The sequence below is a fragment of the Quercus robur genome, chromosome 10 (genome assembly GCF_932294415.1).
Source record: "Quercus robur chromosome 10, dhQueRobu3.1, whole genome shotgun sequence".
In the NCBI taxonomy this organism is placed as follows: Eukaryota; Viridiplantae; Streptophyta; class Magnoliopsida; order Fagales; family Fagaceae; genus Quercus; species Quercus robur.
The window spans coordinates 7,952,386-8,024,474 of record NC_065543.1 but is presented as its reverse complement, the minus strand read 5'-3'; the positions used below and the strand labels follow the sequence as shown (position 1 = coordinate 8,024,474).

Here is a 72,089-nt window from a genome sequence, read left to right as displayed (position 1 = left end):
GTTGATCAGGCAGGTGTCTACTTCTGTACTCGTCCCATCAGCTGTCCTTCCTTACTTTCTGTTAGTTGCGATGATCGAAGTCACCCTGTCCAGGTGTCTTTTCTCATTAACATGGTCAAGACGCTGGCGGGTGCATTTAATGCGGAGGGGACGTATTTACCTTGATCCAGTTTCACACTGTACTCCCATGTGGGCCCCATTCTACTCGCATTTCCTTCAGGGGGCTTTTTGGGGGCAGCCATCATCGAGACGTTGCTCTTCCCCTTGAAGTCCTGGAGTGCCGAGGCCCCATCATCGAGATGTTGCTCTTCCCCTTGAAGTCCTGGAGTGCCGAGGACAGGGTCGTCCTCGGCTGTTCCCTTCGACACTTCGGCCTTTCCCCATTCGTCCTCGGCACATACCCTCCTCAGCACGGACCCCAGGCCCTAATAGAGCGTAGGTCGGATCACAAGTTCCCTGACCCCATAATAGCCCCTCAAAATCCTGCTATCTGACTCCTCGTACGAATAGGAGGGTTTTGATGACATCAAATACCTATCAATGCCTATCAATCCTTGTCACCTGTCAGTTCCCAAGACTTTCCGCCTGCCCAAGACACGTTCCTAGAGCCCTTGGAAGGTGAAAAGTGGCCTCATTAAATACAGGCGGCTCTGTGTTTCCCACGTTCTACGGCATGATGAAGATCAAACGGTGGTGATTCCTTGGTCTTTATGGGTGGGAAAATTTATGCAGTTACCCTAGGAAGTATAAATGATTTTTTGGAACGGATCTGTCTCTTCAGTTTCGCACTTAAGAGTTCTAGCGCGTATACCCTGGATTCATCTGAACTTTCGTCCAAACTCAGATCTATCTCCTGCACAAAAAGCCTGTCCGAAGCGTCTTTCCTTTTTTATGTAAGTTCCCTGCCTCCATTAACTCGTGCTTTTTCTTTTCTGGGTTTATTTTTCTCTGGTTCCCTTTCTTCTCCCGTTGCTGGTTGAGTTTGTTTAGTAAATCATAGAGATGGCTAAATCGAGACTGAGGAAATTAGTCGATACTGAAGAGGCGATGAATAAGTTCATCGCCGATTACAGGATTCCTCCCAACGTAAGTCTGAGGCATTGTAAGATGGGGGAGTGACACTATAAGAGGGAAACGGGCGAGGTAGTAATTCCCATCCTCGCCTTTGTAGAGGGGGGGTATGAGAATCCCTATGGGGCCGGTAACGAGGGGTTACCTCAGGCACTTCCGATTAGCACCCACCCAGTGCACTGGCAACATGTTTAGGATTCTGGGTTGCGTGGATGCTTTAAACGAAAAGATGGGTTTGAGACTGACCCACCATGACGTGAATTGGTGCTATAATCTCCAAAATTTGAAGGTGAAATCCTATTACATGAAGACGAGAGACGAAAGGGTTCGACTAATTCAATGCCTCCCTGATTCCAACAAGGGTTAAACAAGGATTTTCTTATCGTCTCCGGTGAATGGCATGATGGCAATCCGTGCCCCATAGTAGAAGGAGAACTAGGTGGGGTATAGAGAATGGAAGGGCACTGACCCTTTGCGCCATTCTAATATGATGTTGTTTGGTAACTAACCGTGCATATGTGTTTTTCTTTTGTAGATCCACACGCTTATCAACGGTATTTTCACTTAGTTAACCGGGTGGACTTGGAAACTGTTCTACAAGCGGCAGTCTTCGTAAATGACGGAGATGGTCAAGTCCGAGCCGCTCACAAAATATTAGGGTACGCTCCCGTTCAGAAGTCATTTGCCGACGCTAGGCACATGATCAGCACCAGCCGTCCTCGGCTTCCAAAAATTACCGTGGTCGAGACAGGATTTTTAATCTCCGAAGTATCATCTGTCCCAGAGAGCATCCCACTGGTAGACCTCTCCTCATCTCACTAAGTAGCAGAGGACGAAGGCGAGTTAGATCAGCCCGAGGAAGGGTTTGGGGTATTTGACCTAGCCAACCAATCTGAGGATCCTTCTGGTGATATTGGTGACCCAGCCTTGTCCGAGGCGGAATCCCCCGACCAGCTTAATCGAACTCAAGAGGAAGCCCCCGACCAGCTTAATCGAACTCCTCGAGGGTCAACCAGGGAAGGGTGCGCAGGGAACGCCGCAATCCAATGCTCCGTCCCCACCATCTCAGCCTCAGACTATCCAGACCAGGTCATCCTCCACAAAGTCACAGCCACAGTCCCCCCGCCCTAAACTTCCAGATCCTTCCCAACCAGCTCTGCCTCCTCGGCCGGAAGGTACTGATTCAAAGAGAAAGAGGAGCCCCAAGGGCAAGGAAACCATGGATAGGGTAAAATCCCAAACTTCTAAGGAGAGGGAGGAAGCCCCGCGTGCGAAACAATTGAAGATTGGGCACCAAAGCAAGAGTAAAGAGACTGAATCCCAATCTTCCCAAGGCAAGGGAAAGGGGATCGAGGCCCAATCCTTGCCAAATGCCTGGCTTCCTGCCCCAATGCTTCACGGGGGGCCACTGCTGGAAACTGCGTCCATGAGGGACCTTGGAGATGGCGAGGGTGGTTACGTGGCAGACGCACTAAGGAGAACCATGCTACTTCCCACCGACGTGGATGGGCTGAAGAAAATGAGGATGCAGGAGGTCTTCCTCAATACGAAGAGGTACACGAGCATGGTAAGGCTCTTGAAACCTAAAATTTTATTAACTCTCACTCCCAGTTTGTCATTCACGATGGATTTATCTCCCTTGACAGGCTCTCCAGGCCACCTATAGGATGGAGGAAGAGGTAAACAATCAGAGTAAGGCGGCGGAGAATGAACGCTCTAAGCGCTTAGTGGCCACGCGAACTCTTAAAGCTTCTGAGGACGACCTTGCCAAGGCCAAGACTGCCCTAACAGATGCTATCCGAGATAGGGATAGCGCCTCGGCGGGTTTAGCTAGCGCCCAAAAACAGGCCGAGGACCAACCGAAACGTCTGTTAGAAGCCGAGGATCAGTTGCGAATAGCAAGGCGCTGATCAATGATTTAAATAAAAAACTGGTCACGACAGAGCATGATAAAGGTGTGGCGGAGTATGCCCGCGACGAAGCCATGAGGGCCAAGTGAGAGGCCAAGTTTGCCAGAAACGAGGCTGAGGCTGCCAAGAAAACGGCTGAGGATGACGGTTACAACGCGGGGGTAGCTGACACCCAAGCCTCCCTCAAAACCCAAATTCCTGGAGTATGCAGGCTTTACTGCTCCCAGGTTTGGGAAGAGGCCTTGAAGCGAGCTGGGGTGGATGCTTCTTCCGATTTGTGGAAAGCGGAGAACATATTCTACCCTACAGCCATCCGTGAGGCCACTTCCACCAGCTCCATGGCTGTGAGCGACCAACACGAGGAAGGGGTCACTCAGTCGGAATCCGTACAGGTCGGCGCCTCTCCTGGCGAGCCGCTCAAAGAGGGAGAGCTTCAGGATGTGATAGAGGCATCTCAGCGTACGGATCCCAAGGTACCCAAAGAGGTTGCTAAGCCTGTGGTTGGCACCCAGATGCCTAACGCCGAAGAGCCAGCCATACCTGCCCAACCCCTGCAGGCAATTCCCCTTGCTATGGTCCCCAAGAGCACCAACACCGATCCTGCTCAGTCTTCCCCAGAAAGGACTGTCCTCCAGGGCATCGAAGTTGATCCCGTTCCACCTTCCCAGGACGTGGCCGATGCAAAATTAAAGAAGTAGAAACCTCGGCTAGGGTTCATATCTGTCTTTAGTTTAATGATTAGCTAGTTCCTTTTTTTTTCTTTTTTTTTTATTGACAAGGCTTTAAATTCTATTGGTAATTTGAACCTGTTGACCATATATATGAAATTCTTTTCTCCTTTTTTCCTTTTGGTTACTTGTCAGTTGTCGTCGTCGATACTTACTACTGTTTACGATTTCTTAACTAATTATCGTAACATGTATGCATGGTTGCACATATAACATGTTTAGGACCCTGTTTCAGAATTGTAGCAAGCCCGCACCCACAGGGTATTGAACTAGTGTCTGGACCTATTTCAGCGGGTATATAGGCATCACCTGAAATGTCATACGTGCCATTAGGACCAACTTGGTGAGTCCTGCAATACCTTGGTTCTGTCCAAAACTTGATTTTTAAGTAGTTGGTTTCCCCATAGGTTTGAGTCCGAGGACCATGCAATACCTTGGTTCTGTTCAAAACTTGATTTTTAAGTAGTTGGTTTCCCCATAGGTTTGAGTCCGAGGACCATGTAATACCTTGGTTCTGTCCAAAACTTGATTTTTAAGTAGTTGGTTTCCCCATAGGTTTGAGTCCGAGGACCATGCAATACCCTGGTTCTGTCCAAAACTTGATATTTATAAGTAGTTGGTTTCCCCATAGGTTTGAGTCCGAGGACCATGCAATACCCTCGTTCTGTCCAAAACTTGATTTTTAAGTAGTTGGTTTCCTCATAGGTTTGAGTCTGAGGACCATGCAATACCCTGGTTCTGTCCAAAACTTGATTTTTAAGTAGTTGGTTTCCCCACAGATTTGAGTCCGACGACCATGCAATATCCTGATTCTGTCCAAAACTTGATTTTTAAGTAGTTGGTTTCCCCATACGTTTGAGTCTGAGGACCATGCAATACCCTCGTTCTGTCCAAAACTTGATTTTTAAGTAGTTGGTTTCCCTATAGGTTTGAGTCCGAGGACCATGCAATACCCTCGTTCTATCCAAAACTTGATTTTTAAGTAGTTAGTTTCCCCATAGGTTTGAGTCCGAGGACCATGCAATACCCTCGTTCTGTCCAAAACTTGATTTTTATAAGTAGTTGGTTTCCCCATAGGTTTGAGTCCGAGGACCATGCAATACCTTGATTCTGTCCAAACTTGATTTTTAAGTAGTTGGTTTCCTCATAGGTTTGAGTCCGAGGACCATGCAATACCCTGGTTCTGTCCAAAACTTGATTTTTAAGTAGTTGGTTTCCTCACAAGTTTGAGTCCGAGGACCATGCAATATCCTGGTTCTGTCCAAAACTTGATTTTTAAGTAGTTGGTTTCCCCATAGGTTTGAGTCCGAGGACCATGCAATACCTTGGTTCTGTCCAAAACTTGATTTTTAAGTAGTTGGTTTCCCCATAGGTTTGAGTCTGAGGACCATGCAATACCCTGGTTCTGTCCAAAACTTGATATTTATAAGTAGTTGGTTTCCCCATAGGTTTGAGTCCGAGGACCATGCAATACCTTGGTTCTGTCCAAAACTTGATTTTTAAGTAGTTTGTTTCCCCAGAGGTTTGAGTCCGAGGACCATGCAATACCTTGGTTCTGTTCAAAACTTGATTTTTAAGTAGTTGGTTTCCCCATAGGTTTGAGTCCGAGGACCATGCAATACCTTGGTTCTGTCCAAAACTTGATTTTTAAGTAGTTGGTTTCCCCATAGGTTTGAGTCCGAGGACCATGCAATACCCTGGTTCTGTCCAAAACTTGATATTTATAAGTAGTTGGTTTCCCCATAGGTTTGAGTCCGAGGACCATGCAATACCTTGGTTCTGTTCAAAACTTGATTTTTAAGTAGTTGGTTTCGCCATAGGTTTGAGTCCGAGGACCATGCAATACCTTGGTTCTGTCCAAAACTTGATTTTTAAGTAGTTGGTTTCCCCATAGGTTTGAGTCCGAGGACCATGCAATACCCTGGTTCTGTCCAAAACTTGATATTTATAAGTAGTTGGTTTCCCCATAGGTTTGAGTCCGAGGACCATGCAATACCCTCGTTCTGTCCAAAACTTGATTTTTAAGTAGTTGGTTTCCTCATAGGTTTGAGTCTGAGGACCATGCAATACCCTGGTTCTGTCCAAAACTTGATTTTTAAGTAGTTGGTTTCCCCACAGATTTGAGTCCGAGGACCATGCAATATCCTGATTCTGTCCAAAACTTGATTTTTAAGTAGTTGGTTTCCCCATACGTTTGAGTCTGAGGACCATGCAATACCCTCGTTCTGTCCAAAACTTGATTTTTAAGTAGTTGGTTTCCCTATAGGTTTGAGTCCGAGGACCATGCAATACCCTCGTTCTGTCCAAAACTTGATTTTTAAGTAGTTGGTTTCCCCATAGGTTTGAGTCCGAGGACCATGCAATACCCTGGTTCTGTCCAAAACTTGATATTTATAAGTAGTTGGTTTCCCCATAGGTTTGAGTCCGAGGACCATGCAATACCTTGATTCTGTCCAAACTTGATTTTTAAGTAGTTGGTTTCCTCATAGGTTTGAGTCCGAGGACCATGCAATACCCTGGTTCTGTCCAAAACTTGATTTTTAAGTAGTTGGTTTCCTCACAAGTTTGAGTCCGAGGACCATGCAATATCCTGGTTCTGTCCAAAACTTGATTTTTAAGTAGTTGGTTTCCCCATAGGTTTGAGTCCGAGGACCATGCAATACCTTGGTTCTGTTCAAAACTTGATTTTTAAGTAGTTGGTTTCCCCATAGGTTTGAGTCCGAGGACCATGCAATACCTTGGTTCTGTCCAAAACTTGATTTTTAAGTAGTTGGTTTCCCCATAGGTTTGAGTCCGAGGACCATGCAATACCCTGGTTCTGTCCAAAACTTGATATTTATAAGTAGTTGGTTTCCCCATAGGTTTGAGTCCGAGGACCATGCAATACCTTGGTTCTGTTCAAAACTTGATTTTTAAGTAGTTGGTTTCGCCATAGGTTTGAGTCCGAGGACCATGCAATACCTTGGTTCTGTCCAAAACTTGATTTTTAAGTAGTTGGTTTCCCCATAGGTTTGAGTCCGAGGACCATGCAATACCCTGGTTCTGTCCAAAACTTGATATTTATAAGTAGTTGGTTTCCCCATAGGTTTGAGTCCGAGGACCATGCAATACCCTCGTTCTGTCCAAAACTTGATTTTTAAGTAGTTGGTTTCCTCATAGGTTTGAGTCTGAGGACCATGCAATACCCTGGTTCTGTCCAAAACTTGATTTTTAAGTAGTTGGTTTCCCCACAGATTTGAGTCCGAGGACCATGCAATATCCTGATTCTGTCCAAAACTTGATTTTTAAGTAGTTGGTTTCCCCATACGTTTGAGTCTGAGGACCATGCAATACCCTCGTTCTGTCCAAAACTTGATTTTTAAGTAGTTGGTTTCCCTATAGGTTTGAGTCCGAGGACCATGCAATACCCTCGTTCTGTCCAAAACTTGATTTTTAAGTAGTTGGTTTCCCCATAGGTTTGAGTCCGAGGACCATGCAATACCCTGGTTCTGTCCAAAACTTGATATTTATAAGTAGTTGGTTTCCCCATAGGTTTGAGTCCGAGGACCATGCAATACTTTGATTCTGTCCAAACTTGATTTTTAAGTAGTTGGTTTCCTCATAGGTTTGAGTCCGAGGACCATGCAATACCCTGGTTCTGTCCAAAACTTGATTTTTAAGTAGTTGGTTTCCTCACAAGTTTGAGTCCGAGGACCATGCAATATCCTGGTTCTGTCCAAAACTTGATTTTTAAGTAGTTGGTTTCCCCATAGGTTTAAGTCCGAGGACCATGCAATACGTTTGTTCTGTCCAAAACTTGATTTTTAAGTAGTTGGTTTCCCCATAGGTTTGAGTCCGAGGACCATGCAATACCTTGGTTCTGTCCAAAACTTGATTTTTAAGTAGTTGGTTTCCCCATAGGTTTGAGTCCGAGGACCATGCAATACCCTGGTTCTGTCCAAAACTTGATATTTATAAGTAGTTGGTTTCCCCATAGGTTTGAGTCCGAGGACCATGCAATACCTTGGTTCTGTTCAAAACTTGATTTTTAAGTAGTTGGTTTCGCCATAGGTTTGAGTCCGAGGACCATGCAATACCTTGGTTCTGTCCAAAACTTGATTTTTAAGTAGTTGGTTTCCCCATAGGTTTGAGTCCGAGGACCATGCAATACCCTGGTTCTGTCCAAAACTTGATATTTATAAGTAGTTGGTTTTCCCATAGGTTTGAGTCCGAGGACCATGCAATACCCTCGTTCTGTCCAAAACTTGATTTTTAAGTAGTTGGTTTCCTCATAGGTTTGAGTCTGAGGACCATGCAATACCCTGGTTCTGTCCAAAACTTGATTTTTAAGTAGTTGGTTTCCCCACAGATTTGAGTCCGAGGACCATGCAATATCCTGATTCTGTCCAAAACTTGATTTTTAAGTAGTTGGTTTCCCCATACGTTTGAGTCTGAGGACCATGCAATACCCTCGTTCTGTCCAAAACTTGATTTTTAAGTAGTTGGTTTCCCTATAGGTTTGAGTCCGAGGACCATGCAATACCCTCGTTCTGTCCAAAACTTGATTTTTAAGTAGTTGGTTTCCCCATAGGTTTGAGTCCGAGGACCATGCAATACCCTGGTTCTGTCCAAAACTTGATATTTATAAGTAGTTGGTTTCCCCATAGGTTTGAGTCCGAGGACCATGCAATACCTTGATTCTGTCCAAACTTGATTTTTAAGTAGTTGGTTTCCTCATAGGTTTGAGTCCGAGGACCATGCAATACCCTGGTTCTGTCCAAAACTTGATTTTTAAGTAGTTGGTTTCCTCACAAGTTTGAGTCCGAGGACCATGCAATATCCTGGTTCTGTCCAAAACTTGATTTTTAAGTAGTTGGTTTCCCCATAGGTTTAAGTCCGAGGACCATGCAATACCTTTGTTCTGTCCAAAACTTGATTTTTAAGTAGTTGGTTTCCCCATAGGTTTGAGTCTGAGGACCATGCAATACCCTGGTTCTGTCCAAAACTTGATATTTATAAGTAGTTGGTTTCCCCATAGGTTTGAGTCCGAGGACCATGCAATACCTTGATTCTGTCCAAAACTTGATTTTTAAGTAGTTGGTTTCCCCAGAGGTTTGAGTCCGAGGACCATGCAATACCTTGGTTCTGTTCAAAACTTGATTTTTAAGTAGTTGGTTTCCCCATAGGATTGAGTCCGAGGACCATGCAATACCTTGGTTCTGTCCAAAACTTGATTTTTAAGTAGTTGGTTTCCCTATAGGTTTGAGTCCGAGGACCATGCAATACCCTGGTTCTGTCCAAAACTTGATATTTATAAGTAGTTGGTTTCCCCATAGGTTTGAGTCCGAGGACCATGCAATACCCTGGTTCTGTCTAAAACTTGATTTTTAAGTAGTTGGTTTCCTCATAGGTTTAAGTCCGAGGACCATGCAATACCCTGGTTCTGTCCAAAACTTGATATTTATAAGTAGTTGGTTTCTCCATAGGTTTGAGTCCGAGGACCATGCAATACCTTGGTTCTGTCAAAAACTTGATTTTTAAGTAGTTGGTTTCCCCATAGGTTTGAGTCCGAGGACCATGCAATACCCTGGTTCTGTCCAAAACTTGATATTTATAAGTAGTTAGTTTCCCCATAGGTTTGAGTCTGAGGACCATGCAATACCTTGGTTCTGTCCAAAACTTGATTTTTAAGTAGTTGGTTTCCCCATAGGTTTGAGTCCGAGGACCATGCAATACCTTGATTCTGTCCAAAACTTGATTTTTAAGTAGTTGGTTTCCTCATAGGTTTGAGTCCGAGGACCATGCAATACCCTGGTTCTGTCCAAAACTTGATTTTTAAGTAGTTGGTTTCCCCACAAGTTTGAGTCCGAGGACCATGCAATATCCTGGTTCTGTCCAAAACTTGATTTTTAAGTAGTTGGTTTCCCCATAGGTTTGAGTCCGAGGACCATGCAATTCCTTGGTTCTGTCCAAAACTTGATTTTTAAGTAGTTGGTTTCCCCATAGGTTTGAGTTTGAGGACCATGCAATACCCTGGTTCTGTCCAAAACTTGATATTTATAAGTAGTTGGTTTCCCCATAGGTTTGAGTCCGAGGACCATGCAATACCTTGGTTCTGTCCAAAACTTGATTTTTAAGTAGTTGGTTTTCCCATAGGTTTGAGTCCGAGGACCATGCAATACCCTGGTTCTGTCCAAAACTTGATTTTTAAGTAGTTGGTTTCCCCATAGGTTTAAGTTCGAGGACCATGCAATACCCTCGTTCTGTCAAAAACTTGATATTTATAAGTAGTTGGTTTCCCTATAGGTTTGAGTCCGAGGACCATGCAATACCCTGGTTCTGTCCAAAACTTGATATTTATAAGTAGTTGGTTTCCCCATAGGTTTGAGTCCGAGGACCATGCAATACCTTGATTCTGTCCAAACTTGATTTTTAAGTAGTTGGTTTCCTCATAGGTTTGAGTCCGAGGACCATGCAATACCCTGGTTCTGTCCAAAACTTGATTTTTAAGTAGTTGGTTTCCTCACAAGTTTGAGTCCGAGGACCATGCAATATCCTGGTTCTGTCCAAAACTTGATTTTTAAGTAGTTGGTTTCCCCATAGGTTTAAGTCCGAGGACCATGCAATACCTTTGTTCTGTCCAAAACTTGATTTTTAAGTAGTTGGTTTCCCCATAGGTTTGAGTCTGAGGACCATGCAATACCCTGGTTCTGTCCAAAACTTGATATTTATAAGTAGTTGGTTTCCCCATAGGTTTGAGTCCGAGGACCATGCAATACCTTGATTCTGTCCAAAACTTGATTTTTAAGTAGTTGGTTTCCCCAGAGGTTTGAGTCCGAGGACCATGCAATACCTTGGTTCTGTTCAAAACTTGATTTTTAAGTAGTTGGTTTCCCGATAGGATTGAGTCCGAGGACCATGCAATACCTTGGTTCTGTCCAAAACTTGATTTTTAAGTAGTTGGTTTCCCTATAGGTTTGAGTCCGAGGACCATGCAATACCCTGGTTCTGTCCAAAACTTGATATTTATAAGTAGTTGGTTTCCCCATAGGTTTGAGTCCGAGGACCATGCAATACCCTGGTTCTGTCTAAAACTTGATTTTTAAGTAGTTGGTTTCCTCATAGGTTTAAGTCCGAGGACCATGCAATACCCTGGTTCTGTCCAAAACTTGATATTTATAAGTAGTTGGTTTCTCCATAGGTTTGAGTCCGAGGACCATGCAATACCTTGGTTCTGTCAAAAACTTGATTTTTAAGTAGTTGGTTTCCCCATAGGTTTGAGTCCGAGGACCATGCAATACCCTGGTTCTGTCCAAAACTTGATATTTATAAGTAGTTAGTTTCCCCATAGGTTTGAGTCTGAGGACCATGCAATACCTTGGTTCTGTCCAAAACTTGATTTTTAAGTAGTTGGTTTCCCCATAGGTTTGAGTCCGAGGACCATGCAATACCTTGATTCTGTCCAAAACTTGATTTTTAAGTAGTTGGTTTCCTCATAGGTTTGAGTCCGAGGACCATGCAATACCCTGGTTCTGTCCAAAACTTGATTTTTAAGTAGTTGGTTTCCCCACAAGTTTGAGTCCGAGGACCATGCAATATCCTGGTTCTGTCCAAAACTTGATTTTTAAGTAGTTGGTTTCCCCATAGGTTTGAGTCCGAGGACCATGCAATTCCTTGGTTCTGTCCAAAACTTGATTTTTAAGTAGTTGGTTTCCCCATAGGTTTGAGTTTGAGGACCATGCAATACCCTGGTTCTGTCCAAAACTTGATATTTATAAGTAGTTGGTTTCCCCATAGGTTTGAGTCCGAGGACCATGCAATACCTTGGTTCTGTCCAAAACTTGATTTTTAAGTAGTTGGTTTCCCCATAGGTTTGAGTCCGAGGACCATGCAATACCCTGGTTCTGTCCAAAACTTGATTTTTAAGTAGTTGGTTTCCCCATAGGTTTAAGTTCGAGGACCATGCAATACCCTCGTTCTGTCAAAAACTTGATATTTATAAGTAGTTGGTTTCCCCATAGGTTTGAATCCAAGGACCATGCAATACCTTGTTTCTGTCCAAAACTTGATTTTTAAGTAGTTGGTTTCCCCATAGGTTTGAGTCCGAGGACAATGCAATACCCTGATTCTGTCCAAAACTTGATTTTTAAGTAGTTGGTTTCCCCATAGGTTTGAGTCCGAGGACCATGCAATACCTTGGTTCTGTCCGAAACTTGATTTTTAAGTAGTTGGTTTCCCCATAGGTTTGAGTCCGAGGACCATGCAATACCCTAGTTCTTTCCAAAACTTGATATTTATAAGTAGTTGGGTGAATTATCCCCTCGGCTATGGCGTGGGACCTCGGTTTAAAGGGATTAGCTCCTCGGCCAAGCCTCTAGAACCATCTGTGCTACTGACGCTACAAAGCGCAGCCCTTAGTGAAGAAACTAGCCCCTAGTGGGACTTTACGCTAAAACACTATATCCGGCTACTGAAAATGATGTGAAGGATTGTATCAACCCACCACCAGTGCCAAGACACAAGCCTTTCCCATAGACGGCGCAAATTGTAAGGACACAATTTGTAATGACTCATAATAATGTTGGGTTCGCACGTAAAAAGGCCCAAACAATATCATTTATAGAGCGTGGGTTTGAAAGGCTAGGCCTTGGTCACCAGACAGTGGATTTTTCGTGGTGTTCATACATGGTTAAATCGTGTTCGCTCTAGGAGTCTCTCTCTTGGAGGCGGGCTGGGAGGCTCTGGTTTTTGGTCATTTTTCCCAGCCTCCTCTTTGGCGCATTAACCTTCACATTATATAGCCTTTCTTGGTGGATCTTAGCCCTCCACTTGTTGATCAGGTAGGTGCCTACTTCTGTACTCGTCCCATCAGCTGTCCTTCCTTGCTTTCTGTTAGTTGCAATGATCGAAGTCACCCTGCCCAGGCATCTTTTTTCATTAACATGGTCAAGACGCTGGCGGGTGCATTTAATGTGGAGGGAACGTATTTACCCTGATCCAGTTTCACACCGTACCCTCATGTGGGCCCCATTCTACTCGCATTTCCTTCAGGGGGCTTTTTGGGGGCAGCCATCATCGAGACGTTGCTCTTCCCCTTGAAGTCCTGGAGTGTCGAGGACAGGGTTGTCCTCGGCTGTTCCCCTCGACACTTCGGCCTTTCCCCATTCGTCTTCGGCACATACCCTCCTCGGCACGGGCCCCGGGCCCTAATAGAACGTGGGCTGGATCACAAGTTCCCTGGCCCCACAGTTTATATTATACCAAAATCAATTATACTTTGCAAGAAAATAATGAAATCATTTTGAGATGGTTTGGAACTAGCACTTATTTCTCAATTTTCACATTAAGAAAAAAAAAGAAATCTTGTCAATTTTTCCTATTGTTAGGTCTTATATAGTAGGTGATGCATACTTTGACAATGGAGGATAACGGTCATATTAATTCGGACCGTGTCTTTTGGATGGGTTACCAGCAGTCTGAATCTTCTCCAAGATGCAGTAATTCGATCAAAAGTCAGTCAACCCATCTTTGATTTTTTCAACTAATACGAAGAAATAGAAGGTAAAGACAACAAATTAACGTCACAGACTCACTGTGGAATTGCTTGTTTTTACGTGAGATTGCCTTCCAAATGGGGCAGCCCAAGATCAAAACACTCACCTCTTCTACCTCCATTATCATTCTTCCTAGAGCAAGCACACCCACATATTCTCTGCTTGAATGGGCTGCCTTTTCTCTTTCTTCTTTTTCTTTATATGCTGCGTTTTCCTCCCAAGTTTTGCCTTCTCAGGCCCCATCTCCACCCACTCGATCAGCCCCAACTTCACTGTCTCCAATATCCAATTCATCGACTACTCGGGCACTTTCTTGCTCTCTCCAAATGGCACATTCAAAGCCACAATTGATGCCAAACCATTGTCCTCATACTTTTACTTCTCCATCGTCCACACTGCTTCCAACACCACAATCTGGTCTGCAAACCGTAACGCACCCATGTCAAATTCTGACAAGTTGTCACTAACTACCAACGGCCTCACAATCACAAACCAGGCTGGTAAAGTTCTATGGTCAACCCCGCCTTTGAGTTCCGAGGTTTCTGCTATGCAGGTTTTAGAGACAGGAAACCTCATGTTGGTTGATGCAAAAAACGTTACGCTGTGGGAGAGTTTTGATTATCCAACGGACACCATTGTCATGGGACAGCCTATTCCAGTTGGAAAATCATTGGAAAGCGCTTTGACAGGCGAGGATATGTCGGTGGGTGATTATCTGCTTCAGCTTACTGACAGTGATGTCGTGCTGCAATGGAATAGGATGACTTATTGGAAATTGTCCATGGATACAAAGGCTTACAAAAACTCCAATGGGGCAGTATCGTTGATGTTGATGAATGGTACTGGCTTGTATTTGCTAGCAAGTGATGGATCCAAGGTTGTGATTCAGGTAGTTTTCACTGGTCCGTCGGGATTTCGGATAGGTAAGTTGGGTTTTGAAGGCAGATTTAGCATAAGCAGCTTTGTGAGAAATAAATGGATGCTAGAATTTGCGGGACCAGTTGAAAAGTGTGATATTCCTTTCATTTGCGGAGAAATTGGATTGTGCACGAGAATCCCTTTGATGGCAAAATGTTCTTGTCCAACAAAATTCAGTAATCAAACCAATCGTTGCATGCCAGTGGATAGTTCACTATCTCTGCCTTCAGCTTGTAATGCAACTAGTAATGGCAGTCAATTGAATTCCTCGATTTCCTATCTGGGACTGGGCCAAGACATGGACTATTTTGCTAATGATTTCAGGGAGCCTGCTAAACATGACATAAATTTATCGGTTTGCCAAGATTTATGTTCTCAAAATTGTTCTTGTCTGGCCGTTTTCCATAGAAATTCTTCTGGTTCTTGTTACCTTCTTGAAAACCAATTAGGTTCTCTCATTTCCACCGCCAACAGTGAGAATGATCGTTTTGGGTATATAAAAGTTTTGGGAAACTTTCCTCCTCAAAACCCAATTGAGCAAAAGGGAAATCGGAAACATCACTTCCCAATTGCCGGTTTGGTACTTTTACCTTCAACAGGATTCTTACTATTAACAGCCTTTGTATTCCTTGCAGTCCAGTGGTTAAGGAAAAATAGGCTTTCTAAAACCAGAACCGCAAAGCTAGCCCGGCTTAACTCATCATCATCAGCAGAGCTACAAATGATCTCTATCCCAGGCATACCAAGAAGGTTTGATTATGAAGAGCTAGCAGCTGCTACTCAGAACTTCAAGACCCAGATTGGTCGTGGTGGCTTTGGTACTGTATACAAAGGTACTCTGACAGACCAAACTATTGTGGCAGTGAAGAAGATTACGAGTTCGGGAGTCCAAGGGAAGAAAGAATTTCTTACTGAGATTTCAATAATTGGGAAGATCCACCATGTCAATTTGGTTAGATTGACAGGTTTTTGTGCACGAGGGAGGCAGCGATTTCTTGTTCTTGAGTACATGAACAGAGGTTCATTGGATAGTACACTCTTCGGTAATGGTCCTGTTTTACAATGGCAAGAGAGAGTGGACATAGCACTTGGAACGGCAAGGGGACTTGCGTACTTGCACAGCGGGTGTGAGCACCGGATCATCCACTGTGATGTGAAGCCAGAGAACATTCTCCTGCATGACAATTTACAAGTGAAAATCTCAGATTTTGGGATTTCGAAGCTGATAAGTCGTGAACAATCCACTATTTTTACTACAATGAGAGGAACTCGAGGTTATCTTGCACCAGAGTGGTTGACAAGTGCAGCAATTTCAAACAAGGTTGATGTTTATAGCTATGGAATGGTTTTACTGGAGATTGTAAGTGGAAGAAATAATTGCTCGTTACAAACATGCGGCCACATTACAGAAAATAATGACATTGAAGGAAATGGCCTATCCTCATACTCTTCAAGTTCAGAATTCAGACTATATTATTTCCCTCTAATTGCACTAGAAATGCATGAGCGAAGAAGGTATTTGGAGCTTGCAGACCCAAGGTTAGAGGGTGGAGTGGCAAACGAAGAGGTGGAGAAGCTAGTGCGGATTGCCTTGTGTTGTGTACACCAAGACCCAGCACTGAGGCCAACTATGGCTAACGTTGTTGGCATGTTGGAAGGTGAATTGCCTTTGGGTGAGCCGAGGGTTGAGTCACTAAATTTCTTGCGAGCCTATGGCCATAGATTCACCGAGACAGCAACAATGGAAGGGCCTTCTTCTAATGTTGCTACAATTGCTACATACAACTCATTGTCTTGCATCTCTTCACAACAGATCTCAGGTCCTAGGTAGTGCTCCTAGATTGTCTATATTAGTAACCGGATAAAATTGGCCTAATAGGATCTGTAAGAATTGAAATCTTTGTCTGGTCTCTGTATACTTTCTCTATTATAATTTTATCTGCAGATGCTGCTTGCAATTTTCCTCTTCCAATTGTAAAATACGCCAGTTTTTGTTCTCCTTTCTCAGATACTTAAGAGTCCGTGTGTGACTCGGACTTTTCATGGTCAGTTTTATCCAATATTGATATGAAAATTTGATATTATGCTAAATGTTGAGAGTTCTGCTAGCTGAGTGCTAGGTCTTTGTACAAGTTTAACTTAGACTTGACAGTTCCGATTCCATCATATAGAGCTGCATATCTAACCAAAATAAAAAGATAGTGAAAATATTAACTCCTGTTGCTTGCCAAATTTTGTACTCAAATATTAATGCGCATCACTTCTGGCCCTCCATGGCTTCCAGTTCGAACTTTATCATAGAACATTGGTGCCTCAGATTGAAGTGATCACCACTGTAAATACAGTGATTATCATCCACGTTTGAGACCAACAAGACCCAACTCAGTTATCATTCCTGCTCCGAAACAAGATTTGTTAGAAATAAATGAACTTTTTTACCCTTCAAAATCCAAACGGTTAATGAACGGATCGGTTTATTTAATAGGTGGTATTTTGTACCACGGTAGGGTGGATCCTACACTCTCCACTCATAATGGTGGTCTGCCCCTTATTTGAATTTATGTTATATATCCCAGAAAAGTAGTTAGACCGGCTGAGATATATCACATTTAATAAAAAAATTATCTTTTAGTAACTTTTTTTTTTCATAAATTTTTTCTTTAAATGGTTTACTAATATGTACCCCTAAGGGTTAGTAAAACCCTTTTTCAAAACATGCTTTATTAGAGTTATTATTAAAAAAATTTGGCATCTAAGAACTGTAAGTTTGTATATATACATATTAGCATGGTTGTAAAAGAAAATTGCTTATTGAAAAACACATTTTAATTATAAAAAAAAAAAAAAAAAAGATAACAAAAAACGGATCAAAAAGCTAGAGTTTGAAATTTTGCAAAAAAATGGATGAACATTACAGTGAGCAATACTCTTGGGCATAGCCAAATTGTCAAATCACCCATTCTATTTCAAGCATAGAGGCCCAACCAAAGAGAGAGAGAGAGAGAGAGAGAGAGATGTATGAGTGCCCAATGCTGTGCACATGTAGAGTTGTAATTTTTTTTTTTTTTTAGAAATAATTACAACATGCTGCTAACCCCGCAACTCGAACCCTTTCCCCCCTAAACTCCCAAGCACTTTGTGCATGAGGAGGTGCCAATTCAGCTACAAAGCCTTTAACATGTAGAGTTGTAAATTAATTACAATGAATTAGAGACAAACAGCCAAACTGATTAACCTACGTCATGTAACTGAGAAAGGCATCAAACATAGCTTTATTGTTGTTGCTACTTTCTTCTTCATGGTGTCTTTTTCTAATTAAATTTCATACTCCTGGTCTTGGGTTATTTTCCTTTTTGTTTTTGGGATTTTGGTTTTGTTAATTGTGATGGGCCGTTGCATTGAATTATCGGCTTTGTTCTCAAAATTTAAGAGATTTTCTTACAAACAGAAAAATAAAGTTAGAAAAACTTTCAAGGTGGCTTGACTTCTTGTTTGTTTGAAATTTTTATGTGTCTAAATTTGTATTTAAAAAAAAAAAAAAAAATTCATGTTCAATGTTCATAGAGTTTCAAACCATAGTTTTTTTTTTTTTTTTTTAGTATTTGTTTTATGTTATGTTTTCAAAAAAAAAAAAGGTGTGTTTTTTAACAGCAAATAGGGAGGTGTGTTACGAAAACCTAATGGGTAAAGTGTCAAATTTTAAACTACAAATAACCAACTTAAATAGACAAGCATTTCCTGCACACAAGCCAGCAACAACTCTGCAAACAAGGATAGGTGTCAAAAAAATAAAAATAAAAACACATATGCAAGGGTCATGTGCACACATGACCCATTTTAAGCGAAGAACTATTAACCTAACATTAATAGCTTCTCTCTTTCAATCTCAGACAGCACCCACAGTCCCACACACAACCAAGCTCCTCCTCCATGGCTCCACTTTGTATTTTTTAGGAACCCCAGACCGGCTAGAGAATCACAGCCACATGCAGAGGCCGCCAATCTCACCTGACCATGTCTCCATTCCTCCTCCTCACCTCCTTCCCTCTTCACCGATTCCACCCCATTCCCTCTCTCACTCAGCCAATGCCACCCCTAACAACCTTCTCTCCCTCTGCCATTCTCATCCCGCACCCATATATTCACCGCCAAGGACCACCACTCCTACCACCCCATCGTTTCTCAACATTCTCCCTAAAAGTGACAAAGGCAATAGCTTTCAATTTTTTCAAGTTTAATTTTCATTAAATTTATTGTAATTGAAAAAAAAAATTAAGCTAATTATTTCTTTAAATTTGTTTCTCAAATTGCATTATTTTTGAAGTCTGAATATTTGTCCTTATAATTACTACCATAGCTGAATTCTATAGCTTAAGAGTTGATGGTTTTGTTGGTTTTGAATGGGTATTTATTGTTAGTGGCAAAGATTTGCTTACTACTTATTTTTAGGGAGTTTGAGTATAATTTCTATTGAATAGGATTTTTAGGTATTTTGAGTACTGAATATTGTTGCTGTTGTTCATTATGACGTAAGACTATAAGCAACTATGGTTCTTTTGCTGGGTTTATTACAAAAATTGAATCTTATATTTAATATTGAAAATTCTTAACACTATTAATTCTCAGAAAAAATATAGTAATGTTGAACAACCATCACAATTAGTAGATAACATAACTCAAGTATGATGCTACTAATTACATATTTTCTCTAATATCCTATTAAACAATTACTACTGTTAAAAAGTGACACATAAATTTATTTAAATTTCATATGCAAGAATCTTTCAATTGTAGTAATTTGGTTGGACAAGATAATGTTGTTAGGCTATATGGTCTGAATCAAGTATGCACATAAATTTCTTTGGTTATATCCTACAAACTAATTACTGCTATTACTTATAAATTTTTTTCTAATATCCTACTACCTAGTTACTTTCATTAGCATAAAAAGTGAAATATTAATTTGTTTAAATGTCATATGTAGGAATCTTTTGATTGTGGATTTTTGGTTGGACAAGATCACGATAGATTATATGGCTTGAATCATTATAGTTGTTATAAATTTTGCTACAACTTAAACTTATATTTTTCCTTTTAGTTTTTTTCTTTCATTTACTGATTTATATTTGGTGGCATATTTTGTAGGCTTCAATAGGTCTTGATATTGATAACCTTTGAAAAACACCAAATTGGCTATTTTCCTTGTTTTTGCATAATTATTGGACAATATATTGCATAGTTATAACAACTAGTTGACAGAACTTTGACAAATTTTTAGAGAGCATATTAGACACTTTGGACAGATCTTTTGGACAGCACATCTGAGCTTATAGATCTTTTTAAACATATTTTGTAACTAATGAAGCTACTCAAACATCTTAGGTCCCATATATGTTTGAGTAAGCTTCTAGTTAGGTACCAATTATAATTGCAAAGGGTGGATATTTTCATATGCAATGGAAAAGTTCATTTCTATATTTTTGTATCTATGTATTTGCATATTTGAACAATCGGCTTTAGATGAATTCAATATAGTGATGTGGACAGAATAGATTTGTTAGCAATAGATTTGTTGAACTTTTCCTTTTTTTTTTTTTTTTTGGCTCTTTTATAAGAACAATTCTCTTTAGGAAATCAAATTGATGAATGCAATATAGTGATGTGAATGGAAATATAAATTTAGGAAGTTTAAATTTAGCAATAGATTTGTTGAACTTTTCCTTTTATTTGGCTCTCTTTTATAAGAACAATACTCTTTAGGAAATCAAATTGATGAATGCAATATAGTGATGTGGATGGAAATTTAAATCCTAGAAGCTTAAATTTAGCAATAGATTTGTTGAACTTTTCCTTTTATTTGGCTCTCTTTTATAAGAAAAATACTCTTCAATAAATCAAACTTAGTACAGCTATGGAGATTGGTGACAACATCAATAAATTACACATTGGTTGGATTGATACACATTCATTGCAAACTTGCTAGAAATAGTGTATGAAATTAACTCCTTGTACATTCTCCATATTTCAATACATTGACTCACAAAAATATTTCCAAGAAAATATACATTCAAATCCCCCTCCAAATATATATCCAAACCAAACACCTTCAACATAAAAAATCAGCAAGAACCTAAATTTTGTAATGTTCTTTACTTTCTTCTCTGTGATTCTATACAATCAAGACTCTCTAACACTGTTCGTATCTTGGGCCACATCTCTAGATCAATTTCAATGCAATCTAGTGTAATATGAAATGCTGCAACAACTTGCTTCTTTGCACACACTTCAAGCAGCAATGCTGGGTCTATAACTTGTTGCCATGAACACAATTTCAATCGCTAAACTCATGGATGTACATTAAACCCATACCAATTCCTTGAGCAATTTTCAACCTTGTTGTCCATGTAAGCGGGGTCAAAGAATTGGAAGGACTAGGATTGCTTACAATTTTTAATATCATGGAGAAAACATCATCATTACAGTGCTCACAAATAATGATGATCACATATTACAACAACCATTAACCAAAGTTAGGGGAAGATTAACTAATTATGCCACAATAATCACAATATGACAAGTTTTAACAAAGATACAATAATTTCTTGTTGTATATGCAATATAAAGAAATAATTTATCTATCAGTGAACAAATAGAATAGCAACCATTAATCCCCATGAAGTGCAGCTTTAAATCACAAGAAGAAAATTGTTGCCTATGGTCCATATTTTTGCTAAATGTCACCAATGAAAGAAATTTGTTCTTTGGGTGCAATTCCTTTATTTCTTCTTAACACACCAATTGATTACAATAAGCATAAAAAGATGAGCTAAATACCTATACAACAAAATTTATACACGAGAACATCATAATTACCAAACCCAACAGAACCTCAAAACAAAACCTACTTACACAAACTCAAGCTAGCTAAGAACCTGGGAAATAATTTTTCAAAAAAAAAAAAAAAATTGTACATGATTAATCAAGAAGAGTTATCCAAAATGGTAATTTTAAAAAAATTACAAACAAGAAATCTAATTATCACATCAAGAAAAAACTAGAATTAAATCATCCAATTATATCACACAAAACAAACCAAAATAATATCAAATATTGAGGAATTTGTTAACAAACCAGGAAAAAATCGAAGCCTTGATAAGATGGGTGGTAGAATCTGTTGGAAAAACATGGTTTGTATCTCCTACAAAACATATGTAGCGAAAAATTAACAGATCTACTTCATTCGCAATTGATAACATGTACTATGTAAATTTCAGAATTTAACAAGAGAGCATACCTTGGTGTGGTGAAATTCAAAAACAAAGATTAGTTATACTTGGGAACACTTTTAATCTTCACTTCAATTCCACTAATACCCAAGAAGTGTGGTCTCTCAATCAGTTTAAGGGAGAAAAAGAGAGTGGCTTACACTCACATACATTTTCACACATATCAAGTGTCTTACCCAAAAATTATGTATGTTTCTCTCCTTATACATAATTGATTATCTAATTGGGCTAACCTTTTGGGTCATTCCAATTGGGTTATAGTATGTGGCTTAGAGTGGGACCAAAAGGGACCAATAAGACACTGTTGAGGTCTAAAAAGTCACAATGTTGCACCAAGACCCAAAATGGCATAGAGAGTTGAACTCCATGAAAAAAAAATAAAAGACATGGGCCCGCAATAAAGAAAAAAAAAGATGGTAAGCCCAAATCCATTAAGGGATTTAAGGAAGAGCCCAGACCCATGAACGGATAGGCCTTAGAACCCATGAAAGGAAAAAGCCCAGCCCGCCAAGATCAAAAAACCATTAGGGAGTCTAGTGGTAAGAACTGGATCCGGATACCTAGGGACTACCAGGAGCTCGGGATCCTTGGGACGTGCAAGAAAGCCAGGATGATATTAAGACAACTCAAAAGGAGTGCTAAGAAACAAAAGGAACGAGAATAGATACATCCCTATCAACCATCCAATGATGCAGAAAGGAACCAGAAAACTTGGAAACCAACAATTCATGAACAAAGGGCTGGTACCTCGGGGAACCCAAAAAGAAGAACCATGAAGGGAAGTAGCTGGAAAAACTTTCAAACTGGCAGGAAGGAATTAGCTCACTTGGGAAAAATGACAAAGGAAAAGGAATTAGCTCACTTGGGAAGTTGTCATCTAGGGAGATCTCTTCCAAGTTTTTTGTCGGTTCCACTGTAACCCGTCGCTCGTCGATGTTCAACGTTTGTAGGTGATCATCCATCTCTAACATAGCTATGTAGCATTCGTGAGTGCTTTCTGCATGCTATTCCTATCCTATACTTTGTTGGGAATTTCACCATTAAGTGGTACGTAGACATGGCTGCTCTTCATGCATTGAGCGTAGGTCGCCCAATGATGGCATTGTAGGCAGAGGAGCAATCGACGACTAGGAAACCGACTTCCTTAGTGAGCTGCTAAAGGTATGTTCCAATGGTCACTAGTAGGGTGATGGTTCTGACAGGAAAGACTTTGGTACTACCAAATCCGACTAGCGATGTGTCCAAGGGCAGAAGACACTCCTTGTCGATCCTTATCTACTAAAATATAGTGTAGTAGAGGATGTCTACCGAACTCCCATTGTCCACTAGCACTTGCTAGGTGTTGAAGTTTGCTATTGGTAGGTTGATGACCAGAGTTTCCTCGTGAGGGTGGTGGAGTTGTCGGGCGTCTTCTTCTGTGAAGCTGATGGTCAGGTCGTCGACCTTAGTCATCTTAGGCAGTTGGCCAGAAATCTAGATGCTTTGCACCATTTGTAAGTATGTCTTTCTTGTCTTCTTAAAGGAGCATTGTTCTTCCTCCAACAATCGCCCTTATCTCTCCAAGCGGAGACCCTCAGCTGCTCCTCAACTCGTCGATTAGGTTCAGGGTCCCTTGGCAGGTTCTCTCTGCCTCTGACGAATCGCTATAACTTCCCTTGCTTGATGAGAGCTTCTATCTGCTGCTTCAAGTCTTAACATTCGGAAGTTTCATGCCTATGATCTCGGTGGAAACAACAATACTTATTTCTAGGCTTTTTGTTTGGATTGCCTTTCAACTTGTTTGGTCAGGTCAACACCGCATCATTCCTTATATACATGAGGACTTGGTCAAGCAGGGTGTTCAGTGGTGTGAAGTTGACCGTCCTCCCCAGCGGAGGTTTTGATCTCTTATCGTCACTTCGATCATTTGTCCAGGCTGACTTCCTTCCTCTGTCTTGACGGTGATCCTTTTGCCTTTCCCTCTTCTTCGGCCTACCCCCTCGAGCAATCATGGCATCCTCTGCATTCATGTACTTTATAACATGTCGGCCATCATTACTGGGTTGTTCTTGTAGATGGAGAAAAAGAATTCTCCTGATTGGAGCCTGTTAGTGAATGTGATGACTAAGACTTCGTCGTCGGCCTCATCAATCAAAAGGGTCTCCTTGTTGAAACATGTCACATATGATCTCAAGCTTTCATCGTCCCGTTGCTTGATGTTCAACAAACTTGCCGAGGACCTTTTGTACCTCTGTCCTCCGATGAAGTGTCCACTCAATTCCTTGAAGGTAGTGACGATGTTAGGGGCTATCTTGCTAAGCCACACCCTTACTGGTCCCTTAAGGGTAGTGGGGAATGCCCTGCACATGATCTCATTTGGAACTCCTTGTAAGTGCATAAGAGTCTTGAACGACTTCAGATGATCGAGCGAGTCCTACTACCCATCATATGCTTCCACCAACGGCATTTGAAAGTTGGCTAGAAGAGGGAAAAAAGTTACATGCACTATGAAGGGTGAGTTAGTCCGTTGTAGTAGCTCATCCAGATCGATGGAAACTTGTCCCCTCATGGTGTTCATCTTCTCCTTCATCATTTGCATGTCCTACACCATGCGCATTACGCTGCTCTCTAGTTCTGACAAATGATCAGTGTTGTTCAATCCATCTCGCCTGTTGGGGATATTGCTTTTTTCCTAGTCTTCCCTCTCTTGCCAATCTCCTGTCAGGAGATGACTGCCATTCTGTTCTTCGTTGTCCCGTTTGTCGGGACTGCTTAGGACGGACAAACAACTAAATTTCCTGTAGGACAAAAATACCCTTATCATTATATAATTATTTGTTAATAACAATTTAGGTGAACTTCATGTTGCTAGTACACAAAAAAATATAAAAATGTACACATTTTGAGAGGCAAAATCGTGTTATTGGAAAGAAAAAGATAAAGATAAAGAAGTGTGTGGGTGTTGGCCTAATGGATAGTTAAACGTTTGTTTATAGGGGTAGAAATGTAAATTTCCACAAAATCACTCTAGTTTTCTCCCAAAATTAGGGATATAGTATTTTGGTGGGCTTGTGTAGAAAACAACCAAGCCCAATTGTTAATTACAACAACAATCACTACTTTATAAATCATACACAACACTATATTTATTATCCTAAACAACTTAAAATTTCCAACCGAAATCCATCATACAACTACACAATCAAAGCATGAGCATATAACATGAGTTATCTTCTGAATTACTGCTCGAAATTTTCACAATTATCGAAAGAGAATCTCCAAAGTTTTTAGGCAACATCAAGACAAGATATAACTTGATCCAATAAAAATATTTAAAAAAAAATTTATTCAATCTTCTTAATCAATTCTTACTTGTTTGTTTTCAGGAAATAGAAATAAATAAAAAATCCTTTCATATTAAAATTTGATGTTGATTTTATTGCAACTTTACTTACTAAATAAGTAATTTCTTTTACGAATGATTTTCGATCAAATAAATCCACTTTTTGGTCAAATTTTGTGTAATTGGTAGTAAGAAATATGCCATGAATTTTATTTACCAAAATTGTCTCTATGTAATTCTTTACAGAAGTTTTTAGGATTAACAATAAAAATAATTTTTTGATTTGGCAACAGTAGGGTCCATTCAATAAAGGATCATATATTATGAACTTTAATTTTTAACTTCCATAGAAACGATTCTTCTAAAAATGAAAAACTTCCATAAAAACAAAAATTTCCCATATTATTTCAACTCTTATGGAAAAGAGGATTTACATGTAACGTGCAAAATGCGAAATGTGTTCAATTGACTTAGAGATGTACAAATTAGTCAACCGATTATGGTAGAATTAAGGTTTCAAAAATTAAATAAAACAATTATACAATAATAAAAAATTATGTTACGATAAATATGATTATAAAATGCATTACTTTTAATTAAATTAGTTCAATTGCAAAATAATAATAATAATGAGATTACTCTTAAAAAATAATCGCGCAAGAGGCAGGTCTACAACTAGTTCATTGAAACGCTGTGGCCTGTGCAACACCACTTAAGCTACTTAAGTTGTGTTTAGCATTGGCTTAAAAAACCAACTTTTTCTACTATTTAGCTTAATTTGCTACTATTCATAAGTTTCATTGCTGTTTTTTGTACTATTTATGAGTCTTACTATATTATTTTAACTACCTTTTAGTTTTATTTACCGTACTTTTAGTAAAAAAATTTCAATCAGCTAAATAAGTGATTCCCAAACAAGCCCTCCATCCAAAGAGCGCAGTTTAGTTCTTCTTTTAAGTCTAAAGGTCAACGTTTGGTCAAAAGTTAACGTTAGACGCATTCTGAATCCGTTCTTCCTCTTTCGACTTTCCTTACCTGCGGAAATATCAACCACAAATAGCAAAAGTGAAATGTGTTAGTAGAGAGATGAGATGAGATTTTTCCCCAACAGGAAACAATACGTTGTGGGAGAGTTTTGATCATCCGACGGACACTATTGTCATGGGACGGAGAATTCCTATTGGAAAATCATTGCAAAGCGCTGTGTCATACGATGACATGTCGGTAGGTGATTATCGACTTGAAGTTACTGACAGGGATATGGTGCTGCAATGGAATAAGATGAATTATTGGAAATTGTCCATGGATCCAGAGGCTGTCAGGAACTCTAACAAGGCCGTATCGTTGATGGTGATGAATGGTACAGGTTTGTATTTGCTAGCAAGTGATAATTCCACGGTTGTTCAAGTAGCTTTGAATGGTTCATCAAGTTTTAGGAGAGGTAAGTTGGGTGCCTATGGCAGATTTAGCATCGTCAGACCTCGGAGCAGCGATAAATGGGAGTCAGAAGTTGCAGGACCATTTGAGGATTGTGATCTTCCTCTCTATTACAATTTTGGATTGTGCAGAAGAAACCCTCTGGATGGAATTTGTTCTTGTTTACCAGAACTCAGTTATCAAACCAATGGTGATTGCATGCCAGTGAATGGTTCGCTTTCTCCGCCTTCAGCTTGTACTGCAGCTAGAAATGACAGTCAATTGAATTCCTCTGTTTCCTATCTAAAATTCGGCCCTGGTATGGACTATTTTGCTAATAATTTCAGGGAACCCGATAAAAATAATGTAACGTTGTCGGTTTGCCAAGATTTATGCTCTCAAAGTTGTTCTTGTTTGGGCTTTTCCATTGAAACTCTGCTGGTTCTTGTTATCTTCTTGAAAATCATTTAGGTTCTTTCATTTTGACAGACCACAATAAAGAGCGTTTGTTTATGTCAAAGTTTTGGTTGGTTCTCATGGAAACCTATTTGGGTCTAACAAAAATCAGAAACATAACTTCCCAATTGCTGGTTTGGTACTATTACCTTTAACAGGATTCTTAATACTAATAGCCTTTGCAATCATTGCAATCCTTTGGTTAAGGAAAAATAGGCTTTCTAAAACCAAAACTGTAAAACCAGGCCAGAGTAACTCGTTATTATCTGCAGAGCTAGAGATGATCTCTATCCCAGGCTTTCCAAGAAGGTTTGATTATGAAGAGTTAGCAGCTGCTACTGAGAACTTCAAGAACCAGATTGGTCGTGGTGGCTTCGGTACTGTATACAAAGGAACTCTGACAGACCAAACTATTGTGGCAGTGAAGAAGATTACAAGTTCGGGAATCCAAGGGAAGGAGTTTTATTCTGAGATTTCAATAATTGGGAACATCCGCCATGTCAATTTGGTTAGATTGACAGGTTTTTGTGCACAAGGGAAGCAGCGCTTTCTTGTTATTGTGTATATGAATAGAGGCTCATTGGACAGTACACTCTTTGGTGATGGTCCTGTTTTACAATGGGGAGAGAGAGTGGAAATAGCACTTGGAACAGCTAGAGGACTTGCTTACTTGCACAGCGAATGTGAGCAAAGGATCATCCACTGTGATGTGAAGCCAGAGAACTTTCTCTTGAATGACAATTTACAAATGAATATCTCCTATTTTGGGATTTCGAAGCTCATAAGTCGTGAACAATCCACTTTTTTTACTACAATGAGAGGAGCTCGAGGTTCTCTTGCACCAGAGTGGTTGACAAGTTCAGCTATTTCTAACAAGGTTGATGTATATAGTTATGGGATGGTTTTACTGGAGATTGTAAGGGGCAGAAGGAATTGCACAATACAAAGATATAGCCACATTACAGAAAATGATATCAAAGGAAATGGCGTATCCTCATACTCTTCTAGCTCGGAACTAAGACTAATATATTTCCCTCTAGTTGCATTAGAAATGCATGTGCGAAGAAGATATTTGGAGCTTGCAGATCCAAGGTTAGAGGTAGGAGTGTCAAGTGAAGAGATTGAGAAGCTAGTGCGGATTGCCTTGTGTTGTTTGCACCAAGATCCACACTGTGGCCGACTATGGCTAACGTTGTTGGCATGTTGGAAGGTGGATTGGCTTTGAGTGAGCTGAGGGTCAAGTCACTAAATTTCTTGCGAGCCTACGGCCAGAGATTCACGGAGACAGCAACAATGCAAGGGCCTACTTCGAATGGTGCTGCAATTGCTACATATAACTCATTGTCTTACATCTCTCCACAACTGCTCTCAGGTCCCAGGTAATGCTCCAAAGATTGTCTATATTACTTGCCAGATAAAATTGGCTTAAGGGTATCTATGTATTTAGTTTTTTGGCTAGATTTATTAGGCTCAGAGTATTTTCATTTTATCTGCTAATGCTGCTTGCAATTTTCCTCTGCCAATTGTAAGTACGCCAGTTTTGGTTCTCCTTTGCTTAGATATTGGGAGCCCATGTGTGTGACTCAGACTTTTCATGGTCAGTTTTATCCAATTTTGATATGAAATTTTGGTATTATGCTCTGGTTGACACATGACAGTTCCCATATAGTGCTGCATGTCTAACCAAAATAAAAAGATTATGAAGATATTAACTAATGTTGCTTCCAAATTTTGTTCTCAAATATTAAGTGAGCTTCACTTTGGCACTCCATCGCTTGGAACTTTTTAAAAGAACTTTGGTGCCTCGGTGTAAGCGGTATAACTACGTAACAAGTGATAAACTGATAATAACGCAGAATGAAAGTTGTGATTTTAGAACCGAAACTTTGGCTGATATCAATTTGCTTGAGAACATGGATCACTATCTGCTTATTTGAAATAATTAAAAGAATATTTTAATTATATTATATTTGAAAAACTCACCCGAGAATCTTTTAATTATTTCAAATAATATAAAGAGGCAGATACTTTTGGGAATAAAATATAATATAAATGTTTAGAACGTTGTGTAGCACAATTGTAAAATTTTTTAGCAGTAGAAGACCGGTTAATGGGCTTTTTGAAGCTAAAATATAGCAACATATGTCATATACAAGACCGGATGTGAATGCTCTAATAGAAGGGTACAATAGAAATGCTAAACATTTTTTTTCTCTATTTTATTCTAATTCTCTCTCACTCACTCTCTCTCTCTCTCTCTCTCTCTCTCTCTCACAGTGGTTGCGGGCTGAATTTGGTTGTGTTTATAGCTGCCAGTGGTAGTTGGGTTGATTTTGGTTTTAACTACCCCATTATGTACCCATTATCCTTTGGATCCAGATGTGATACACCACTGCCTACCAAGCCATTTGGGAATTACAAACACTAAGAAGCAAATAAAAAAATTAATCACATAAGCTCATACAACAAAGGAAAAGATTCAGGGAAAATAAATAAAGAATATGGTTACTTAAGGTTTGGAGGCAAACCCAACAAGTGAAGAATTAAAGACCAAAGGTGACTGAGATCAATTGGCATGATTAGCTAAAACTTCTCCAAACAATTGTGTATCTTTTTTTTTTTTTTATCAAACCGCACTTTTTTATGCCCGAAAACCCTTATCCAAAACGGGCTCTTGAGATAAAACATACAATTATTAGTGAGAAATTTTTATGGTAATTAACTTAAACTTGCATTGACATTCTAAATATTCCTGTTTAATGTTTTTGTCAACTGCTTTACCAGAGATTTTGTTAGAACTTCAATTGTTATCTATTAATGAAAAATTTAAGGATATAAATACATGATACACCTTTTGTCTCTTAAATTTAATCAAGTTCTAATTTTTTTAACTCAAATTTAAAATAAATAATTAAAAAAACTTTAATTTTACAACTCTAATTTAAACATATAAATAAATAAAAACCTTACACCCCTAAAAATTTAAAAAGGTATCGGTTTCACCCTTAATCCATTTTCCATTAAAAAAATTTCATACATAACCAACCAAGAGCTGACTTAATGCATTAAAAAGTAGACAAAATTATGAATAAATTTAACAGCCGATAGACAAAATGACAAAACTGCGTTTTCCCCCCCCCCCCCCCCAAAGGACAAAATTGTAACCTTTTAAGTCTGAGTAATGAAAATTCAACTTAATAATATTCCATGAGCAAAAAGTTTCAACCAAATTCTAAATATATACACAACATAAAAATTCACAAAGTATTAGACATTACTGAACCGATTTCAGAGTAATAGCAATCATTTTTTTGAAGAATCATCAAAATGGAGTTCCAAGTGCATTTGTTCTACAAGTATCTTTTCAATAGCATCGACGAAGCTTGATATATCCTGCCGTATGTGTATATCCAATGAGTTTGCCGCTTCCTAGCAGATCAAAATTAAGCAACCCAGAGAAGGACAAATTTCAGTTTGGATATTAAACAATTACATACGGAGTTCATTTTTGCAGCTGCTACAGAGATATTTAATAGCTTCTGTACTACATTATTGCAAGAAAAATGAGAAAAAAGGGTACGAGTTAATGAAACAAAGCCTCCAGAAATGCCTATGCTTCTCTTAGAAACCTAAACAGGAATAATTGCTCTTTCCAGAAACCAAAGGGAGTTTTATGTTCTCCAAAAGGTGACTACTTTATGTTGATGAGTTATTTTCCTATTTTAGGAACCAAATCATTAATTTTTTTTCAAATATAGATATATACGCACAAATGCACAACAAAATAGCTAAGGTAAGGCTTCTATTGAGAGATCAAAAGTTTGAAAATATGAGAACTTTCTTTCATCTAATAGCTATAATTTAAAATTAAAAAGGAAATATGTGGAAAATTTTAAAAAGAATAAATAAATAACACTCACCTCAGCTTTGCATAGAAAAGTTAAAGAGATCTCCTTCGAATGATCTGAGCTCTTGAGAGATATCAGCTTCAACGGAGAACTTAAAATTGGCCAATCTTGAGAAATCTTTATAAACGCATCAACTGCCCCAGCCATATGAGCTATTATAGTCTCATCTCCATCCAAGTACTCAAGTGAGAATCTGCAATGGAAATTTGTTCGTGTAAAAACTCCACATGAAAAAGATAGTACAATATAGCAAACCAGAAATTTAACACGAAACCAATAATTCTATTTACTTGACCTTCAGCAAAAAGTCAGAACATCAGAACTACAGTTTTAAAAGACAAGTCTCACCTAGATTTATTCGCACTCTTTACCACAAGATGCCTCAAAGTGCAGAGGGTAATTCTGTCTTGTATTTTTGTTATAAACCACTGCAATGAAGACTTACTGCATGGTTTGCATGAATTGAGTCAGATAATATGCTGATTGGTTTTGTTTCACCAAGTTTATAAAAAGATTAATCTATTCAAAAAGCCTTTGCAGAAAGAAATCTTGCTGAGCAATAAATAAAAAGAAATGGAGCATCATTGAACAATTGAAAATATCAAGGATGAACTTATGATCATATAGTTAAAGTGAATTACAGTTTTGAGATATCTGAATCAAATGCTACAACAAAATGATATCCAAAGTATGGCTTCTGAAGGGAGCACTAACCAACACCAGTTAGACAAAACCATTTTAATCAGGCATTCCCATCTAATGGCCCCTTGATACTAGTTACTGGTTACGAATAGAAGAAGATAACAGTTGATTGTAGCAAGGTATAAGGCAGAGCATAGTTACCATAATGCACAACTGTCCAAGGAACCATAATTCAAGATTGCTCAAACTAAAGGTGGTACACTTAAGCCCCACTAAGCAAATACGAAAACTAGCTACCTTTTCTCTCTTTGTTTAGCCCTCCAACAATTAACTAACCCTCATACATTTATAAATAAATAAAAAATTAGGCAAAACCACTTATAAAAAAAAAGGGCAAACCTAGGCCAAAACTTAAGACCACTTTATCACATTCTAACTTCTAATGGAACAATCTATATAAACTATACATAAAGATTACCCACATCTTTCCACATCCCACAAAAAGGGTGGCACACAAAAGGACTAGTCAAGTTGCTTTATAGCCCAGCTCGACCTACTACATTCCCGATGTAGGAGTCAACACACAACCGTGCAACACTCATATTAAATCCAAACAATCTCAGGGTCACAATCTCCTACTTATATCCCATTCCCAGATGTCCATAGGACCCAAATTGTGCCTTAGTGCCTTTGAGCCACATGGTGCTACTAGTTGGCTCTAATATCATTTGTCAACTTTTGTTATCTTTATTGCAAAGCAATGGATTGTCTTTAACTCTAATACAAAATGATGAGGTCAGGAGAAATATAAGGGAAAGATATGCATTGATTGTCCATTGAAACCAATGAATTTAGATAGACGCAAGATAAACCTTTTTAGAGTGCTGAAATAAACAGAACACCAGAGTTCGCAATAGAATTAGAAATCCAGAAGTACATATTTTTATTGGTAATAAAATAATTGACTATAATGATATATTAATATTATATTTATAAAAAGACAACCTAAAACCGTAGAAATAATAAATCATGTTCATCGACTGCCACAGAAACTGTAAAACAGTTGGCAACCAAACCCTTCCTAGACCCAGCCAAATCCACCCTTGCAACGGTGGCCCCCGCTACAAAACCCTCCATGAATTCTTTTGCACCTACAACAATGGCCCCTACTAAATAGTTACTTCTTTGATATTGTACTACCTACTTAGAGGTTTTAGCCCATATGATACTCATATAAATATATATATATATCACCGAAACCAAAGCCCCAACATTTTGGAGTCAACCATGGATTCTCAACAAACCAAATTGAGGTCAGCCACATGTAATCTTCTCTACCATTCTATCTTGTCCAAAATCTCTTTATTTAACACGATTATTTTTCTTATCAAAAAATAAAAAAACTGACATGATTATTTTACTAATTCTAACAATGATATTTTGGCTCTTCCTCTGCCTCTTTTTGTACCCTCGACATGAATCAACTTTGTCTAATTGGTGCATTAATTACTCTGCTTTACACACAAATCAACTTTATCTCATTTTGCGTTAATTGATGGTTATTTCAAGTGACTCCCTTTCATTTTCTCATCCAAAGGAGCCACCCCTACCTGTAAGTGAATTTCTTCATTCGTATTCTATCTTTGCTTGAATTTCCACATATCCACCTCAACATTCTCATATTAACTATGTTTATTCAGCCCAACATTCAAGACCACAGAGCATAGCTGGTCATTTATAGTAATCTTATCAAATTTTCCCTTTCAACTCAATTGGTATTCTAGGATCATAGAGTGCTCCTAATACACTTCTGCACCTCATCCACCTTACTTTTCAATCTATGGGTCACATCCTTTTCAATCTATACATCCTTATAAATTATCGATCCAAGATATTGAAAACATTTACTTTTTTATATCTCTTAAATATCGAGTTTTACACTCCTTCATCTTTGTTTATATTTTTACTAAACCTGCACTCTATGTACTATGTTTTAGTCCTTATTAACCTAAAGACTTTAGCTTCTAAAGCATCCCTCCAAATTTCCAACTTGGCATTGACTCAATATTTACTTTCATTTGCTGAAATTATACTGTATGGGTACCAATAATGCACCACATAGCTTTAAGTCAATATCAATAAATAGACACACACACACACATGAAGATTTTTATAGGCTTCTTTATATGGTAGATAGCTTCCATGGTAGATCGCTTTGGGATAAAACCAAAATAGCTAAAATTAAAATAAATTGAACAAAAAATGAGCTGGCCACTCTTTCAATTAGGTGTCTAAAATGATTTGAATTTTCTACATTGTAGGAAGAGGTCTATATAGAGCAACCACCAAGGTTTGTTGGGAAGGTGTGTAGCTATGTGAAGCCATCAATGGTCTTAAGCATTCTCCTAGGGCTTGGTCTGATAAATTTAGTGAAGCAATAATCAAGTTTGGATTTCAATGTTCTCAATCTGATCACTTTTTGTTTTCTTACACCTTTAAGAGAGGGAAGATTATGTTAATAAGTTGATCATATTATTATCATGGGTGATGACAAGAAGGGCATTGATGATTCGAATACATTTCTTCATAACTCATTTCAAACAAAGGATAAACAAGCTTTTGTATCTCTTAAGTATTGAGGTAGCACAATCTAAAGAAGTCATCAATTTGTCATAAAGAAAGTACATGCTAGACATTTTTTAAACTAGTTTGTTAGGCTCTAAAATAGTAGAAGCGTCTTATTGTCAAATTGTATATCGATCAGCGAGAGCTATTGGAAGGGCATTGATGATTCGAATACATTTCTTCATAACTCATTTCAAACAAAGGATAAACAAGCTTCCGTATCTCTTAAGTATTGAGGTAGCACAATCTAAAGAAGTCATCAATTTGTCATAAAGAAAGTACATGCTGGACATTTTTTAAACTAGTTTGTTAGGCTCTAAAATAGTAGAAGCGTCTTATTGTCAAATTGTATATTGATCAGTGAGAGCTATTGGGTCCATTTGGATTGAACTTATTGTTGCTGAAACTGAAAACTGAAAATACTGTAGCAAAATAATTTTTAAATGTGTAAATAGTACTTTGGGACCCATTTTTAATATTTTTTTATGAATAAAGTGGCTGTGGGTCCCATAAACAGTACTGCTACAGTGTTATTTGTCCCCTCCTTTCTGCAAAACACGTGAAATGAAAAAAAAAAAAAAAAAAAAAAGGAACGCAGACGCTAGACGCAAGTTTCAGCCGAATCCAAACGGCACCATTATCTAATCATGAGAGATATCATCTAGTTGGCAAGTTGAATTATCTCACAATTACTAGCCCAAATATATCATTTGCAAATAGTGTTGTGAGCTAATACATGGCACCTTCTTGTCTTCCACATTTAGAGGCAGTCATTCAAATAGTGAGGTATCTTAAAGTACATCCAGGTTGTGGTCTTTTGTATAAATCTAATGGTCACCTAAATCAAATTAGGTAGGATCTCCCTCATTTAGAAGATTCACTACTATCTATTGCATCTTTCTAGGAGGAAACTTGATTAACTTGATTACTTGGAAGAGTATGAAACAAACTTTTGTATCCAGATCTAACAAAAGTTGAGTACAGAGCAATGACACACACATCATGCAAGGTTATGCAGATTGAGCATTTACTAGTGGAATTAAGGTTTGATGTGAAGTTGCCTATGACTATGTATTGCGACAATCAAGCAGGAATTCACACTACCTCGAATCCTGTGTCCATGAGCAAACCAAGCAAACAAAAGTTGATTGTCACCTTGTTCTCGAGAGTGTGGAAAGTCGTGTAATTGATACTCCATATATCTCTACAGGAGCCCAAATAGCTGATATGTTTACCAAAGCTTGTGTAGGACTTAGTTGAATTTATTATGTGACAAGTTGGGATTGAATGATACATACATCCCAACTTGGTGGGGACTGTCATGAGTGAGTATTTAATTAAGGGAAAAACAGTAATATTATCTAGTATATGACTAACATATATATAAATAATATTTATGTAAAACAAACCCTAAACACATTTTTACCAAGATAAACAGTAATAAAAGAAGGTATATGACACAACACTTCAAAGACCTACTCTCGTAAAACAAACTATTTTATAATTTTGCATATACCTCAATAAATGTTTCCCTAAGGAAACCTTAGTGACATAAGACTTTACCGTGAATGAAATGGCTCCAATCCAAACTCTCTACAATGTTCAATGGGGCTTGACCCAGTCACATAGGGTTATCATCAGAAGCAGAGCTTCATCACTCCCAGCAATCCATATGAGTTCCCAACATATGCAACAAGGGAAATTTTACCTTTTCTATGTTAAGTGCCATCAACTTTATAGAAGTTGCCAATGATGCAAAAAATTTACTCTCAACTTAAAGGGCTTCATTGTAACATTAACTTTCAACTATATAAGGATGAAAATCAATATAACACTCAAGTTAACCTTCTTTTTGTTCAAAATTAGGAACAAAAAACTATGATACAGGTTCTTGCATTATGGTTCAAAAACATATTCGGCAAAAAGAAAAGTTTCCAAGAGAAAATAAGTTTAAACTTAACAGAGAAATGCCAAATACAAACCTGAGAGACTTTGCAGCATCAAGAATGTCAATTACGTATACATCATTTGGAAATATCTGGCAAACAACATGAACATCTATAATTAACCAAAAAAGAAAAAAGCAATAGGGTATGTAGCTGATATTAAATTATTGAAGAAACTACTTATTACCTATAAGAAGTTGCATAACATAATCAAAATTTTGAGAACTTATACTAGAAACCAAGGGCCACCAAGGCAACTCAACTCCTACAACTTACATAATCAACCACAATGTGCAAGCATAAGCTAAAAGAGCGCAACAATGCATAACGTAAAACTCCTTTAATTACTCGCCTTATAGCTCAAAAAGCTTCACAAATGATGCAGGGGCATCTACATTGCTAATTTCTAATTGACAAGTGCTTAGTGTTGAGGTTACTGTCACCAAGACACAAGCAACGGCATTGCAGCAATAGAGTAAAAAGAAGCAGCAGGCAGTGAAGTAGAAGACTGTGACTGCTGAGCTTGGTGCAGGCAAGCAGCTAGGAAAGGGATATGATGAGCATTCAATTGTAGCTTAATTGTATGTACTTGGTAGTTGAATGAGGATGTAAGTGAGTAAGCTGTTAGTTAGTTAGAAAACAGCTAATAACATTGGTAATAGTAAGAAATGACATATTAATTTAAAAAGTGACGTTGACTACAATGTTGGATAGGATAAAATGGCAAAAAGGAATACAGTTGGCCACCCAGTAAGTCTGCTAAGGATCCATATCTAATCCCCAAAGTTTTGGGACTAAGGTTTTGGGTTGTGTATATTATTTTACCCTTAGACAATCACCAAAGCAGAAAAGACAATTGCTATACATTACCAGAAACTAAGAGAGGAATTTATAACCATTGAACAGTCAAAAGTGAATATATACAAACATTAATTTTCATTGGAATCCCATAGAAAACTGAATTCATCTGTTAACCAAAAATAATAATAATTGTATTGGATAATCAATCTTGAATTCAAACAAAACAATTTACTAGAAACAGACAAGTAGTCAACCATCCAAGTAAGAGACAGAGCAAGCATCACCTAGTTCTCCAAGCTTGCCCCTTAAGAACCATTGAACTGTTTTTAGAATGGGCACAAAGTAGCCTAAAAAATTACAAAAAATACAAAAGAATTATGTACAAAAGGAAAAAGATTCTAACAACAACAGAATGGAATCTCTATGCATAAAGCCCCTTACCCGAGACCAATCAAACAGAGAGCCTATGAAGGTGGCTAGAAGCTTATCCCCCAAACTCTCCTCATCCTCAAACATTCTCCTATTGCATTCTCGTCATATGATCCACATCAAGCATATCAAAATCAAGTCCCAAACATCCAAAGAATGTTCACCCATTTAATTACTCCAGCCAAACATAAGATAAATCATTCTCTCCAATAAAACCTACTAGATCCTAAAAGATCTGAAGACAAAGCTCCACAATTTATAGGCCACATTACAATGCAACAAAGGTGCTCCACTGTCTCCCCACTAAACTGGCACATGCAACACGAGACCACTATACTGTAGCTTCTCTTCCAAAAGATTAATACAAGCGAGAATCTTCCTCCAAACCATCATCCAAACGTAAAGGAAACCCTCCATGGGGTCTTCACATTCTAAATTCCTTTCCAAGGGAAAATGGCAAATGCAGACCCCCTTAAAGCAAAGTGAAAGAATGAATATCAAACTCTCCATTCTTCTTCAAACTCCACGTCACTTGGTCTTCATCCTCTCTAAATGAAATGTGGGACTCCAAAATCTGTAGAAAAGCAGCTAGCTACCAAGTCCAACTCTCAATCATTAAAACCCGATAGAATTTAACGTCCCAACTTTGCCCCTCCTCAGACTTCCTCACCAATAGACACACCACCGAAGCATTTTTGTCAATAGAACTATCATACATGCAGTAAAAGCCACTCTCAAGGGCTGGTCACCACACCAACAATCATGTCAAAAGCAAATCCGGTTCCCGAGTCCAACCTCAGAAAGAATATGCTAAGCATACCTCTCCCAACCCATCCTAATATTCCATGGACCACAACCACAGGCACCTTAGACTGACTATGAACTCCTCCAACCCCAGTCCTCTCCAAATTTTGATATGACTAACCATCTCCAAAGCCAAGATTCCTCAACCCAAAACTTCCATAGCCACTTTCCCAAGAGAGCCTGATTAAAGGTAGTAAGCTTCCTAATCCCCAATCCTCCATTAGCAACAAGAGTGCAGACCTTACCCATCCCACCAAATGGTGTTTGAACTCATCCCCCACATTCTAAAATATGAGTATTAACAAAAATTTTACACTTATTATGATGTTAGCTAACTTCTCTTTTGTTCTCTTTTACATAAGTCATTCTTGGTTGGTTCAGCTAAATCTTGATAATACAATTCTAGGCTCATTAGTCATTACAAATACAGGTGCTTCACCAATCACCATTGTAAATGCTGCAAAGTCTGTAATGTTAAAGTAGATTATCTAATTCTTAATTCTGATTGGACAAGATATTCCTACAGAAATCATGGAATAAAAATGTATTCTAATACCTCGATACTCTTTAGCTCCATCGTCCCCTCCAAAACTTCTATTAGTAACTCATGATTCAGTACAGATGGTTCAATGCCTTCAATCTTTCGTGAGCCTTCTAATTTTGGGATATGTGTCTGCAATGACAACCTAATGCAGTTTTCGGTGAATGCAGTGACCTTTACACCTGTCAACAAATCCTCAATCTGTTCTATGGCATCAAACCTGTAATGGTTAAATGAACACATATAAGGCATGTGTACAAGGCACGCACACAAACAAATAAAATAAAAAAGATGCAATCCCACTGTGGCTGAGTTACCATCTGTACATATGATCAAGATCCTGCAAAGACTTTAAAGCTGTTTTGTTCCTCTCAATCTCAACTTCAAGTTCCAATAGCTGTAAGGTAAACCAAAAAAAATTAAAAATTAAAAACCCTCCTTACATGGTATAATGGACCACATGGTCAATATCATTAACTAAAGATTAAAAATTCTTTGTATTTGATTATTTTGGTCTCCTACTGTATACTTCCTAGTTCCTGTATACTCGGGTGACTCATTATTAAGTTCTTGAATAAAATTTCCTTTACTTATAAAAAAAATTAAAAATTAAAAATTCTCAGATGAATAGTGAAGTACAACATGCAGGATAAATACAATGTTATATGATTTGGGGAAGATTAACATTTTGACTATATTGTATAAGCAAAAATTAACAAGAGGTTTGTTAAGAGTAAAATAGAATTAGACATTACAGAAACCATTAAGTTTAAATTTTTGGGAATATGATTGCAAACTCTATCGTACTTTCATATATTTTACCTATCAAAAATGATTGCAAACTCTCAACAAAAGTATACAAAACTAATGCAACTCCCAGAAAGCAAACAGTATCAAACAAAATAATTATAACGAACAAAACCTCCAACTTATGGTCTATAGGCTCATTTATCAAGCTTGATTCATCATCTCCATATGTAGGGCAATTAGCATTTGCACCTGCTTTTACTTTCTCCAGACCCTACAAAATGGCATAGGAGCCCAGGGTTTAGAATTCAGATTGCCTCAAATAGAGCTTGATATATAAGTACCAAGTGTTGGGTAGAATTAGAATTTTGACATGCCCATTAGTATTGTTTCATTCACATTGTCCATGTTATGAAGAAAAAACTCCGTCACGTTCTTCTTGTTATTCATCTTCTTTTTATTATGTTTTTTTTTTTTTTTTTTTTTTTTTGGAATAATTCAATGGTTACAATAGCGTAGAGGGGGATTTGAACCTAGATGTCCCCGTTGGAACCGGGAGATGCCAGTCGAGCCACAAGGCTCTTAGAAATTCTGTCACTATCCTTTAGTGTGTGTGCACATGAGCTCGCTATTCTCTCACTTCTTTGTTTAAAGTGGGCAAAAGACATTTTTTAATCCCTTCAAAATGGTTCAGCTCTTGTTCAACCCAGTAATCAGGGTTGACTCTTGTTCAAATGCTACCCACTCTAGGCCCATACTTTCAGCTTAATCATGGGCTAATATGTCACCAAAAGAACTAAATTAAGATTTCTAATAATATATCTTTAATAGATAACTGACCTGTGATGTAATAGAATCTAAATCACAATCCAACCTTTCAAGACATGTCTCCAATTGGGTAGAATCTGCAATAAAAAAGAGGAAACAAACTTAATAAAAAAACCTGAGTGTATGCAGACTGGTTTGTACATAAAAAGTCAATACTGATCTTTGCCTTCCATGTTGGTTCTAGCAAGAATCTCAATTTCATTGGAGATCTTGGTACTTTCAGCCTCCACCATGTTAAGCTCCTCTTTTAGACGTTCAAAGTATGCATCTATATCAAGTGCAAACCAATTCAGAATCAAGAGAAAGCTAGAGAGAGAGAGAGAGAGAGAAAAGACAATGGAAAAAATGAATAAGAACCCAAAGAAGTTATCCTAGGTTTGATCTGCTTAAGAAAATGGAACAAACAAAAAGGAAAAAGAATATACATACATAGAATTTTTATATCTTTTCATTCAAGCATATTAACATGCCAAAGTGTTATATCTGACTCAAAAAGTGAACTTGTTCACCTAAAAAGGTAGAAAAATGAACTTCAGTACAAAGATCCCGTTATATAAAAGGCACCATTTTTATATCAAACATAGTTACATATGTCATTCAAAAGTATCGTTCTGTTTCGCAATGCAATTTTTCATTTGTGTGGCCCTGACTCACTTCATTCTCCAAAAACCCTGTACACCCAAATTCGGTACCTTACTGATGTAGGAGCAAAACCAACATTATTTTAGAATTCATATTTTCAGATTTTTGTATTTATCTCATAGGAAATTGAATAATTGTACTTTTATTCAGATAGGGAATAGATTTCATTAGTTGTTATCTTTTATCTCTTTATTTCCTAGAAGCTCTAGCTCTATACAAGAGCCTGGTTTTATTTGTATTATGCAGAATAGACATTGATTAATGAAATTCATATTAGAGATTTTCCAATAGTTAGGTGCTGATGCCTAAGTTTTACTTGGTGTTGATTCCAAGCGACCCCTAAGTGCTTATTATTTTAATTTTCTTGTTCTTTTATCTTCTCTTTTGTCCTGCATCACTTACCTTACAAAATAAGGAAGTAAAAAGTGTCAAGAACTTTGTAACTCAACTGACATCTCTTGATGTTTTCAACTATGAGAAATGCTATGTCCATAACATTTTCTCAAAAAATCCAAAATGGCAGGTTGTTATTAGTCGTTACGGGTGGTGAGCAAAAAAGTAATTCGAGTTGCCGATTCAAATCAGGAACCAATAACAACTTACAAGCTACGATTTGTGTAGTGAAAGTATAGTGAAAATGTTAAATGTAGTATAACTAGCATTTCTCTTTCAACTATTGATGTGAGAAAAAAAATATTGCAGGATTAGGAGTAGGGACATACCAAAATCTTGAAGGGTTAAGGAAGCAACATGCGAAGTGGAGTCTAACACAATCTGATTCACTTTATTGTCGAAGTCGAGAGTGAAATCTCGGAGTAGTTTCTCATCGGAATCTGAGGTAGTTGTTGTTAGGTCGGGAACATCATCGTCGTGAAGCTCTGCCAGCTCTCTTATCCGACTAAATTAGATAGCAGCAATAATAAATAATAATTAAATTAAATAATTAAAAGTAAAAAAAAAAATAGTTTAAAAATTCAATTGAGAGTGAGAGAGAGAGAGAGAGAGAGACCGCCGGATAGTGTGGAGATCGATGGAGGCTGAGGACGGAACGGTCTCCATGTCCATCTAATGGGTTCCGGTGTTGAGACCGGTGAAAAGTACCCCTCTGTTTCGTATCGTCCAAAATGCCGCCGTGTATCGGCTTGAACCCACCACCACCACCACCTCCAGTTATCGCAACTCTGTACCAGTACTACCACACACTTTCTCACATTTCTCTCACCGCTCTCAAACTTTTGAATTTAAACATGCTTCTAGGTCTGGCTAGAAAAGACTATGTTTTCAATTTAAATGCTTCTATGTTGAATTTAAATGTAAAGTAATACTACAAAGTGAAATTACATTTTACCCCTAAATTATATTCATATTACACTTTGCACTTTAAAAATTTTTTGGGATGTGATTTATTTTCTTTTGAAATTAAAACTTTAGATACTATTGTTTCCAAAAAAAAAAAAAAAAACTTTAGATACTATCAAAAGAAACATTAAGAGTCTGTTTGGGATCTATTTATTTTGTTAAAATTAAAAACTTTTTACTGAAAGTATTTTAGATAAAGCTAACAATTAGCTGAAATAGTACAATGGGACCTATGAATAGTATCTAAAAGTGTAGTGGGACTTATGAATATTAACAAAAATAAGCTGAATAGTAAAATAAGTTAGTAAAAATAATCTTTACCAAATGGACAATAAATGTGAATGGATTTGTAACAAGCAAAATTTTCATACCAGCTAATATTTGCCAAAATGAGCCAGAATCACTGAAAAAGACTAAAACAGTCTAAAATTTGTCTCGAGGTGGAATAGGGGGTTATTCGTTCCAATTTGCTAACAGATCCAAAGTGTTTTGGTCATTTTAGCCAAAAATAAAATAAAATTAATAGTGTTACTGTGAAAGACTCAGGTCTCTGCAACTTGAGTTCCACTAGGAAATGCTTTTTTGTAAAAAAAAAAAAATCGATCAAATTTCGGATGAAAATGCCCCTACTTACTACGAGTTGAGATTTTCTTCCAAAATACAAGGTTGATGTTTTTGCCCGAAAACTTGCACATTGCATATTTAGAAGTCCTATAAACATTTGAAAATGCTCTTTTGAAAAAAAAAAAAAAGGGGGCAAATTTCAAACCAAAATGCCCTTTACTATGGATTAATCTTTTTGTCTGAAATGAAAGGTCAACTTTGTCACTCAAAAACTAGCACATAGCATATTTAGATGTACTAGAAACATATGGCAATACTATTTTTTGTGGGAAAAAAAGTTTTCAAATGAAAATGAAAATTCAGTCATCTACTGTAGGTTAATATTTTCGTATATAATAGATCAATGTTTTCGCTCAAGAACTTGCTCATAGCATATTTAGAGGTCCTAGAAACATATGGCAATGCTCTCTTGTGAAAAAATGTCTATCAAATCTCATAAGAAAATGCCCCCACCTATGATAGATCTGAAATTAAAAGGTCAACGTTTTTGCCCTAAAACTTGCACATAGCATATTTAGAGGTCCTAGAAACATATGACAATGCTGTTTTGTGGAAAAAAGAATAAAAGAATTGGTCAAATTTAGGACGAAGATGCCCTCACCTAGTATGGGTTAAGATTTTCATCCAAAATAAATAGTTGATGTTTTTACCCGAAAACTTGCACATATCACATTTAGATGTCCTAGAAACATATGGCAATGCTCTTTTGCAAAAAAAAAAATGGTTGGTAAAATTTCAAACAAAAATGCCCTTACCTACTACAGATTAAGATTTTAATCCAAAATAAAAGGTTAATATTTTCCCCAAAAACTTGCACAAAGCATATTTAGAGGTCCAAGAAACATATGACAGTTCTATTTTGCGAAAAAAGTTGGTCAAATTTTGGATGAAAATGCCCCCACCTACTACAAGTTAAGATTTTTGTCTAAAATAATGGTTGATGTTTGTGCTTGAAAACTTGCACATAGCATATTTAAAGGTCCTAAAAACATATATGATATAGCAATGCTCTTTTGTTATTAAAAAAGGAAAAAGAAAAAAAAGGTCGGTTAAATTTTGGATGGAAATGCCCTTGTCTACTACGGTTTAAGATTTTTCTCCAAAATAAATGGTTGATGTTTTCATAGGAAAACTAGCATATGCATATTTAGAGGTCCTAGAAACATATGGCAGTACTCTCTTGTGAAAAAATGTCTATCAAATCTCGTATGAAAATGCCCCCACCTATGATGGATTAAGATTTTCGTTTGAAATTAAAAGGTCAACGTTTTCACCCTAAAACTTGCACATAGCATATTTAGAGGTCCTAGAAACATATGACAATGTTGTTTTGCAGGAAAAAAAAATTTGTCAAATTTGGAATGAAGATGCCCTCACCTAGTATGGGTTAAGATTTTCGTCCAAAATAAATAGTTGATGTTTTTACCCGAAAACTTGCACATAGCACATTTAGATGTCCTAGAAACATATGACAATGCTCTTTTGCAACCAAAAATAAAAATAAAAATAAAAAGTTGGTAAAATTTCAAACAAAAATGCCCCTGCCTACTACAGATTAAGATTTTAATCCAAAATAAAAGGTCAACATTTTCCCTAGAAACTTGCACAAAGCATATTTAGAGGTCCAAGAAACATATGACAATTCTATTTTGCGAAAAAAGTTGGTCAAATTTTGGACGAAAATGCCCCCACCTACTATGAGTTAAGATTTTTGTCTAAAATAATGGTTGATGTTTGTACTCGAAAACTTGCAAATAGCATATTTAAAGGTCCTAAAAACATATATGATATAGCAATGCTTTTTTGTGAAGAAAAAAAAAAGGTCAGTTAAATTTTGGATGGAAATGCCCCTGTCTACTACGGTTTAAGATTTTTCTCCGAAATAAATGGTTGACGTTTTCATAGGAAAACTAGCATATGCATATTTAGAGGTCCTAGAAACACATGGCTATACTCTTAGCCAAAAAAAAAAAAAAAAGTTGGTCAAATCTTGGAAAAAAAATGGCCTCACCTACTACATGATCAATGGAAGGATACTTTCATATTTGTAAGTGCACTTCACCTCACATGAATTATCTAGGAGTAGTTTTGTAACTTAATTTAGGAGTATTGTAATTTAATATCTTCTCTACTTATGCGATCTTATATTTTGATTCAAAACATCAATAAATTGTGGTTTTGGTGTATTGTTCCTCTTTTCTTGGTTGTATCTTTGTACTTTTGAAGTTCTATTAGTTTAGTCAATGACAGGGTACATCTTTTTGGTACAAAGTTCTGTCGAATAAGTCTGGTGCCACACATTTTGGCACAACAACACCATCACTCCACCAACCACAACTCGCCATATGACGAGTTGTGGCATTTGTTGTGCCAAAATGTGTGGCACTAGATTTACTCAAGTTTGTCTCACACATAGATCATTTGTGCTGACAAACATAGTTTCCATGTTAGTTTGTATTCCCAAAAAGTAGTCATAACTTAAAAAATTCCGACTCAAAAAAAAAAAAAAAACCTGAAAATTATTGGGCAACGTGTGTCTGTTTAGAAGGCAACACCAATTAGAAACGGAACCAAGTGAAGACAAAGGGGGTTTGAAAAATAAAACAATTGTCTAACTCATTCTTATAGTTGATGATCCCTCACCAAAAAAAAAAAAAAACATTTTATACAAATTCCTAATTGTTACCGGTATTGATATTTTTGAAATATATGGTCATTAGCGGTATTAATTTATTTATAAATTTATTTGGTTTTGTTAATACTCACATTACTACTTGATATTTCTCCCCCAAATTAATGACAAAGTGTTTGGCTACTTTGGTACTTTGGCTAGAGAAATGTTATGTCCATGGTATTTTCACAATACTTTTATAACAAATCGTAAGTGACAATTTGTTATTGATTATTATGAGTGGGCAAAAAAATAATTTAAGTTGTAAATTTAAATTAGAACTAATACCAAAAAAAAAAAAAAAAGTTGTGTTTGGCTTCTGAACGACCTGTTTGGGGTTTCAATTTTCAAGTTAAAATGTTGAAGATTTGGGACTTGGATGTTGTTGTGTTGTTGTGTATTGAACGACCTGTTTGGACGCTTTATTTTATTTAGTTTGTAATAAATTGGACATATTTATAGAATATATTGCTAAGCGATTGAGTTTTGAGTAATTTTGAACTTCTATTTGTGTTTTTTTTTTTTTTTTTTTTAATTATTTACTTAGAAACACTATTATTTTTTAGTTAGAAGAATAATGGAGATATAAGATGATAGTAAATATGTTTTTTATTTGATTTGCATATGATGAAAAAACCAACTACAATGTTTTACACTTTTCTAGCCATGAATAAAGTAAAAACTAGGTCTTGAAGAAGATGATTACAAAATCAATGATATAAATTGAAAGGAAAATTTCAATACAATTTATTATAAAATAAATCATATATAATTTTTGGAATTCAAAATATCGTTGACTTCTATTTTATTGAATTGGCGTGTATTAAAAGGAATATTTCTGATTTTCTTTTATTTATAGCTTATTAATATTGAATAGACGCACTTTTTTGATATCTTAATTTAGTATAGATTCTTATTATATTTCTTGTTGTTAAATGTTAAAATTTTTTGTTTATACTTGGGCAAGATGAAATCTTGATTTCCCTAACACCAATTGGTATTGGTTTAAAGTTAAGGGAAAAAAAAAAACTTAAAATATTTTAGAATTACAAAGCAACACCAAGCATTTTAAATTTTATTTGCCAATAACTTCAACTCAATATATACACCAAAATTAAAAACCAAAATTACATTGTTATATTGTCAAGAGCCTTGTAACTTAACTAGTACCGATCCTAGTGTTTCCAATAAAAACATTAGTAGTTCAAATATCTTCTTCTGAACTATTGAATTATCCACAAAAGAAGAAGAAGCAAAATGTAATCACAAGTATAATTGAAGTTAATTACTTAAATATTATACCATGTAATAAATATTATACGCAACCATTAAGACAATTTCTTATAAAATATTTCAAAATAAGTCAATAGTTAGAATATAAATTAGCTCAAATCTCCCATAATTAGAATATAAATTAGTTTAAATCTCTCATCTCTCATTGTAATTATTGCATTATAAGAAATAAATTATTTTTGATGAACACATAAACGGATATCATCGTCAACACAACCAATATGTATTGAAGTATGTTACTGCAAAGATTTTCTTCGAGTTCCTTCTCTCCACATTGGCCAAAATGAGACTTTTGTCCACACTTATGGCAAAAACGAGTTTGACATCTGCATTGAAAACCAATCATTCTTGATCAACTCTATAGTAAAACATGTTATGTTTACTTATCTGTAAAAGATGGGAAAAAAAGGAAAAAAGAAAAAAAGAAAGAAAAAAAAATTCAAACCTCAAGTTTATAAGAACATAAAAGTTAAGTGGTCAATGAAGCAAGAGTAATATGAGGTGGTGTCCTTCAAAAAATGCGAGTAATTATCAAGTAGCTTGGCCTTCAGAGTCATTGGTATTTCATTTCCTCACAAGAATAGTAGCTCTTATTAATTAAACTAGCTAAATTCCTACACGATGTGCGGTGTAACTTATTATTAGTTTTCTACAATATTTCAATAAATTTACCAAGAATTTTGTAACTTAATTGGATGTCACCTTAATTTCCAATAAAAATATTCATGATTCATACCCCTCAATTATTGATGTATAAATTTTTTTTTGAATAAATTTCCTTGTAAAAATTTATAATCTTTAGTTATTTTATAGACAAAATAGAAATCACACTATATATATATGTGTGTGTGTTCACAAATTAAAAATTACATGATATAGTGGTTAATATAGATAAGCACGTTTCATGCCTACTAAAAAAATGCATATATCCTTCAATTATTATTTCTCATATAAATTGTAGAAAAATTATATTAATTTTTTTTTTTGAGAAAAATATTTAAATTTCATTATGCTATAACAAAATAAATATATTTATTCTATTTCGCACATGTGACTGAAAGGAGTTAGGAAATTTAAAGGACTAAGATTTATTTTAGTGAATTCACAAATATTTAATTTTATGGCTTTTGTGTCAATTGCAATCAAAGTGCAACTAAACATGAGTAAGAATGTCATATTCTAAATTTATTATTATTATTCCAACTAAAAATTATCTCTTATATATGGTTTATAAAAATAATCATATAAATTCATTTGATATAAATAATTAATGTACAATTATAGATAATTAATATAAGCATTTATTCTATTGTCTAATTTAATGAACTAATACTTTGATATGATGCAAACTTTGTTGATTTCGAATTCTAAATAAAGAGAACTTTAAGGAATGTGCCACATGGCACAACTTGATACTCTCTAATATGAGGTCTCTATTTATATATATATATATATTGAATATTGATAATTTATAGTGAGATTCATTATTTATGTGAGAAGAGATAGTACCATATTGTTGTATTCTGAACTACATAATAAATTTCCAAAAAATATATTGTCATAAAACTGATTGAAATTTGAATGTAATTTTATAGATGGGTTCCTCGTTTACAAAATGTGAACGAAGGTTCTAAATAATGAACTGCTTGTCGTATATTAATCCAATTTCTTATAAACACTTAAAAGTCTGTCTACCTCAAAAAAGGGAATTACTTCAGATTTGGCGAGTATATGAATAACTAATGTGTTAGATCCCCCTCAAAAAAAAAAAAAAAAAAAAAACCTAATGTGTTAGATTATGTTCGCCTAAAGGTCAATGTTAATTTGACTTACTATGCTTAATATTTTATTTAAATTGTACTTATATAATGAATGACAATGTGGACTGCGATGATATAATTTGATGTTGTCTAAAAGAAGAATTAGAATATGGGTGTGCGCTAAGTAAATTAATGGATAGCCTTGGCCCTAGCTATTGAAAATAAGTGAAGGACCTGTAGGGCCTTTAAGATGTGTGGCTCACAACCACCAGCTGTTAGGGTTTTAGGCCTCAGTTGTGATTTGATTAACCAATTTAATCCAAATGTAGGTAATTAACCAAATTATGTTTCAAGTTTGGTAAACATCACATAACATGGACCACATAGGGATAACTAAATAATGACCCAAGAAAACTAGTGAAAAAAATTGTTTCACAATAAAAACCTATAGGGATTTAACCTTACAATCCCAAGGTAAACAAATTTACTAGAATTCTTCTAAAAAAAAAAAAACTAGAATAACCCTAAATCTATCACTATTTAAGTATAAATTATGGATGTAATCACATATGGTTTCATCTCCACAAACTCTTCTATTTTAGATTTATTGAATGTGAACATCCGTTCACAACTCCAAGAAACCTCCCGAAGGTTTAACCAACAACTTGGATGTAGATTGGTTGCAGCAACTTCACTTAATCACCACATTTTAGTATGAAAATATAAGTTTGGTTGATGTGTTAAGAGAGTTTGGAAAAATTATAAATGTGAACAGAAACATGGCTCTCATAAAGTCTTGAAAAACTTTCTCTAGAGTTGCTTTTATATTTATCTTGTAATCCACAAAACCCTTGGTCAAAAGTTTGATAGAAAACACCTTAGGATCTGTTCTACATGAATCTCGATCAAGCAGGTTCGAGCAGTTGAGTTTAGTAGAACTCGATAGATTGAGCTTGTGCCAAAATGTAGTATAGTGCCTGTCTAGTTTCTAACTTTCTTTCACAACTTCAATCTTGACTTATCTTGCTCTTTGACATATTTTCAATACTAAACCAAGACTTACAAAGATTCGAAGTGTTACAAGAGTTAATAGTGTGCCAACATATTCTTACGGACATAACACCAGCCCTGGTTGCCATTCCACCACAATGTAGATTGTAAACCAACACCAATTCTATGCATGTCCCTCGTCAACCTGGTCCTAAGGGACTTTTGGGTTTTGGTATGTCACTCTAATCATTATGGTTTGATTTAAGATTTCCTGTTAATGGAATTTAATAGAATCCCATAGTTCCTATGGTTCAAGCAACAAACAATTTATTTTGACATATTCACTGGAAAACATGGAAATAATAAAAGAAAGAGTGAACTATATATTGCAAATGAATCAAAATTTAAGATTCCTGCGACTAAGTTTCTAGTACAAATGTTATCAAAGAAACTAGATTCATGTTTAGTTGTTTCAACAGGGATGAGATATATGATGTGACAATGTAAATAATAGAGAAATTATTAAAAGGATCTAAAGAATAATATTTTCATTATATTAACTTAAAAGGATACTACATTTTTTATTTTATTTTTTACCTTAAATCAAAATTCAATCTTTCAAAAGTAATATTTAAATCTAATACTCATGGTCACAGTTTTATAAAGGCAGATTAAATTCTTCTAAAAAAAGGCAGACTAAATTAAATAAGGATTTGGTATAAATACCCATGTCTATATAACCTTCGAAAAATGGTTTCATGTGTATATATCATGGTTGATGAGAAAATCCAACAATGTATGTTAAAATACCTGCAAATGACGTCGTTGCAACCATCAACACGTTCAACAGCATGACCACAATTGGGACATCTACTCCATTTCTTCTCTTCAATAAGCCTTCCAAGCAGAACATCATTCTCATCTCTCAACTGTCCACTCTCGTTGCATCGATACCCGGCATGCCATCGAGTCTTGCACTGAAAACAGAACTCCTTCTTGCACACAGGACACTCAGATTTTGTCACAATTTTGCACTCGTTAAGTACCAAAGTCGAGCACTGAGGGTCTGGGCAATAGCATTTTTCTTCAACCTTAAGAACAGTCGACTCGAAAAGAATATCACACCACTTATCAAATAGTGGTTTTGAGATGATTCTCCTGCAAAAGAGAGAGTCCAACAATTGCGTGCAATACAAACTAGGACATTTAATGTTGGCCACCTTGTTGTCAATCTGGGTCTCGACGTATTTGGCTATGCAATCCATGCAAAAAGGGTGTACGCAATTGTTATTGTTGTTGAATTTCTTGTTTGATTGCATGGGCTCTATGCATATTTCACACGTGAACACAGGATCTTCCTCTACTTGCTCTTCTTGGGGTTTTTTTAAGTCTCTTCCATTTTTCTTTAGCGTGTTTCCCATTTCCTAAAACGATTACTGCAATATGATTTGGAAATGGGCCATTTCCATTTCCAAATGATGTTATAAAAACGAATATTGTATTTTTAAACTATGGAAATGGAAGTTATAACAAAATGATGTTATAAAAGTTATTATAACTGTCGAGAACAATCATTAAATGGAAATGGAAATGGACACAAACGAATATTCAATTGTGATATTAGTTATCATAACTGTCGAGAACAAACATGGATATGGGTCCAGTTGACCAAGTCTCGTTGAGTTTTAATTTCTCCCGGAGGGGGTGTTTAATTAAAATTTTTCCTTTCCATCTTCTTTGTGTGTGTGTGTGTTTTTTTTAAATTAAAATTTTCAATAAAACTTCTGAAAATACTAAACATTATGCATTGAAAGTATTTTCAGATGTGTCCCAATTTGAAACAAACACAACCTTAAAATGTCATTGAGGCAGTGCGGTAGTGTCCCAAATTTTGTTGGTTTTTGTTTTGTTTTTCCCGTGTTTCCCAATTTATCTACTGAATTATAACAACAACAATAACAAATAAATCCTTGGTCCTAAAATTTTGGAATCGGCTAACTACTCGACTGCATAAATAAAAAATACGTTTAAGGGAAAATTTTAATGACTAAATCTCAACTGTTTGATGGCAATTGAATGGTTCCAGTTGTCCAACCAATTTAAGACTAGATGCATGGCCAATTAATTGGTTTAAAAATTAGTATGTAATCAACTGATTGGGCCCTTAATTAACAATTACCCAGCTAATGGCATTCACAATTCCGCGTACTTTAGCCTTTGTTTTCATTAAAAAACAATTAACATTTTTATTAAATTTTTTTCCCTGTAGTTTAAATATCTTCCAATATTACTTATATTCAAATAAGGTTAGGCTTGGTTGCCTACTCTCAACCTGGTACTAGGAGGGGTTGGGGCCTTGAAGCTGATCTTGTAGTTCTTAACTTCTTATTGCCCTAGTTTGATTTGTGCATTATTTTAGGGAAAAACTTAAGTAATCTGCTTGGAGTAGTTTCAAGCTCTCACATAGGGAGTGGGCCCTACATGTGGGTCTCACTAGAGGCCCACCTTCTATTTGAGAGTCTGGAGCATTGCTCTGAAACTATCTAAAAATTGCTTTTATTTTAACGCTTCTATATATCATCAGGTGACAATTTCCCTAGCACTTGTAGGGGTTGTGTTCATTGTAGGAAATCGTGGAAAGATGTTAGGGGTTATCTCCGTGGGTGCATGTTTAATTGTATTCCTTCGTTGGTATAAGAGTCACAAGTTTTTTCTTGTTGTTCCCAAGCCCTTAGAAGGTCACAGGAGAGAATGATCATTTTTTTGTTATAGTCTTCTATTATCGCATTTTTGGGTCCTTCACCATCGGCTACTCTACAGAGAGTTCCAGAGTCACCACTTAAGAATAAACATAATTTCATCAGGAGATGAGTTTAAGGAGAGAGATCAAAATTTTTCTATTCGGTTTGAAAGTGCATGTGAAATAGGTATTTTGTGGATCAATTAACACTTCTTCGTCTTTTTCAGTGATTCTTTGATAATTAATCTTTGATTTAAAACAACAAATTTTGAGTGGGAGTACACCCCAATAACACATGCATAAACAAATATTCTTGAAAATGTGCATAATTATGAAATAGGTGAATAAAGGGAGAGCCACCCGGTCTGCTTGGCTGTCAATTGTAATTAATGGTGTGCCATTTATCAATCATTAGGCATGGTTAGTCTTTATAAAAGCTTATTGCTTATTGTCTTTATCTTTCTCTCGAATCTTCAACTATCCACGTGTGATTTCACAGTGTCACAAGATAATTAAAACCATGGCTTAGGCGAAGAAGTCAGAGACTATAACTGAAGGTAAACCTTTTATTTCCTCAGGCTTGAGTTTTCTAGGCTAAGGAGAGGATTCTAAGAATGACAAAAAGAAAACCTTTTATTTAATCTATCATAAATCAAATTAATCTATCATAAGTCGATCACATGCAGTTTTATTTTTTATGTAATATAGTTAGATATATAATGGGAAAGGGTAGAGGTCGATCGAGTTCAAACCAAAGAAACTAAACACCAAAAATGATGCCATAAGTTTCATATTGTTCTAGACAAAATCATAAAACTTTCTATTTCAGATAGAATTAATTAAGAGAGCTCCTCTCTAATAGCAATTTGTAAAGAATAACATCTTCATTGACGAGAATTTCTAATAGCAATTGTCACATAATGAGTTTAAAGAACTTTTCTCTAATTAACAAGATTTGGAGATAAACGATTTTTTTCCACTTGCAATTAGCATTGAAATGGTTTACACAGTGTGTACTACACCTTCCAAATACTTTCTTCCCAGATTCACCGCAATATATAATGTTGCACAAAAAATATTAATACAGCAATTATGAAAAGCACCACGCAAGCGAATATCACTTTATCAGTTCGAGCCATGTTCATCTCTGCAGACACCACCCTATTCCGTTCCCTCACATATTCATTGCAGCTGCAAGTATGCCGAGAACACCTTCTCCCACAGTGATAGCAAAATTTTGTCTGACACCTGCGTTTCAACTCAGTCAAGAATCAATATTAGCACGTGTTTGTTTGGCAGCCAGGAACTATTAAAGGCTTAAAGCATAATTTCCTAATAGGGGCATATAATAGGTTCTACATATATATAATAATACTGCTTCCATAATCATGATTAATTAAAACTTTTATTTATCACCATGGATGAGAACTAGGCTTGAACTCCATCACTAACATGAGTCATGACCAAAAGAAACAAATAATCAAAATAAATCCTAGCAAGGTAGAAGCATTTATCTGCACCTCAAATTATCTCAAAATTTTAAACTATTAAACAATGATGAATTTAAATACCCTTATTAAATTGGAGGTAAATAAGAAATAGTGAATATTATCAACGCAATTCCAAAGATAAATTAATTAGCAAATGTTTTGAAGTTAAAATTATTATGAAATGATGAATTTAATCCTTCAATAATTACTTTAATAACATTAAAAAAAAGTAATGAGTTTCAAATTTTTAATACACTATCATCATATAATTAGATGGTCGTCATAAGATAAAACTTTAAAAAAAATATAATAAAAAAAACTCACAACAGTTGCAAGCAAACAAACACAATCACATGACACAATTACATGTTTGCATATAATTTGGTAGAGAGAGAACCTGCAAGTAATAATGGGGAGACCATAACTGCGCTCTATCCAAAAATTGCATTCAGGACATCTTACCCATCCCTTCTCTTGTGCAGTTTCCACAAATAAAATGTCATTCATATCTATGTCATCTTCCTTCTGACTACAAAGATGACCACTTTTCCATGGAATCTTGCAATTGAAACAGAATGGTTGCTTGCACTTTGGACACTTTGATCTCTTATCCTTTCTCCTACCTTCGTTTATGATTAAAACCGAGCAACTCCGGTTAGGGCAGTAGCACTTTCCAAACCCTAGAATTTTCGATATGCAAAGAAGGTTCATCCACCGATCAAATAGTCTTTTGGGAATGATAGGTTGGCATGAAAAGGGGTCTAACAGCTTCCCACAGTTCATCCCGGGGCACCAGACATTGGCAACACTGTCTTCAAGCTTTGCATCGATGTATTTTGAGACACAATCCACACAAAAAATGTGGAAACAAGTTTCCTTATTGTAGAATTTCTTGTTTGAAATTATGGGTTCTAAACATATTTGACAATCGAAGGTTGAAGCAAGTGCTGCTTTTTGAATTGGTTTCTGTATTGTGTTTCCCATGTTACAGCTTGGGAGAGAATGAGATTATGACTTATGAGGCGAGCTATGACTTACAATAGTATTTAAGTCTTTGAAAAGTCTTACGTCCATTTATCTCTTGCCATGGTGGACTTTCTCTAAAGGAATAAGTTATCCACACTAATCACAAGTCTACTCAAACTCTAATATTCAAGTTGATTCCTAAACCCTTTGTTTGTTTTTTTATTTTAAATTAAAAAAAAAAAAAAAAAAACTGTTTTAACCCTAATCCTGTTGCAATACTTATCTAATCTTCTTTTTAATAGACACGAATCTAATTTTCAAATCCTAGAATTTTCACGTGAAGTCTCTATTACCTCGTACTTTCAATTTGGTCGGATAAATACTCTTAACACTTAAGCATATCTTATTTCTCAAAAAAAAAAAAACTCTTAAGCATATCTTTTTTTTGGGGGGGGGGGGGGGGGGTAAAAATACTCGTAAGCATATCAGTATAGTTAATAAATGTATTTTAAATTTCACATCAAATTACATTGAAAAAGAATACTAAGGTTGTGTTTGAGAACTTGAATTTGAATTTGGATTTAGATTTTAAATTAATAGTTTTGAAATGCCTTGATTTCAAATCCCTAGATTTTAAGAGTTCTTTCAAATCCAAGCATTTTAAAGATTTGAAATTCTTGGTAGATTTGTTAAATTCAAATCCTTGATATTTTTTAAACTTTCCAAACAAGTTATTTGAATTTTAATCACCCAAATTCAAATCCAAATACCCAAATCATGTCATCTAAACACATCATAAAAGTAATTCAACTACCAATTAAATGAATGTTTAAGTTGTTTTGTCACAGCTCCATGTTTTGTAGTACTCCTCTATCATCGCTCAATTATGTATCAAGCGGTCCCTTTGTTTCTCATATAGAAACCAAAACTAGCCAAAAATTAATCATTAAAAAAAAAACCCTTTGATGTTATCTTGGCGTGAGATTCAATCTGGAAAGTAGTCATAACTGATAACTGTAAACAAAAAGTAACCAACGTTTTGGAAATGATAGGTTGACATGAAAAGTGGTCTAATATCTTGTTGGAAATGATGGGTTCCAAACATATTTGACAATCGAAGGTGGACACAAGTGCTGCTCCTTGTTGAGATTTGATTGAGGTTTGGCTTGGTTTCTATATTTTGTTTCCCATGTTACAGCAATACAGCTTGGGGAGAGCATTTTTTTTTTTTGAGAATAAGCTTGGGAGAGTATTATTATAAGATAATGACTTATTATACTGGTACTTATTTAAGTTCTCTGTCATTGTAAAGTCTCCCGTGCTTTATCTCTTTCTACGGTGAACTTTCTGTAAAGCTATATCCGTAAAAGTAATTCATACTAATCACAAGTCTAATCAAACTATAATTTTCTATTTGCTTGTTTACATTAATCCAAAAAGATTAAGTTCTAAAATAATGTGGTTTTACACTTTTCAATCCCAACATGCCACATCATTATATCAAATATTAAAGAACAGATACAACCATAAGTCCATAACCAATCAACAATCAACAATTCTAATATATATATAACCAACCTTAACGTACGTCAAGTAGCTTCTGGGGATTTGTTTTAACGCCAATCTTCTATTGCCTGACAGTTTTTAATTTGGTTCGATAAATACTCTTAACACTTAATCATATCAGTATAGTTAATGCATTTATTTTTGCAACAAATTTTTCCTCAGGCAATCCCCTTTCTTTCGGATGAAAACCAAAACTAGTCTAAAAAAATAAAACAGCCCCTTCTTCTTGGAAAATAATCATTACAGTAAACAAAAAGTAACATATATATCTGACTTATGAGTATCTAACGAGGCTAGCTATGACTTATAATAGTATTTAAGTTCTAGTCCAATTATCTCTTGCCCCACGTCATTTTTTTTTTTTTTTTTAATGGGAATATGAAACTTTTAATTCACACTTGAAAAGCCTGATTCACATCAGAGAGAATTACAGAGTTGATAAAAGGTGGAGTTTCCTCTACCCATGTTACAAAATCATCTATAGACTGGGCACGCTTTGCAAGTCCGTGCGCTGCCTTGTTTCCTTCTCTTCTTGTGTGCCTAACTTCAACATGGCGGATCTGATGCATGTGGAATAAGGTACCAGCAATAATATTTGCAATAGTTGTGGAAGCTTCTGTTTCTCCCTGAAGAGCAGAACAAACCTGCAAGTTGTCACTTTCAAAAACTACATTCTGAATGCCAATATCTCTCGCAAACATTGCAGCAGCTTCTATTGCTTTTGCTTCAATCTCTAGTGCAGCTAAAGGAGCCTGCAATCTCTGGCTCATGGCAGCAACCACCCGGCCTTGATCATCCCTGGCTATCACACCTATTCCAGCCCATTTGTGCTTTGAGAATACAGCACCATCTGCATTTACCTCGTACCATCCATGTGGTGGAGGTAGCCATCTGAGCTGATCTATCGGATTGTCCCTAGGTTGGTTTGAAACCTCCTGTGCTGCAACATATTCCTCACGAAGCCTGCTGGCTGTCCCATATATTTCAGCAGCTGCTAACTTCCTTCCCCCATGCCTCACTTCATTTCTGTTCTTCCAAATACCCCATGCAATCATTAGGATCATGTCCATCTGTTAGTACATTTTAAATTAAATATGTTAATGAAAGTTCAAAAACGTGTATAAACACCCTTGAACATTTAGACCCCCAATTTACAACTTAACCAATTCAAGCAATATGTTAAACAACAAGTGTGCGGAAACTTAACATAAGCTATAATATGGAATTGGTTAAAAACTATCTAAGCCAAAACAAAACACAATCCACAGCAGATAATAAAAAGGCAAAGATAGAGAGGAAGGAAGATGCAAACACAAAGACAACTCGCGATGTGTTATCGAAGAGGAAACCGAAGCTCTCGGCGTAAAACCTCTCCGCCGCCCTCCAAGCGGTAAACAATCCACTAGAAAATACAGTTGGGATACATGAACAGCAATAGACCCTCCAAGCCTAATCTACCCGATGTACCTAAGCCCTCCAAGCTTCTTGCTCCAACGAGGTTGCGCCGAACCTTTTTCTTTTCTAGCTTCCCGGATTCCGCTACTAGACCGTAGCATCAACCAATGAAGATTGGTTCCTTCCTAACTGCTTCCCAGAAATCCAAACAGCTGTCTCACAGTGATGATGATAGTGAGAACCAGGTTTGGTATAATGCCTCTCAAGGATTTGACAATGGAGAGGAAGAGAGTTGAGGAATTTGAAGAGTCTCTAAGGTATAGATTGTGTGTGAATCAATCTTGTTTTTCTTTAGGGTTTCTCTCTCAAAATTCTCTATGGAAGCTCTCTTTCAATCGTGGGTAAAAGGGGTATTTATACTGGAGTGGGAGAGGAATGTGAAACGTCAGGTTTTACAAAACAGGGGTGGCTCGCGGCTTGACCTCGCGGCTTGACTAAGTCGCGAGATCCAGTCGCGAGTTAACCGTATGGCCAGTTGTCCTGTTTTGTCCTGTAGTGCTCCAGCTAGTATGACTGTTCATCTTCCAGCATGCTTGGCACGTGTGCTGCTTCTGGCGGCTTGCAGCCGCGAGTCACCCGCGAGTCCCAGCCGCAAGTCTCTATTTTCTTGCACACTCTTGAGCAATCTTCACTCTATCTCACTCACTACCCTTACATCAAACCCACCTAAATACAGGGTTACTAAATGCTGAATTACAAGCAAATTTAGCACGGAATAAAGCCAATTAGATGGTTGAATAAATTCAACCTTACAGTTAAAACTCAAAATAACTGAAGATGAATAAAGAGATGAGTTATAATAAGAGTTGTTAAAGAAAGAGTTGTTAAAGAAAGAGTTACTTGTATATAAGTTAGATTAAATAAATTAAGAGAAGTTTTCTAAATTAATAAATAACATGTAGGTTATGTGAAGGGTTGGAAGACTATATATACGGCTATGCTATGGACTAATTTTATATCAAGAGTGAATGAAGAAAATAGTAAAAAGCAAAGAGTATTGTGTGAGAGAGTGAATTCAATAATATTCCTAAATACTTGAGAGATTTCGAGCCAAAGAAAGGTGTTCTTTTGGTGGAGTTTTGGGCTTGAACACTTTGTGCAGAAGCTGTTCTAGCCATACAACATTTGTTGGGCTGTTGTATCCTGGAGGAGACAAGTCAGAGAAGTCTGCACCGGTTACAAAGATTAGCCAACCAAGGGTTTGAATCTCCTTAAAGAGAGTGAGTGCCGTGCTTCAATCCAAATAATGTTGTGTAATTTTTCTCATTGAATTAATAATATTCAGAAGTACTATTCATTTTCTCATTGTGTTATTTCTATTATTATTGTGTTTGCACCAACAATTTTAAGGAGATTCAATATATGGAGCCTACACAAGAGAAACCAAATGAACCTGTTGGAGATCTCAACAAGCCCTTTCGTTTTAAGGGAGCCCACTTCAAGAGGTGGAAAGGAAAAGTTCTCTTCTACTTGAGTCTTCTCAAAGTCTCCTACATCCTCACTGACAAGAATCCATCAAAAGTTCCTACCGATGAGATGAGTGAGGAAGAATATAGTCTCCATCAAGAAAAAATAGATAAGTATACAGAAGATGAATATAATTGTCGCTCTTATCTTTTGAATTGTCTTGCTGATCATTTCTATGATTATTATGATACAACTTACAATTCTGCTAAGAAAATTTGGAAAACTTTACAAAGCAAGTATGATACCGAGGAGGCAGGTGCAAAGAAGTATGTTGCTAGTAGATTTTTCCGTTACCAAATGGTTGATGGAAAATCGGTGGTGGATCAAGCACAAGACTTCCAAATGATCGTGGCAGAATTGAGATCCGAAGGCATAAAGATTGGAGACAATTTGGTGGTAGCTGGCATAATTGATAAACTACCACAATCTTGGAGGGAGTTCTAAAAGACTTTGCGGCACAAACAAAAGGAGACATCCTTGGAGACTTTGATCACACGCATCCGTGTGGAGGAGGAAGCTAGAGGACAAGATGCACTCATGACACAAGAGAGCAATGGTAATTCCACCTCAAAGGTAAACCTTATTTCATCCAATAATAATATGCCCAAAAATCATTTTCCTAGAAATGTTCAATTGAAGCCTAAAAAAAGAGCCTTTAAAAATAATAATAGACCTCAAGGAAGGGGAAACCCAAATAAAAATTACAAAAAGAACCAAGGACCCCCTTCACAAGATCAATTTAATAGATCCTGTTTTGTCTATGGCAAGAGTGGGCATATTGCTCGATTTTGCAAATTTCGGAAACGTGAATTTGTCCCGCAGGCTAACATAACCGAAGAGCCTTTAGTGGCTATGATTACAGACATCAATATGGTGCAATATGTTGAAGGGTGGTGGGCAGATTCTGGTGCTAATAGGCACGTCTGTTATGACAAAAATTGGTTCAAATTGTACACTCCTTTTGAAGAAGAAAAAACTGTTATACTTGATGACTCTAGCAAAACCAAGGTTCTTGGGAGTGGTGAGGTTGAATTGAAATTAACTTCTGGACGCGTGCTAACATTGAAAGATGTTCTTTACACTTCGTCCATGAGGAAGAATTTGATGTCAAGTTTTTTGCTTAACAAGGCTGGCTTCAAGCAAACTATGGAATCTGATAATTATGTAATCACTAAAAAGTGATTATTTGTGGGCAAGGGTTATGCTTGTGATGGAATTTTTAAATTGAATGTTGAGAATAATAAAGCATCCACCAGTTTAGTTTATATGCTTTCTTCTATTAATTTTTGGCATGCACGTTTATGTCATATAAATAGTAGATATATGGGAATCATGAGTAGTTTAGGATTAATTCCAAGATTCTCAAAAGATTTTGAAAAATGTGAACTTGTAGTCAAGCTAAGATTACAAAAAAGCCTCATAAAAGTGTTGTAAGAAATACCGAATTGCTTGAGTTAATTCACTCCGATTTATGTGAATTTGAGGGAATTTTAACTCGTGGAGGAAATAGATATATTATCACTTTTATTGATGATTTCTCAAAATATACAACTATTTATTTGTTGAAAAATAAAAGTGATGCTTTTGAAAAATTTCAAGATTTTTTAAAAGAAGTTGAAAATCAATTCGGTAGAAAAATAAAAAGAATAAGAAGTGATAGAGGCCGTGAGTATGAAGTTGTCTTGCTTATGTAAGGCTTACTGACCCTAAAATCCCTAAATTAGGTATAAGAGCTACTACCTGTGTTTTTCTTGGTTATGCGATTAATAGTGCAGCCTATAGATTTTTTGATCTTGAAAACAAAATAATTTTTGAATCTGGTGATGCAATTTTTCATGAAGAAAAATTTCCTTTTAAATTGAAAAATAATGGGGGTGAAGAAAATATTTTGTCACAACCTAGTTCTTCTACTTCACATTTACAAAATCAAGAAAATTTTGAAATGGAACCTAGAAGGAGTAAAAGAGCTAGAGTTGAAAAAGATTTTGGTCCTGATTATTATGTTTTTAACATTGAGGAAAATCCCCAAAATTTAAAAGAGCCTTTAACATCACCTGATGCTATATTTTGGAAAGAGGCTGTAAATGATGAGATGAAATCTCTAATTTCTAATAGAACTTGGGAATTAGTAGATCTTCCACCAGGTTGTAAGACCATAGGTTGTAAATGGGTCCTTAGAAAAAAGTTGAAACCGGATGGATCAATAGATAAGTTTAAAGCTAGTCTTATTGCAAAAGGCTTTAAACAAAAAGCTGATATTGATTTCTTTGATACATTTTCTCCGGTAACAAGAATTACATCTATTAGATTGTTAATTGCTATTGCTACAATTTTTGATTTGAAAATTCATCAAATGGATGTAAAAACTACTTTTCTAAATGGGAACCTAGAGGAAGAGATTTATATGGACCAACCTGAAGGCTTTGTAGAGCCTGGACAAGAAAGCAAGGTATGTAAGCTAACTAAATCCCTATATGGCTTAAAACAAGCACCTAAGCAGTGGCATGAAAAGTTTGATTCCTGCATGATTGAGAATGGTTATAAATCAAATGAATGTGATAAATGTATTTATTCTAAATCATGGAATAATCTACATGTTATTATTAGCCTCTATGTGGATGATATGTTGATTTTTGGCTCAAATATGCATGTTATAAATGAGACAAAAAATATGCTTAAAAGCCATTTTGATAAGAAAGATCTTGGTGAGGCTAATTTTATTTTGGGCATGAAAATTACAAAAACATGTGATGGAATATATCTTGATCAATTACATTATGTTGAGAAAATATTGAGAAAATATAATTTTCATGATCACAAAAGTGTAGCTACTCCTTTTGATTCTAGTGTTCGTTTATTTCCTGTGAATAATGATGATGAGATTTTTAATCAAAAGGAATATGCTAGTATCATTGGTAGTTTGCGTTATGCTACTGATTGTACTAGACCTGACATTGCATATGCAGTAGGTGGCTTAGCAGATTTACTAGCAAGCCTAGTAAAGATCATTGGCTAGCTATTGAGCGAGTCATGAGATATTTAATTGGTACCAAAAACTATGGCATATTTTATAAAAAGCACCTTGTTGTGATTGAAGCTTTTAGTGATGCCGATTGGAATACTTTGTCAGGTGATTCTCTCTCTACCACTGGTTATATTTTTACCTTAGGTAGTGGTGCTATTTGTTGGAAATCTAAAAAGCAAACAATAATTGCTAATTCAATAATGGAAGCTGAATTAATAGCATTAGCTTTAGCTAGTGAAAAGGCAAATTGGCTTAGAGATTTGTTATATGAAATTCCACTTTGGGAAAAGCCAATTCCACCTATATTAATTCATTGTGATAGTACTGCCGCAATTGGTAGAGTTAAAAACCGTTACAACAACGGTAAATCCAGACCTATAAGAAGAAAGCACAGTACCGTACGATCTTATTTGAGTAGTGGCATCATAACTGTGGATTATATTAAATCTAATGATAATCTTGCAGATCCGTTTACCAAGGCCTTGGAAAAAGATAAAGTCTGGAATACATCGAGGGGGATGGGACTAAAGTCCATAGAATCATGAGCCATGTATGAGGATACCCAACCCAAGGACCAGAGATTCTGAGAATTGGGTTCAATGGGAAAAACGAATCATACGATGGTCCTAAGAAATGCACTATTCATTTTTTTAAATTATTTATTCTGTAAATAATTTTTTAATTGTTCATCCCTATGATATAAGTGCATTTATCCTGTAATGTGGAGAGGTTGAGTAAAAACTCTTAATGAAATTTGTAGCTCGTATGAGTGGAGTGTCAGAATTACAGGAGCACCCTTGACAAAATTTCACCTTTGTGAGTGTGGGGGTGGGGCCGCTCCCTATGAGATTTGGACTTAATCTCAAATACACTCATGAAACTGGGATCAGGACACGGCCGTAAAGTGCTAGCTATAAAAGCTCATGTCAACACCTGGATCACTATGTGTGAGCATCAATACTTTATTTCCCTTAAGCAGTCATAGTTCAAGTCGGAGACCACTACTGACTCTGGAGTAGAGATTGTTGTTTCACTAAGTGAAGGTTCAATGCAGAGCACACCTTCATGATGCATAATAATCCCTCTTTGCCCGGTAATCTCTCATTTTCCAAATTTAATATTAAAATGAGTGGGGGAATGTTAGTACATTTTAAATTAAATATGTTAAAACTCAAAAGAACTGAAGATGAATAAAGAGATGAGTTATAATAAAAGTTGTTAAAGAAAGAGTTACTTGTATATAAGTTAGATTAAATAAATTAAGAGAAGTTTTCTAAATTAATAAATAACATGTAGGTTATGTGAAGGGTTGGAAGACTATATATACGGCTATGCTATGGACTAATTTTATATCAAGAGTGAATGAAGAAAATAGTAAAAAGCAAAGAGTATTGTGTGAGAGAGTGAATTCAATAATATTCCTAAATACTTGAGAGATTTCGGGCCAAAGAAAGGTGTTTTTTTGGTTGAGTTTTGGGCTTGAACACTTTGTACAGAAGCTGTTCTAGCCATACAACATTTGTTGGGCTGTTGTATCTTGGGGGAGACAAGTCAAAGAAGTTCTGCACCGGTTACAAAGATTAGCCAACCAAGGGCTTGAATCTCCTTAAAGAGAACGAGTGCCGCGCCTCAGTCCAAATAGTGTTGTGTAATTTTTCTCATTGAATTAATAATATTCAAAAGTACTATTCAGTTTCTCATTGTGTTATTTCCATTATTATTGTGTTTGCACCAACACCATCAGGTTCGAGTCCTGATTGTTAGTCAACCCGCTCAGCCAAAGTATAACCTGAAAATCTCCCTTGTCCTCTATTATATTGTGCAGATTACAATGTTTCCACACTTCCTTTGCTTTTGAGCATCGACATAGCACATGTAAGACAGTTTCGGGTCCCAATCCACATTCATCACAGGTCGGGTCCTCAATAACTTTCCAATGGAACAAATTCATTTTGGTTGGGAGTATATTTTGGCATGCCCTCCACCCAAAAGCTTTGATCTTGCTGGGAATTTTTGCTTTCCACATCCTCTGCCAAAATCGTTTCATGGTTGACGAGTTAGAGCTTTCTCCTCTGCCACATGTGTCCCTATTTCTGGCAAGGTGATATGCACTCTTCACATCGAATCTCCCGTTAATAGCTGCAATCCATACTAGTTTATCACCTGGTAGTGTTGTGCTTAGGGGGATGCTCAATTCAGTCATGCCATTTTCCTTTCACGACATATTTTTAAAATTAAATAAAAAGGTAATACAAACTTTTTTGTTTTAATGCTAAAAGTTAATTCACACTAAACACAAGTCTAATTAAACTCTAATCTTAATGTTTTTTTTTATTTTATTTTAGGGCTCTAATCTTAATGTTGAATCTAAACAATAGAAACAATATGATGCTAACTCTGTAGTTTCAACTCTTTTCTCCTATTACCCCAAGTACTTTGTACATGAAAAAGTGTGAATGCAATCCTGTTGCAAATCTAATTCTTTTTTGATATATACATTTCTATTCTTTAAATCATACAAATTGTTGCATAGAAAAAGTTTAGGACCATAAAATTTTTAACAACTTCTGGCACAATTGTGATATGGTAGAATATGATTGGTGAAGAAAAAATAGTAAGTTCATGTGTAAGTGATGTTAAACCACTTACAGTCTGCCATGTTAGAGTAGTAACAAAAAAATTGTTGAATAATTTGTGCAGTTCTAGAACTACTCTTTCACATTAAGTCTATTGCCATGCAATTCTCCAAAAAAAAAAAAAAAAAAAAAGTCTATTGCTATGCAGTTTTATTTTGGTTTATTTTGGTCTGACAAATACTCTTAAGCATATAAGTATTGTTAATTTCGTAGCAAATCATGTTCCGAATGAAAAACAAAAATAGTTATTTCCTCCTCCCAACTAACCACCTATGAGTTGATTTGAAAATATTGTGGACGTAGTACCTCTCTCTCTCTCTCTCTCTCTCTCTCTCTCTCTCTCTCTCTCTATATATATATATATATATATATAACCGAAACCTTTGACCATTTGTTGACTTGCTCGACAATTTTCCACATCATCACTCATATTATTTATGTTTTATATTTTAATAATATTAATAAATGAAAAAAAAATTGATATTACTAAAATCAAATTTATTTGCACAGGTATTTAGAAACCACATAGCAATCAGTGTTACGAGTCTTCATAACAATCAGTGTTTAGTTAGAAATCAGTGTTTTATTTCATTTATTTTTGTAGATAAGTTTTGGCAATCAAATTTGTTTAGGAATCTATAACTATAACCAAATTTACTTAGGAATCTATAACCATCATCTTATAAATAGGTTTTTTTTTTAGGAATTATTTATTACAATTGCAACTTACGGTTGAAAATTTGTATTTTTCATTCCTCTCTTCTGAAAATTTTATTTCTTGCTTCATAATTCTGTGTATTTGTAATGAAGTCATTTCTTACTTTATAATTCTTTGTATATCTGTAATTGAGTTTCTCAGTGATGTTTTTTCTTGGTTCATTGGTATTGCTGTCTCTGTGTTTGTTTAAATTTCTTAGTGAATGTGCAGAACATGTTGAATATATAATGTGGGGAACTTATAAATTCCTTAGTCTACATTGACATAAATTCCTACTTCTACTCAATAGCTAAAAAAACTCCCCATTCCTACTTCTACGTTGATATAAATTTCTACTTCTACTCAATATCTTTAAAAACTCTCCACGTATTTAACTTCCCCACATTTTCTGAATAGAATTTCTCATAAAAAAGACACGTGTAAAGAAAAGTGATAATTGATTAACCTAACCAATTTTTATCAAGCCTTAAACGTGTAGGTGTAAGGAATTTTTAAGTTTTACTTATCTCATTCTCCAAACAAAAAAAAAAAAAAAAAAAAATTTACTTATCTAAAATTTTAAAATTTAGTTAACGAGCAACCGAGTAAGAGAGATTTCTAATCAATTTTAAAAGTTTTTTTTTAATTAAAAAAATAAAATAAAAGATAAGGATTAGAAGTTGAGTATTTTAAATTTTAAATAGTTAATGGATGTCTTTCCTATGCGCAAAATAAAAAACAAACTAACTTTCATATTTATCTTAATCTATCAAAAAAATTAGTATTAGCTATTTATTCATAGAATATTTAAAGTCCACCTATTTCTTTTTCTTTTTTTTTTTCAAATTGTTGCAAATCCGTATAATATTCTATTATGTACCATCAGATTTTTATAAAGTACTGTTTGTTTTTAGACCCCTTAAAACACAACTAGATTAACCTAGGTAATTAGCCAAGTGATTATTTAGTCAAATTATCAAGTCTAGGTTAACACACATATATCATATTATTGTAAAGTGCGGAGAATAAAGAACATAACAATATGATGACTCAGGAAAACCAAACCGGTAAAAAACCTGGGGAGGATTTAATCTAGCTATCCTTAACATAAAACTAAATCCACTATGAAAGAATTGAAGTTTACACAATAGCGACTTAGACCACTAACATCCTATTGCTACCTCGAGTAGGAAGCTTACTACCATGACCACGTGACAGCTCCGAGTCCACGGACTACTTCTTTCTTGGATTCCCAGCAAGTACAAGCACACCCGCTTGTGTATCTTTATACTCTTGAATGCAGCAACTAAATTGATCACTAAGTTCTTGACATAATCTTGAATCTTGGAAATCCTAAGTATGTGTGAAGGCAATCATCTCTTGATCTCACAAAAGATTCACACACACAGCATAAGGAGCAACAAAAAAATGTGGCTAGAGTTTTCCCTTTTATACTTAAGACAAAACATAAAACCTTACACGTCAAAGGAGCTTGGGCTTAGTTGGAAAATTCTGCAGAAAAACAATCTGCATGAGCTTCGATCGATTGAGTCTAATTTTTGATCGATCGAGCTAGGCAGATTTACACAGTAAATCCTGTAGAACACTCAATTCCAACTTTACATATAAACACACTTTGAGCAAGTCTAAAACAAAGATTAAAACGTTTTGATCATGGTTTGGCAACATTACAAATTGAAGTTCTAATTCAAAGGACTTTTCAAACTTAGTTGGCCAAACCAAAATCACATACAATAACATGTACAAAGTTTAGCAAATAGTAACTTGTGTAGTGTGTGTAATTAGCAAAAACTTAAGATACATGTGAGGTGATATGTAAATAGAAATCAATCACAATTTCCACAAAATTCATCACATAAATTTGAGAGAGACCATCACCTAAAGAATTACATCATATAACTCTCACATCTCCTAGAATAAAAGATTGCAATCATGTAAGTTTCTTGATTTGCCTCATATTGTACACACCAATTTTATTTGATCAGAAACTTATTAAAAGAGTCGGGATAATGTACACTCAAATTTTATTTGATTGTGAAGTTATTAAAGCCCAATAATGTACACACCAATTTTAGCATTTAAACTGAGGCTACACCTTATATTCTTTTTGTGTATGTGCTACACTTTCTCGAGTACAAAATCTTACGATATGCACTAAGGTGTTCATGATTGGCTAGTAAACAGTGATGAGATGGTTATTTATGCATTTCTCAATAAGTTCAAGTCCGACAATCAAAAGCATGTGACTTCAAGATCAAGACAAAGTAATCAAAAACTATAAACATCTTTCCCACATAACATGCACTACAAAGTTTCAACTAGTAAAGTGTAATAAGTAAACTCATCCAAGTTAAACAAGGTACATAAACATGTTATGTAAAAATAAATTGGCCAATCTTTGATTTCAAATCCAAGAAAATAATGCAAAACACATGTTGCTTCCCTTTTCCTTTTTTTTATTTTTTTGGAAAAAAAATAATAGAAACAACCTAGAATGAAATGCATGAATGTTATGCAATGCAAATCCTAGAAAAGCAAAGAAAACAAAAACAACAAAGAAGAATAGTCACAAAGAGTAGAACGATGAAGCACAAAGACCATGTCAGAAAGACTCAATTAGATTGAGCCTTCTGCATCCAAAACTTTTTAGATGTACCTTGAGCATTGGAGTTCTTATTCATATTAGAATGATTTCCAACTCCAGGATTAGAATAAAGGTTTAAAGCGTTTACCAATTCACCAATAAGTACCATAGGATCTTGTGCTTGAGGCATAGATACTTTTGGCTTGTTTGCTCGCTTAGCAGCTTGAAACAGTTTGGACGAATGTGCCCAGACTTTCCACAAAAATGACAAACTCATGCAGGCTTATCATGCAACTTGCCCTTAGGAGGATTAAGAGTCTTAGGTTTGGATACATGAAGATCAACCCTAATTTTCCTAGAAGGTGTAACTTCAACAGGTTTAGCAGCCTCACTCATAGAGAGTTTGACAACCTCATTCACAGGGGGTTCAAAAGAAGGAACAAAGTTTGTGGAATGGGGTTCAAGCACAGAGATGCTTTCTACAAAACCTAACCTAGTTTTGTTAGAGGGAGACTTTTGAACACTCAGCATGTGATCAAGTTTGGAGCTTGCCAACCTAATAGATTGTTCTCTAGCAACAGATAATTCAAGTTCCAAAGTTTTAACTTTATCAAGTAAAAGCATGTTCTTAGTCTTCACATTATTCAACAATTCATTAGTTTCAAACAGTTTCACAAGCATATTTTTCTTTTCAAGTTCAAGAGATGCAATTTTCTTTAAGCCTAGATCAACACTCATAGCATCCTTTGCAGTAACTTTGCAAAGTTTATTGTAGGCTTCTTGTAAGTCTGCATCCTCAAAGAGTTCTCCATCAGAAGGGTTCTCTTCAACAACAACACTTTCATCAACTACAATAGTAGCTGTGAAAGCAATGAAGTTTCCATCCTCATCACTACCAGACTCATTATTAGAAACTTCATCACCACTAAGGGTTACAACCATAGCCTTAGCCTTACCCTTAGACCTCAAGAATGTTGGACATCCAGATTTCACATGACCATACCCTTGACATTCAAAACATTGTTAACCCATAAAATTATTAGAAGGTTGACCTACTTTCTCTTTAGGTTTTTCAGTGTTATTAACCTTAGTGGGATCATTCCTCCTAAAATTTCTAGGTTCAACATTGTTTTTATCTCTTATCCTTCTATTATTGTTCCTAAGAAAGTTTCTAAAGTTTTTGGCAAGATAGACAATCTCTATAGCAGAGAACTCATCATCAAATCCATTCACATCAACATCATCAACAGACTTAAGAGCCATTAATTTGGATTTACTAGTCTTAGGTAGGTCCAACTCATAGGACTGAAGAGATCCTACAAGTTCATAAACAGGAATAGAGTCCACATCCTTGCTCTCAGTGATGGCAGTCACTTTGGGTCTAAAATCCTCAGTTAAAGATCTAAGAATCTTCCTAACAATTTTAGGTTGATCATAGATTTTATCTAGCTTATATATAAAATTAATAATATCATTAAGCTTAGCATATAATTCATTAAAAGATTCATCATCAGATATCCTAATACTTTCAAATCTAATGGTTAATTATTGCAATTTATTAATCTTAACAGCTTTTGTGCCTTCATGCATAGTCTGGAGGATATTCTAAGCAGTATGAGCAATCTCAATATTAGATATTCTCTTAAATTCTTCCATAGAAACAATATTAAAAATAGCATTCATAACTTTGCTATTAAAAGCGGTTGCTTCTTTCTAAGAAGTTTGCCACTCACTAACAGGAGTAATAAGCTTTTCCTATCCGTATTCAACAGAGTTCTAGACTCTCTCATCTATAGATTTTAGGAATGCTTTCATACTTACTTTCCAATAAGCATAGTTATTTCCATCAAAGTGAGGTGGAATAACAAGAGAGTGTCCGTATTCCATGACAATAGAGGTCAAGGATCAGCTTTTAGATCAAAAGATCTACAATAAGAGAGCAACCCGCTTTGATACCATTTGTTTGTTTTTAGACCCCTTAAAACACAACCAGATTAACCTAGGTAATTAGCCAAGTGATTACTTAGTCAAATTATCAAGTCTAGGTTAACACACATATATCATATCATTGTAAAGTGCGGAAAATAAAGAACACAACAATATGATGACCCAAGAAAACTAAACCGGTTAAAAGCCTGGGGAGGATTTAACTTAGCTATCTTCAAGGTAAAACTGAATTCACTATGAAAGAATTGAAATTTACACAATAGCGACTTAGACCACTAACATCCTATTGCTACCTCGAGTAGGAAACTTACTACCACGACCACGTGACAGCTCCGAGTCCACGGACTACTTCTTTCTTGGATTCCCAGCAAGTCTAAGCACACCCGCTTGTGTATCTTTAAACTCTTTAATGCAGCAACTAAATTGATCACCAAGTTCTTGACATAATCTTGAATCTTGGAAACCCTAAGTATGTGTGAAGGCAATCACCTCTTGATCTCACAAAAGATTCACACACACAGCATAAAGAGCAACCAAAAATGTGGCTAGGATTTTCTCTTTTATACTTAAGACAAAATATAAAACCCTACATGTCAAACGAGCTTGGGCTGAGTTGGAAAATTCTGCAGAAAAACAATCTGCACAAGCTTCAATCGATCGAGTCTAATTTTCGATCGATTGAGCCAGGAAGATTTACACAGTAAATCCTGCAAAACACTCAATTCCAACATTACATATAAACACACTTTGAGCAAGTCTAAAACAAAGACTAAAACGTTTTGATCATGGTTTGTCAACATTATAAATTGAAGTTCTAATACATTTAAACTTAAAGTCTTAGAACCCAACAAATACTACAAAGTTGAAAGCTGTGGCTACATGTACTGTTTTCAATCTATGTGAAAATTTTAGGATTTCTATTTATTATAAATGTTTTCAAATGAATATATATATATACATATATATTGAAAACTTTCAACTTTTGACTCCTAAAATTTTCACATAGATTGAAAACATTACATGTAGCCATAGCTTTCAACTTTTGAGCAGACAAACCTAAACAATGCTGTTGCTATAGCCAGACATAAAATTCCTGGCCCGGGTTGATTTGTTGGATATAGGAGCATATGCCAAGCCCAAAGTTTGAACAATAAATCCAATAGCAATTGTCAAGGACATAATCTCCATCCCACTCAGATCCCCTTGGTCATTCCTTTCAGGATCTTGATAACAAGCACACATTCAAAAGATATTTTTCTACTTGCAATTTACTGGTATGATAAATTTTTATTTTTGTTAATGTAGTTTTTAATTTTTATTTTTTGTGGAACTAATTTTTAGTTCTTGATTCTTATATAATTTATCTTTATTATTTGGATTTTTTTATTAAAAAAATAATTATCGTAAATTATATAAGATACCTTAAAATTTGGGTATTTAAATTTTATTGGTTTCATTGCAATCTCTCTCATAAAACTGATTCCCTCTCTCTCTCTCTCTCCCCTCCTTCATCCTTCACCTTCATCAACAACACCTTCTATTTCTACAACTCTTTTTTTTTTCTTCACTTCTTTCTTTCTTTCTTTCACTTTGTTGTCAGAAAATATCTTTCCGTGCTGTTATAATCTTAATGCATGTGATATGGGTTTTGTTTCAAGGCACAAATTTATTTAATGATTTGGTTAGAGATTTATCGGTAATTAGGATATTTATGTATAATAACGATAATTAGTTGAAAAGCACGAGCGCATTGATTGGGTCGTGGCACCCAAGTCCAATATGCATGGACGCGCCGTGTAGCCATGGACGCAGCTACATGCGCACCCATGACCCTTTTTTTTTGCATTTTTTGATTTGGCCCGATACAGTTCGATTTAGTCTGAAACAGGCCCCAAATTAGTCCAATATGGGCTGAAATAAATTAAAAACAAATTTTTTTTTTTTGGTCGAAGGAATTTGACTAAGGCTGTGAGAATTAACGATCAAATTGTTAGGGATCATTATCATGGTCATGGGTCCCATGTGATTGCTAGCACAGGTAGGTAGTGCAAAACATCTGGAATTCCTCATTCAAAGTAATAAAGCATACATCTAAATTCCAATTTTTTCCTCAATGACAAGGAACTATTATATTTGTTTTTTTTTAGATATTCGCAGTGAAGAACCTCCACAACTTTCAACTTTTGACTCCTAAAATTTTCACATAGATGGAAAACAGTACATGTAACCATAACCTTTCAATGCT

At 36.1% G+C, this 72,089-nt stretch overlaps 5 protein-coding genes across 5 annotated transcripts; 3 read left to right on the top strand and 2 right to left on the bottom strand.

Annotated features, from left to right (window-relative positions):
• Positions 1 to 13,208: 13,208 nt before the first annotated feature.
• LOC126703365 (G-type lectin S-receptor-like serine/threonine-protein kinase At5g35370) lies at positions 13,209 to 16,201 on the top strand. Its single transcript, XM_050402324.1, has one exon. The coding sequence runs from the start codon at positions 13,409 to 13,411 to the stop codon at positions 15,989 to 15,991; it is 2,583 nt and encodes an 860-aa protein (XP_050258281.1). The 5' UTR covers positions 13,209 to 13,408; the 3' UTR covers positions 15,992 to 16,201.
• Positions 16,202 to 25,929: 9,728 nt separating this feature from the next.
• LOC126703451 (G-type lectin S-receptor-like serine/threonine-protein kinase At5g35370) lies at positions 25,930 to 26,655 on the top strand. Its single transcript, XM_050402408.1, has one exon. The coding sequence runs from the start codon at positions 25,930 to 25,932 to the stop codon at positions 26,653 to 26,655; it is 726 nt and encodes a 241-aa protein (XP_050258365.1).
• A 228-nt stretch (positions 26,656 to 26,883) lies between these two features.
• Positions 26,884 to 28,251, top strand: LOC126703450 (G-type lectin S-receptor-like serine/threonine-protein kinase At5g35370). Its single transcript, XM_050402407.1, is given in 2 exon segments — positions 26,884 to 27,806; positions 27,809 to 28,251. Coding segments are annotated over 2 exon segments (1,101 nt in total). The 5' UTR covers positions 26,884 to 26,920; the 3' UTR covers positions 28,024 to 28,251.
• A 1,547-nt stretch (positions 28,252 to 29,798) lies between these two features.
• LOC126702390 (uncharacterized) lies at positions 29,799 to 41,821 on the bottom strand. Its single transcript, XM_050401078.1, has 11 exons — positions 41,563 to 41,821; positions 41,276 to 41,451; positions 40,078 to 40,179; positions 39,924 to 39,988; positions 39,259 to 39,357; positions 38,654 to 38,733; positions 38,352 to 38,556; positions 35,798 to 35,853; positions 30,897 to 30,992; positions 30,561 to 30,741; positions 29,799 to 30,069 (listed from the first exon to the last, which is right to left on the bottom strand). The coding sequence occupies exons 1-11, from the start codon at positions 41,616 to 41,618 to the stop codon at positions 29,944 to 29,946; spliced, it is 1,242 nt and encodes a 413-aa protein (XP_050257035.1). The 5' UTR covers positions 41,619 to 41,821; the 3' UTR covers positions 29,799 to 29,943.
• A 4,830-nt stretch (positions 41,822 to 46,651) lies between these two features.
• On the bottom strand, positions 46,652 to 50,671 carry LOC126703792 (E3 ubiquitin-protein ligase RSL1-like). The gene is made up of 2 exons (XM_050402863.1): positions 50,061 to 50,671; positions 46,652 to 46,826 (listed from the first exon to the last, which is right to left on the bottom strand). Exons 1-2 carry the CDS (start codon positions 50,669 to 50,671, stop codon positions 46,652 to 46,654), a joined length of 786 nt encoding a protein of 261 aa, XP_050258820.1.
• Between the last annotated feature and the right edge of the window lie 21,418 nt (positions 50,672 to 72,089).

Coding starts and splice junctions, on each gene's coding strand:
- LOC126703365 (XM_050402324.1), top strand. CDS start 13,409: ATGGGCTGCCTTTTCTCTTTCTTCTTTTTCTTTATATGCTGCGTTTTC.
- LOC126703451 (XM_050402408.1), top strand. CDS start 25,930: ATGGGACGGAGAATTCCTATTGGAAAATCATTGCAAAGCGCTGTGTCA.
- LOC126702390 (XM_050401078.1), bottom strand. CDS start 41,618: ATGGACATGGAGACCGTTCCGTCCTCAGCCTCCATCGATCTCCACACT. Junction 39,358..39,923: donor TAGATTCTATTACATCACAG/GTCAGTTATCTA, acceptor GCCATTTTGTAG/GGTCTGGAGAAAGTAAAAGC. Junction 38,734..39,258: donor CTATAGACCATAAGTTGGAG/GTTTTGTTCGTT, acceptor TTTACCTTACAG/CTATTGGAACTTGAAGTTGA.
- LOC126703792 (XM_050402863.1), bottom strand. CDS start 50,671: ATGGGAAACACGCTAAAGAAAAATGGAAGAGACTTAAAAAAACCCCAA. Junction 46,827..50,060: donor TGCAACGACGTCATTTGCAG/GTATTTTAACAT, acceptor TTTTCAATGCAG/ATGTCAAACTCGTTTTTGCC.